At 46.9% G+C, this 62,437-nt stretch overlaps 1 protein-coding gene and 1 pseudogene across 4 annotated transcripts; one reads left to right on the top strand and one right to left on the bottom strand.

The window, feature by feature from the left end:
• Positions 1-19,207: 19,207 nt before the first annotated feature.
• Positions 19,208-19,722, bottom strand: LOC136331813 (ubiquitin-like FUBI-ribosomal protein eS30 fusion protein; annotated as a pseudogene).
• Positions 19,723-20,719: 997 nt separating this feature from the next.
• On the top strand, positions 20,720-56,276 carry ZNF274 (zinc finger protein 274). 4 transcript variants are annotated; one of them, XM_066270798.1, is made up of 9 exons: positions 20,720-20,783; positions 21,154-21,323; positions 21,465-21,541; positions 22,255-22,381; positions 23,442-23,537; positions 46,036-46,518; positions 50,888-50,988; positions 53,230-53,356; positions 54,549-56,276. In XM_066270798.1, the coding sequence occupies exons 3-9, from the start codon at positions 21,509-21,511 to the stop codon at positions 55,457-55,459; spliced, it is 1,878 nt and encodes a 625-aa protein (XP_066126895.1). In that variant the 5' UTR covers positions 20,720-20,783; positions 21,154-21,323; positions 21,465-21,508; the 3' UTR covers positions 55,460-56,276. The 4 variants fall into 4 exon arrangements, with proteins under 4 accessions (XP_066126895.1, XP_066126896.1, XP_066126897.1 ...); XM_066270799.1 differs by lacking the exon at positions 21,154-21,323 and having other exon boundaries at positions 20,720-20,779; XM_066270800.1 differs by lacking the exon at positions 23,442-23,537.
• Positions 56,277-62,437: the final 6,161 nt, after the last annotated feature.

Below are 62,437 nucleotides of genomic sequence, written 5' to 3'. Positions count from 1 at the left end.
ACTTACTGCTGTTGAGTTTACATTGTTGAAATATTATTGTAATATATTTCATTAAATATTTTAACACACCATTTGGTTCAGAATATATTTTTTTGTATTTTCCTCCTTAGAACCCTAGGTGCATCTTATGGTCAGGTACATCTTATGGAGCAAAAAATGCATTGTGTGTGTGTGTGTGTGTGTGATATTTCTGTATTTTTATATATATTTAGGTATTTATTTATAAATATATATGTTTAAAGAATAAACCAAAAACTAATAATTTATTCACAGATGGTAGAGGAACCAGAGAGAAAAAGCCAAGGATGGAAGGTGGGCTTGAGTCCACATTGTTCTATAATTTTTTTTTCTTTTTGCATTTTTCCGAAGCTGGAAACGGGGAGGCAGTCAGACAGATTCCTGCATGCACCCGACCAGAATCCACCCGGCATGCCCACCAGGGGGCGATGCTCTGCCCATCTGGGGCGTCACTGTTGAATCTAGAGCCATTTTAGTGCCTGAGGCAGAGGCCACAGAGCCATCCTCAGCGCCCAGGCCATCTTTGCTCCAATGGAGCCTTGGCTGCGGGAGGGGAAGAGAGAGACAGAGAGGAAGGAGAGGGGGAGGGGTGGAGAAGCAGATGGGCGCTTCTCCTGTGTGCCCTGGCCTGGAATCAAACCCGGGACTTCTGCACGCCAGGCTGACGCTCTAGCACTGAGCCAACCGGCCAGGGCCCACATTGTTCTATAATTTTGACTTTGGCACCATATAGTTGACTTACAGAATTAAAATGTTAAAAGACTTTATTGATGAGAATTACAGTTTGATCTTCTTATAGTAATGTTCTTCATTAAAGTTAAATTTTCGATTCTTTTGTTTTTTTACAGAGAGAATCAGAGAGAAGGATAGATATGGACAGACAGATAGGAAGGGATAGATATGAGAAGCATCAATTCTTCCTTTGCGGTACCTTAGTTGTTCATTGATTGCTTTCTCATATGTGCCTTGACTGGGGGGCTACAGCAGACTGAGTGACCCCTTGCTCAAGACAGTGACCTTGGGCTCAGGCTGGTGAGCCTTGCTCAAACCAGAGAAGCCCACACTCAAGCCGGTGACCTGGGGGTCTTGAACCTGGGTCTTTCAGGTCCCAGTCCGATGCTCCACCGCTTGGTTAGGCAAATTTTCACTGTTAAGTAAATATAGTTGGGAGGAACTTACCCAACAGCCTCCCTTATGACAGCATGTGGGGACCTGACTTAACCCATCATAGCATCTCCCTCTTCTGGCAATATTCCCCACCACCAGCACATCATGCACACGGCCATCCGGCAAGTGGTAATGACCATACAGCCCACATCCTGGGTCTGGCTCACTGGTGCAGATGTGGGTGTCTGACTTTAGTTAGGACACTCATGGCCCTCCCCCAGGATGCTGTAGTTAGGGACATGGAAACTGGCAAACAGATGCTAGGATCCATGAACGATATTGCTAGCTCTATTTGTGAGCTATTCAAAAAATATGTAGACAAAGCTTCGATGCTATAGTTTTCTGACTCCGAGTTTAAAACAACAAACGTTTGATAGCCTTACAGTTTCTGTGAGTCATGAAACCTGTCTCAGAGATTGTGAGACAGTCTCCCCTAGGTACCTCCGTGCACTCCATGTGGTCTCCGAGTAGTCATTGTCTCCGTGACAGTCTGTATTTGTGCCCTATGGTTGCTGAAACAAATTACCACAGACTTAGTGGCTAAAACCAACACAAATGTATTATTTTACAGTTCCGGAGAGTCACAAGTCTAAAATAGGCTAATGTTCTTCTTGGGGCTCTAGGAGAGGAGAATCCATTTCCCTGCCTTTTCTAGCTTCTAGGGCAGTGATGGGCAATCTTTTGAGCTTGGTGTGTCAAAATTAGCCAAAAAACAGACAATAACTCGGGTGGTATGTCACTTCGAGAAAAACCCCCATAATTTCATGGTATTTATAGTTGAAATAACAAAAATTTATAATTGTAATATATAACTATTTAATAAACCAAAAACTAATTATTTAACTTACCTGATTAGTGACTTCTTTGTTCATCTGTCAGTTGCTTTTTTTGTTGGTCTTGATATTATTTAACTTGTGTGGGGTGCCATGAACTAAGATAAGTGAGGGGGAGGGGGAATTCTTTAACTAACCTGCTTATTAGTGATTTTTTTAAAAAAATTTTTTATTTATTCATTTTAGAGAGGAGAGGGAGAGATAGAGAGAGAGAGAGAGAGGAGAAAGACAGAGAGAGAGAAGAGGGGAGGAGCTGGAAGCATCAATTCCCATATGTGCCTTGACCAGGCAAGCCCAGGGTTTCGAACCGGCGACTTCAGCATTTCCAGGTCGACGCTTTATCCACTGTGCCACCACAGATCAGGCCCTACTAGTGACTTTTTGTTGCTGAATTTCATTGGCTAAATCTTCAATTGAAGGTTGGTATGTTGTACACTTGAAGCCCAAGCAAGCACTACTAACTTCATCTGTCAATCTGGGGTTTTTTGTTGGTTTTGATATTATTTGACGCTGAGAATAAGGTCTCACAAAAGTACGTAGAGGGGAAAATTGTGAGTAAAGCCACTGCTATATTTTTCAAGGTGCTAAAAGTGTCTGGTAATCAGTTCCAGGCACTCCAAATTTCCTGTTCACAGTGGCACTCCTCTTGATTTTCCAAGCGGCACCTTTCCAGATTCTTATTTATTTATTTATTCATTTTAGGGGGGGGGAGAGAGAGAGAGAAAGAGAAAGAGAGAGAGAAAGGGGAGGAGCAGGAAGCATCAACTCCCATATGTGCCTTGACCAGGAAAGCCAGGGTTTTGAACCGGCAACCTCAGTGTTTCCAGGTTGACGCTTTATCCACTGCGCCACCACAGGTCAGGCATTCAGATTCTAAAGCTTTGACCTCAAGTCGACAAACACCTGAGCCCAGATGCTGGCTTGAAATTCTGCAAGTTGCATCTTATGTAAATTAAGATGGCTGCCGCTATTTCTAATAGTGGGAAACAGCACCCATAGCACAGGCCCTCACCTCTTCTAGCCTCCCCCTCACTTATCTCAATAATGATGGTCAATTAGAAATCCATGACATCCCAGAACTGTAGATTGGTTGATGGTTGCTGTGTTTATATGGTTGCTGGTAATGGTGATCACAGGGCCCCCAGAGATGCGTCCCTGCTAGGCCGGCTGGAAGTGAGGTCATAGATCCCCTAATGGCCTAACCGGAAGTCCCAGAACTAGATGCTCTGGGCCAGAGTTCTGTTGTTTTGGCCTACAGACCTCTGGCATAGAGTGTCTACACTACAGCAAATGTTTTATCCTTGGCTACTGCAACTGGCCGTGCAGGAGCTGAGGATGAAACGTTCTTCTTGGCATGCAGCCCCATACTTCTCTGGTGTGCGGCCACGTGTCATTAAAAATGGCTATGCATGTCAGTGCTGACACGCGTGTCATACGTTCGCCATCACTATTCTAGGAGCCACTCACTTTGCCTGGTTCATGACCGTGAATCACTCCAATCTCTGATTCCATCATCAAAACATCTTCTCTGGCCCTGGCTGGTTGGCTCAGCGGTAGAGCGTCAGCCTAGCGTGTGGAGGACTCGGGTTCGATTCCCGGCCAGGGCACACAGGAGAAGCGCCCATCTGCTTCTCCACCCCTCCGCTGCGCTTTCCTCTCTGTCTCTCTCTTCCCCTCCCGCAGCCAAGGCTCCATTGGAGCAAAGATGGCCCGGGCGCTGGGGATGGCTCTGTGGCCTCTGCCTCAGGCGCTAGAGTGGCTCTGGTCGCAACATGGCAACGCCCAGGATGGGCAGATTATCGCCCCCTGGTGGGCAGAGCATCGCCCCTGGTGGGCGTGCCGGGTGGATCCCGGTCGGGCGCATGCGGGAGTCTGTCTGACTGTCTCTCCCCGTTTCCAGCTTCAGAAAAATGAAAAAGAAAAAAAAAAAATCTTCTCTGATTCTGACTCTTTTACATTACTCTCCCACTTTTATGGACTCTTGTGATGACCTTAGACCCACCCAGATAATCCATGATACCCTCTCTATCTCAAGATCCATACCTTAATCATTTATGCAAAGTCCCTTTAGCCATGCAAGGTCAATTTTCTCAGACTCTGGGGATTGGTATGTGAATATCTTTGGGAGCCCAATACTGAGCCCACGACACAATCTGAACAGGTCCACTTTAATCTGACCTCTCCAGCATGAGAAAGAGCCAGCATACAATAAGCTGGGAAAGAGCAGTTTGGCAGAAAGAGAAGTACCTCCAAAGGATCTCAGGTGGAAAGAATATGGTACTGTCAAGAAACTGAAGATGAGAGGACTTTGGGAGGGGGTGGGTGAAAAAGGTAAAGGATTACGAAGTACAAATTGTCAGTTACAAAAACAGTCACAGGCCCCTGGCCGGTTAGCTCAGTTGGTTAAGAGCATCATCCAAAAATAACAAGGCCTGACCAGGCAGTGGTGCAGTGGATAGAGCGTCGGACTGGGATGCGGAGGATACAGGTTCAAGACTCCAAGGTCTCCAGCTTGAGAGCAGGCTCATTTGGCTTAAGCAAAAAGCTCACCAGCTTGGACCCAAGGTCGCTGGCCTGAGCAAGGAGTTACTCGGTCTGCTGAAGGCCCGCGGTCAAGGCACATATGAGAAAGCAATCAATGAACAACTAAGGTGTCACAACGAAAAACTAATGATTGATGCTTCTCATCTCTCTCCGTTCCTTCCTGTCTGTCTCTGTCTATCCCTCTCTCTGACTCTCTCTCTGTCCCTGTAAAAAGCAAAACAAACCAAACAAAAACAACAAGGTTGCTAGTCTGATCCCTGGTTAGGGTACACATGGGAAAGTACCAAAAAAAAAAAAATGCATGACTGAGTGAAACAACAAATGCTTCCCTTCTCCCTTCCTCTCTCTCCCTTCCTCTCTCTATCTTTCTAGAAATCAATAAAAATTAAGCGCTGCAGACCCTGGCCGGTTGGCTCAGCGGTAGAGCGTCGGCCTGGCGTGCCGGGGACCCGGGTCGATTCCCAGCCAGGGCACATAGGAGAAGCACCCATTTGCTTCTCCACTCCCGCCTCCTTCCTCTCTGTCTCTCTCTTCCCCTCCCGCAGCCTAGGCTCCATTGGAGCAAAGATGGCCCGGGCGCTGGGGATGGCTCCTTGGCCTCTGCCCCAGGCGCTAGAGTGGCTCTGGTCGCGGCAGAGCGACGCCCCGGAGGGGCAGAGCATCGCCCCCTGGTGGGCAGAGCGTCGCCCCTGTTGGGCGTGCCGCGTGGATCCCGGTCGGGCGCATGCGAGAGTCTGTCTGACTGTCTCTTCCCCGTTTCCAGCTTCAGGAAAAAAAAAAAAATTAAGCTCTGGGCAGATAACTCGGTTTGTTGCAGTGTCATTCTGGAATACAGAGGTTGCCGGTTCGATTCTCCAGTCAGGGCACATACAGGAGTAGCTCGATGTTCCTGTCTTTCTCTCTCCTTCTCACAAACAAACAAACAAAAACAGTCCTGGGTTGTAAAATACAACATAGGGCATATAGTCAATAATATTGTAATAGCTATGTATAACATCAAGTGGGTACTAGACATCACTTTGTAAGGTAAGGTATATAAATATCAAACACTGTCTTGTACACCTGAAACTAATATAATATTGCATGTCAACTGCAATTATTTTTATTTTTTACCAATAGGAAGGGAGAGAGATGAGAAATATCAACTGATAGTTGCGTCACTTTAGTTGTTCCTTGATTGCTTCTCATACATGCCTTGACTGGGGGATGGAGCGGGGTTCAAGCCAAGCCAGTGACCCCTTATTCAAGCCAACTACCTTAGGCTCAAGCCAGCAACCTTGGGATCATGTTGATGACCCCATATTCAAACTGGTGACCCTCTGTTCAAGCCAGTGGTTTTGCACTCAAGATGAGCCCACACTCAAGCTGGCAACCTTAAGGTTTTGAACCTGAAACCTCAGCAACCCAGGTTGATGCTCTATCCACTGCACTGGTCAGACCAACTGCAATTTTTTTTTTGTATTTTTCTGAAGCTGGAAACGGGGAGAGACAGTCAGACAGACTCCCGCATGCGCCCGACCGGGATCCACGCGGCACGCCCACCAGGGGGCGACGCTCTGCCCACCAGGGGGCGACGCTCTGCCCCTCCAGGGCATCGCCCCATCGCGACCAGAGCCACTCTAGCGCCTAGGGCAGAGACCAAGGAGCCATCCCCAGCGCCCGGGCCATCTTTGCTCCAATGGAGCCTCGGCTGCGGGAGGGGAAGAGAGAGACAGAGAGGAAGGAGAGGGGGAGGGTTGGAGAAGCAGATGGGTGCTTCTCCTGTGTGCCCTGGCCGGGAATCGAACCCAGGACTCCTGCACGCCAGGCCGACGCTCCACCACTGAGCCAACTGGCCAGGGCCTGCAATTATTTTTTAAAAAGAAGAAACTGGTGACAATGAGGTGGATGAGTGATGGGTAGGGAGAGAAGGGCAAGGCTCAGATGCACTAGGCCTTGTGGGCCTGTATGACTAGTAGCCATGACCACCATCACAGCTGCCCGGCCGTGCAGGTTTGCATTTGATTCAGACAGATGGTAATGAAACAATGGAGCCAAGAACTGGTGGATCATTACCTTTTTCCTAGCTCGCACCTGGCGAGAAATACACACAGTGGGAAAACACTTCCCTTTCCATTCAGGGCTCCCAAAGCCATCGACTCATCTGAGTATCCCTAGAATCAAAGGTTTCTACCTCACCGTAGCCTTAGTCACTTCTGTTCCCCATCTCCTTCTCTCTGCACAAACTGGCTTCTCCTTCTGCACTCCACCATCTTGGCTGCTTCTCCTATGCAATGCTAATTTGAGGAACTGAGAGAGAGAGAGAGAGCCCCTGTTTTTCCTTATTTTATAGTGCAGAAATCAAAACCTTTCAACCAATATACAAATAAGGAAGTCTCTGATACAAAGTCAATTATCTGAGGCATAAATGGGATTCTTTATAAGAGTGCGCCACCCCACATCATGCAACAGTTAAGGGCGTGGGGAAAAGCCCAGTGTTGAGAAAATTTTAGTATTAAAAGGGTGGGAAAGGCTTAGTATTAAAACTAAGCCTTAGGGTATAAGGACCCTGCCTGCTTACAGCCTGTCCCCCACACGCAATGCAAACTATAAGTGAGCAAATATATACATCTTATTTGCAAACTTATTTGACCCACAGGGCCTTAATTAGGAGTTTAGGCTTCATTCTGAGAGCAGTTACCCTGGAGAGTGACATGATCTGATTTACATCAGTAAATGCTTACTGCCTGCTGTGTGGGACAAATCTCTGGCAGAAGCTTTGGAAATATGGAAGTTGGAAGTTAATATTCTTGACTTGGAAGTCATCCACATAGCAGTAAATAGTGAAGTGAAGTGTTGAGGGATGCAAGTGACCTCAGACAATCAGTCAACAAATAATCACGGTTCTCTTATGCCAGATGCTAGGAATAAAGGAATAAACAAAGAAACATGTATGTAGCCATCAGTAAGTGGAGGTTGATATTTCATACACACACACACACACACACACACACACACACACACAGTAGTCCTGGCTAGTTGGCTCAGTGGTAGAATGTCGGCCTGGTGTGTGGAAGTTCTGAGTTCAATTTCTGGCCAGGGCACACAGGAGAAGCAATCATCTGCTTCTCCACCCCTCCCCTTCTCACTTCTCTCTCTCTCTCTCTCTTTCTCTCTCTCTCTCTCTCTTCCCGTCCCGCAGCCATGGCTTGATTGGAGCAGGTTGGCCCTGGGCACTGAGGATGGTTCCATTGTCCATACTTCAGTTGTGATACTGGTCCAAGATGGGCAGAGTATAGCCCCCTAGTGGGCTTGCTGGGTGGATCCTGGTCAGGGTGCATGTGGGAGTCTGTCTCTCTGCCTCCCTTCCTCTCATCGAATTAAAAAAAAATACTAAGAGTAATGTGAAACCATCGGCTGAGTTTCTCAGCAGGAAAATGGCATGCTCTGGTTTACATTACTAAAGGATTGCTCTGGGTGAGTGTTCAGACAGGGTGTTAACAGAATAAATGACAGGGAAAGTAGTGCAATGACTCCAAATAGGATGTGGCAACAGAAACAAAAAAGGAAATTGACTGCCATGCTCTACCTCTATGGAGCATTTCTGTGCCTTTCCCTTCCCTCTCTTCTTTTCTTTTCTTTTTCTTTTTTTTTTCTTTTTTTGTATTTTTCTGAAGCTGGAAATGGGGAGAGACAATCAGACAGACTCCCGCATGCACTCGACCAGGATCCACCCGGCACGCCCACCAGGGGCGACGCTCTGCCCACCAGGGGGCGATGCTCTGCCCCTCCGGGGCATGGCTCTGCCACCACTAGAGCCACTCTAGCGCCTGGGGCAGAGGCCAAGGAGCCATCCCCAGCGCCCGGGCCATCTTTGCTCCAATGGAGCCTTGGCTGCGGGAGGGGAAGAGAGAGATAGAGAGGAAGGAGAGGGGGAGGGGTGGAGAAGCAGATGGGCGCTTCTCCTGTGTGCCCTGGCCGGGAATCGAACCCAGGACTTCTGCACGCCAGGCCGACGCTCTACCACTGAGCCTACCGGCCAGGGCCCCTTCCCTCTCTTCTTTTCCACAAAACTCATTATCTTTATCTTTCTCTCACCTAAGCTCCAGAGACCCTACTTTTGCTTCTGTAACTTACTTCCTGAGCATATTCAGCACTGCTGGCTTACTTCTACTACCTCTGTAACTTCCTAATTAAATTTTCTTTTAAATTTGGGGGCGGGGAGGAAGAGACTGATTCCATGTTCAGTGTGTCCCTAAAATCATGGTGCACTTTTCACCGGTCACAGGAAAGCAACAAAAGACGATAGAAATGTGAAATCTGCACCAAATAAAAGGAAAACCCTCAGCCCTGGCCGTTTGGCTCAGCGGTAGAGCGTCGGCCTGGCGTGCGGGGGACCCAGGTTCGATTCCCGGCCAGGGCACACAGGAGAAGCGCCCATCTGCTTCTCCACCCCCTCCCCCTCCTTCCTCTCTGTCTCTCTCTTCCCCTCCCGCAGCCAAGGCTCCATTGGAGCAAAGATGGCCCGGGCGCTGGGGATGGCTCCTTGGCCTCTGCCCCAGGCGCTAGAGTGGCTCTGGTCGCGGCTGAGCGACCCCCCGGAGGGGCAGAGCATCGCCCCCTGGTGGGCAGAGCATCGCCCCTTGTGGGTGTGCCGGGTGGATCCCGGTCGGGCGCATGCGGGAGTCTGTCTGACTGTCTCTCCCCATTTCCAGCTTCAGAAAAGTACAAAAAAAAAAAAAAACAACCCTCCTGGTTTCTGTAGGATGAGGTGGCAGCATGTGCGCATGCATAGATGATAACATAACACTGTGTATACAGTGGAGCAGCCCATGGCCATGCCAGTCGAGATGTGGATGGTACAGAGGAAAGTTCAGTGTGTTCTGTGTCTCACTAAATTGTAATCTGTGACCAAAGTGCAACGTGAATATCGGCGCATTTATAATGAAGCGCCACCACATAGGAATTACATTACTCAGTGGGATAAGCAGTTGAAGGAAACCGGCAGTTTGGTGGAGAAACCCCATTCTGGTAAGCCATCAGTCAGTGATGAGTCTGTAGAGCAGCGGTTCTCAACCTGTGGGTCATGACCCCGGCAGGGGTCGAACGACCCCTGTGTTTTGGTCGTTCGACCTCCGCTGGGGTCGCGACCCACAGGTTGAGAACCGCTGCTGTAGAGGCTATATGGGATAGCTACCTAAAGAGCCCTAAAAAATCTGTGCGTGAGCCAACATCGTACTGTATTGAATAGGTATGGAACTGGGAGAGTCTTCCTTTTATTTGGTGCAGATTTCACATTTCTATGTCTTTTGTAGCTTTCCTGTGACCAGTCAAAAGTGCACCATGACTTTATGAACACACTGTATATTTAAGATGGACTCAAAAAAAGTTTAAAGATTTTATCAGTTTTAGAGAGGGGGGAGAGAGAGAGAGAGAAGGGGGAGGAGCATGAAGCATCAACTCCCATATGTGCCTTGACCAGGCAAGCCCAGGGTTTTGAATTGGTGACCTCAGCATTCCAGGTCGATGCCCTTATCCAGTGCGCCACCACAGGTCAGGGTCTTATGGATTTAGAGAGATAGAGGGAAAGAGAGAGGGAGAGATGCACTCCTTTGTTGTTTCACTTAGTTGTGCATTCACTGGTTGCTTCCCGTGTGTGCCCTGACCGGATATTGAGCCCGCAATTTTGACCTTTCAGGATGATGCATTAACGAACTGAGCTAACTGGCCAGGGAAGTATTCAATTTTCACAAGTTGTGGTTGTAGAATGAGCAGAGATGCCCAGGAGGCAGTTGAATATGTCAACTACTCAGAAAGGAATCTGGGTTGAAGCTCTTCAACTACAATTCATTAATATTCAGATGGCGTGTGAATCCAGCGCAATGAAACAGATCACGGTGGCAGGAGAGAGGAGGGTTCAGAACCAGATCCTAAAGAATTGGGGGGGGGGTCCAGAAGAGCACTTGGAAAAGGAGACTTCTGTTCACTGCTCAACTACTCACTGTAGGCAGACTTGAAAACAAATCCATGTACTTCAGGTTTGCTTCCTCACTTAACTTCTCCCCAAGAGTATTCTGTACATACTTAAAATTATAAGTTTTATTTCTTTTAGAACAATATGGTGTCCTAGAAATAGACTTATAAGCAATGGATGATATCCGTCCATATTTGGCCAAGGCCAGGAATGTGACGCCCACTTAAAACAGCAGGAAGAGGCCCTGACTGTTTGGATCAGTGACAGAGCATCGGCCTGGCGTATGGATGTTCCGGGTTTGATTCCCAGCCAGGGCACACAGAAGAAGCATCCATCTGCTTCTCCATCCTTCCCCCTCTCCTTTCTCTCTATCTCTCTCTTCCCATCCCACAGCCAAGGCTTCATTGGAGCAAAGTTGGCCCAGGAACTGAGGACGGCTCTATTGCCTCCACCTCAGGCACTAGAATGGCTCTTGTTGCAATTGAGTAACAACCCAGATGGGCAGAGCATCGCCCCCTGGTGGACATGGCAGGTGGATCCCGGTCGAGTTTATGCAGGAGTCTGTCTCTCTGCCTCCCTACTTCTCACTTCAGAAAAAAACAAAAACAAGAACAAAAACACAGCAGGAAGAGAACCAGGAGAGATGGTGGACTAGATGCCCTTGAGGAAATACTGATTCTGGACAGAGGCACCAAGATTAATACATTTAGGGGTAAAGTTAATTAGAACTTAATCCTTCTTCCACTATACAAAGATATCAGAGAAGTCATACTTGAGAAAGATCATGTAAGTGTAATGGGCGTAGAGAAGTCTGGACAGAGTTCAACCCTTTTAACTATGAGCAAATTCACTCAGGAGACAAACCTTACCAAGATGTTGAGTGTGGGACTGTCTTAGAGAAAGACTGCCTTTCAGTATGTTTCAGAACTCACAAAGGAGAAAAACCCTACAAACATAAAGGCACAAATTACCCCTTTCTCATTACAAGAGAACTTAACCTTAGGAGAAACTTTTATATTTGGTGTGAATTCAGGAAATTATTTTACAGGATATTCTGCTTTATATCTAAGAATCTGTAAAGGATTACCTACACATTCCCTACAATGTGAAGCATTCAGGGAATGTTCTCAAGTTTTTGTGCTTCCATAGTCAATGTCACAGGATGCACCCTGGAGAGAAACATGTGGGTGCAATCAATGTGGGAAAGGCATTAAACATAGCCCAGCACTTACAATGCTACATCAGAGAACTCATACTGGGAAAAACACTATACAGGTGGTAGGTAAGGAAGAGCCGCCAGGGGTGTTATCACTTTACTCAATAAAAGAGGACTCATACTAGAGACCACTACGAATAGGGTCAAAGTGGCAGGTTTTCAATGATGGCTTTCACCTTATTTGACACCAGTTAGCTCATATAGATTACAGAAATTCTTTGGACATATTATGGCAAAGTTGTTCATTGAAATTCCATTTTATTTGACATCAGAAATAAACCATAAAGGAGGCAGAATCCATAAGTTATTTCTGATCCACAAGCTGGTACCTGAATGTAATAAGACATTGCACATAGAGTAAAGACAGTCTCCTTAATAAATGGTGTTGGAAAATTATACAGATACATATAAAAAATTAAATTAGATTACCAACTTACACCATTCACAAAGACAAACTCAACATGGATAAGACTTAAATGTAAGTCGCAAAATCATAAAAATCTTAGAAGAAAACAGTCAGTAGACTCACAGATATCTCTAGTAGCAATATATTTACACAAGCAGTGAAATAAAAGACAAAATAAACAAATGGGATGATATTAAACCAAAAAGCTAAAAAAAAAAAAAGCTTTTGCACAGCAAAAGACACCATTAACAAAATAAAAAGACATACTTACCTAGCAGGGGAGATACTATGATCACAAAATAAAAAGATAAGCCATTGAATGACAGAATATATTTACTGATACATCTGATAAAGGATTGATAACCAAAATTTATAAATAAGTTCTAAAACTCAGCACCAGGAAGGCAAAAACCCAATTAAAAAATGGGCTAAGGACCCGATAGATGCTTCTCCAAAGAGGACAGATAGCCAAAAGGCATATAAAAAGTGCTGAATGACGCCTGACCAGGCGGTGGCACAGTGGATAGAGCGTCGGACTGGGATGCAGAGGACCCAGGTTCGAGACCCCGAGGTCGCCAGCTTGAGCGCGGGCTCATCTGGCTTGAGCAAAACCCACCAGCTTAAACCCAAGGTCACTGGCTCTAGCAAGGGGCTACTCGGTCTGCTGAAGGCCCGCAGTCCAGGTACATATGAGAGGGCAATCAATGAACCACTAAGGTGCTGCAATGTGCAATGAAAAACTAATGATTGATGCTTCTCATCTCTCTCCGTCCCTGTCTATCCCTCTCTCTGACTCACTCTGTCTCTGTAAAATAATAAATATATATAAATAAATTAAAAAGTGCCAAATGTCACTAATTATTAGATATTTGCAAATTAAAACCACAATGAGATACCACCTCACACCTACCAGAATGGCTTTCATTAACAAATCAAAAAACAACCATTGGTGAGGCTGTGGAGAAAAGGGAACCCTCTGCATTGCTGGTGGGAAAAAAAAACTTTTGGAGCCAATGTGGAAAACAGAATGGCATTTCCTCAAAAAATTAAAAATGGAACTACCTTATGAACTAGCTATCTCACAGACAGGAAGGGAGAGAGATGAGAAGTATCAATTCTTTTTTTTTTTTTTTTTTGTGTATTTTTCTGAAGTTGGAAACGGGGAGGCAGTCAGACAGGCTCCCACATGCGCCCGACTGGGATCCACCGGGCACGCCCACCAGGGGGCGATGCTCTGCCCATCTGGGGCATCGCTCTGTTGCAACCAGAGCCATTCTAGCGCCTGAGGCAGAAGCCACAGAGCCATCCTCAGCGCCTGGGCCAACTTTGCTCCAATGGAGCCTTGGCTGCGGGAAGGGAAGAGACAGAGAGGAAGGAGAGGGGGAGGGGTGGAGAAGCAGATGGGCGATTCTCCTGTGTGCGCTGGCCGGGAATCGAACCCAGGACTCCTGCACGCCAAGCCGACGCTCTACCACTGAGCCAACTGGCCAGGGCCGAGAAGCATCAATTCTTTGTTGCAGCACCTTAGTTGTTCATTAATTGCTTTCTCATATGTGCCTTGACTGGGGGCTACAGCAGAGCCAGTGACCCCAACCCCTTGCTCTACCCAGCAACCTTTGGGCTTAAGCCAGTGAACATGGGGTCATGTCTATGAGCAACCATAGGGTCATCATGTTTATGATCCCATGCTCAAGACAGCAACCTCGTGCTGAAGCTCATGAGCCTTGCTCAAACCGGATGAGCCCACACTCAAGCCGGCAACTTCAGGGTTTCGAACCTGCGTTTTCCACATCCTAGTCCAGTGCTCTATCCACTGTGCCACTGCCTGGTCAGGCAACAAAGAACATTTTTGAACCAGCAGTTTCTGGGATTATTTCTCCTTATGATGAGTTCAAATCAAACTTGACTGTTCTTATGAAGAATGGCAGTCAACTCCTTCTGTCACATTTTGAGAAAACAAGGAAAGAGCAAAGTCCAAGGACCAGGATCCCAAAGGGCCCCTTGTAAGCCTATTTGGTTTTGTATTGATCCTTGATTTGGGGTTTACAATTGACTCTCTCATCTTGGAACATGGGACGCATGCTCGTTTAGGCAAGTTTACTTGTAGTTCTTCCCAAAAAACTATTTTCTTATAGGTCCCCTGCATTTCCCAGTAAATGAATCCCAGGCATTCTTTTATGATTTTACTGTGAAACTTCAACATACCTGTTAAGATTATAGTGATTCTGTGTGTATGTGACTGTATTAATTTCTGCATCATTCTTATTCTGCCTGGTTTATTGGAATCTCATTGATTTAATTTTTTTTCCAATTGGATTTGTGTTGTTAATAAATGCACTTTTGTGTGTGTGTGTGTGTATGTGTGACAGAGACAGAGAGAAACAGAGAGAGGGACAGACAGGGATCGACAGCCAGGAAGGGAAAGAGATGAGAACCATCAATTCTTCGCTGTGGGTCCTTAGCTGTTCATTGATTGCTTTCTCATATGTGTCTTGACTGCAGGGCTATAGCAGACCGAGTGACCCCTTGCTCAAGCCAGCGACCTTGGGTTGAATCTGGTGAGCTTTGCTCAAACCAGATGATTCCGTGCTCAAGCATGTGACCTTGGGGTTTTGAACCTAGGTCCTCTGTATCCCAGTACGACGCTATATCCAATGTGCCACCACCTGGTCAGGCAATAAATGCATTTTAATATTTTCTGTTTCAATAGTTACAGCAAGCACTTACATCTGTTTTATATCTTATTTGTAGTAGTAAGAACATCCAGAAATTTTTCAATTCATTGCTGAGGGCAGACATCCTCTTTTCATTTTGGATGTGTACATCCACCAATAAATACTGAACAGAGGCAAATAAACAAAAGAGACTCAAGAACAAAGAAGAGAGTAGAATTTCATCAGAGAAGAAAATGTTGATTTCCTAAGGCTGGGAGAAAGGTTGAAATGGGTAGCATTCAGACAAGCAGTAAACATGTGGCTGACTTGTCGTCTGTCTACATCATAGTGGCTGAAGGAAAGAAACACTCCCAAACTGAGGACTGCAAGAGGGAATGATGGAGCCCAGCCCTGGGTGACATCAATGAGCAGCTTTACCAGTACCAGGAACCATCTTTTAGTTCTGTGCTGGAATGGTGTTTGTTGTTTAGATTAGCTGGATTTTCATTTACTTATAACCAAATACACACTATGGGATTCAGAGTGCAAAAGCATAAACTGGATTATCCCAAACCTGACTTACTTGTTTATTCAGTATTTGGTGGACTGCCCACATTTCTCTTTGAGACAGACCATTTTCTGGAACCTGTTTGTGGTTTGCCTCTGCTCAGAGATAAGATTCTTCACCTTCCCCCCTATGCTACATCAAGTCTGGATTATCTACTCATTGACCTTTTATTGTTGATGTTGCAGAGAACAGGCAAAGAGTAACTGTGTAGGAGTAATAAATAGACCCAAGTGCCTATTTTCTGGGAAATAGTTATGATACAAGTAAAGCCTGAATAATTAATTCTTGCTTTTTCAACCTGAAGTTCTAAAGATCTGATGAGTTCTGAGAAATGTTGAGGGACTCATGCTTTAAAGACAGAAAGATATATTTCTCATTTTTTTTCTTTTTAAAAATAACTTTTAATTAAATGTTCCTCCTTACACGGAAAAATTTGAGATGCTCTGTGCGATGAAACAAGAAGACATAATGGTGAGTGGTGATCAAATGGTAGGTTCAGGCTTTAGTCGCATGACAGGTGATTATGATTCAACTGAATGATACCAGCAAACATAGTGATTTGGTCAATATAAAGTTTTTGTCTGGTTTTTATTTTTATTTTTCAGAGACAGAGAGAGAGTCAGAGAGAGGGACAGACAGGGACAGATAGAGATGAGAAGCATCAATCATCAGTTTTTCATTGCGACACCTTAGTTGTTCATTGATTGCTTTCTCATATGTGCCTTGACCGCAGGCCTTCAGCAGACTGAGTAACCTCTTGCTCAAGCCAGCAACCTTGGGTCCAAGCTGGTGAGCTTTGCTCAAACCAGATGAACCCGCACTCAAGCTGGCGACCTCGGGTCTCGAACCTGGGTCCTCCGCATCCCAGTCCCACGCTCTATCCACTGTACTACCGCCTGGTCAGGCTCGTCTTTTATTTTGTATCAGCAAAATTTACCTGAACTGACAAGTTTATCTACACTTTATCTTTCTCTAATCTAATGTGACTCTTCATATAATTTGCTACAGAGATACTCAAGTGTTTGATGGCCAGAGGCTGCTCAGACCTGTTGAGATGTACATCTGAAAGACATATGCACCTTACTGTTTTGCTAAAAATCCAAGCACTTTTAAATTCCAAAGTACTTCTGGCTCTGAAAGTTTTTGACAAGAGATTGGAGCCCTGTATGCAAACAGGATGCATAACATTTTCAATAACTTACATGTCATAGTTAACATTTATTCAGAAATGCTACATAATCATATTATGGTAAATTAAATAGCATGCTTAATTTGTTAAACGAGAAAAAAGAACATGCAATTAATTTATTTTTGAAAAAGAAATAGGGAGTGCCTGACCTGTGGTGGCGCAGTGGATAAAGCGTTGACCTGGAACACTGAGGTCACCTGTTCAAAACACTGGGCTTGCCCGGTTAAGGCACATATATACAAGAAGCAACTATGATTGATGCTTCCTGCTTTCTCTCCACTTTCTCCCTTTCTCTCTCCCCAGATCAATAAATAAAATCTAAAAAGAAAAAGAAAAAGAAATAGGGAGAGAAGTATCAACTCATTGTTCTACTTAGTTGTGCCATTGACTGCTTCTCATATGTACCCTAACTGGGGGTCAGCAAGTGCCCTCGGGGTCGAGCCCACACTAGGTCTCATTCTGGCGACCTTGGGGTCAAGCTGACACCTTTGGGATCAGGCTGAAGATCATGAACTTAAGCGGCAACCTTGGCAATGCTGTATCCACTGTGCCATTGGCCAGGGTCTATGCAATTAATTATTAAAAGTTGTACTAAAGTAGCTTTCGTAAATCAATCTTCAAAAATATATTTATTTAAATCACCTTTTAGCCTGACAAAACGGTGCCGCAGTGTATAGAGCATCAGACTGGGATGCAGAGGACCCAGGTTCGAGACCCCGAGGTTGCCAGCTTGAGCACGAGCTCATCTGGTTTGAGCAAAGCTCTCCAGCTTGGACCCAAGGTCACTGGCTCAAGCAAGAGGTTACTCAGTCTGCTATAGCTCCATGGTCAAGGCACATATGAGAAAGCAATCAATGAACATCTAAGGTGTCGCAAGGAGAAAACTAATGATTGATGCTTCTTATTTCTCTCCGTTTCTGTCTGTCTATCCCTATCTATCCCTCTCTCTGACTCTCTGTCTGAGAAAAAAAAAATCACCTCTTAACCTAAAATCATGTGAAAGAACTTCCAAGAGGGTTAGCTTCCTTAAGATGTTAAAGGCACCTGATCTGTGGTGGCATAGTATATACGTGTCAACCTGGAATGCTGAGCTCACTGGTTTGAAACCCTGGGTTTGCCTGTCAAAGCACATATGCTCCTCCCCCCTTTTCTCTCTCTGTCTCTAAAAATGAATAAATAAAATCTAAAAAAATAATTACTTAATAGATGTTAAAGGCCTTCATCCAATTTGATAGTGAACCATTAGCAGCATCCCCAGACATATCCAAAATAGGAACAACATGACTAATTAACATGGCTCTGCCCCAATGATGTATAACATCAGTTATTTTAAGTCAAAATATGAAAAGTGAAAAAGCCAAAATATTTATGAAATGGGGATGGTGTTTTATCTGTAATAGCTAAAAAAATCCAATGAAATGATGTTAGGTTAAAAGACATCTGCATGATCTGAGAAAATACTGATAAGCAAAAACCGACAGATGTACTGGCTAACTGCAATAAATAAGATGAACAATGCACAGCCTACAAGTGGACAATAGCCACAGCAGCCATAAAACATAATAAATCCTGAGGCCCTGGTTGGGTAGGTGAGTTGGTTAGAGCCTCATCCCAATATGCCAAGTTTGTGGGTTCAATCCTTGGTCAGGGCACATGCAAGAGTCAACCAACGAATCAAATATAGATGGAACAACAAATCGATGTTTCTCTCTCTCTCTCTCTTTCTAAAATCAATAATCAATAAAAAACAAATTTAAAAAATAAGTCCTGAAACATAGTTAACAGGCAAGTGTACAAATGACCCAAAGGGAGGTTTAGGGCTGCTGAGACATGTGAGGAAACCCCATGTTAGAGGAGATTACACCAGGTCCTCAGCCTGAGGAGCACAGGAGAGCTTAAAACACCAAGGAGGAGAGAGGACATAGAGCCTTAACCCTGCAACCTGAAGAAGATTGGAAAACACCAGATACTGTAGTCTGAAGAAGGCAAGAGAATACTTCATCCTGGGCTCTCAAAGAAGGTGATGAAGCCCTGGGCCCAAGAAAGAGCACCTATTATACCTGGACAGTGACTTGTCCAATTTCCTAGACATGGGCGCCTCAGCTGACAGAAGATAATGGGCAAAGGACCCTGCCCATCCCACTCCTTCTCTCTGACAAATTCTTTGTTAACCAACCTTTAGGCAAGTTCTTCTGAGCCCTTTCCCCGACAAGGCTCATCTGTGTATTTCCAGTTTTAGCAAGAATAATGCTAAGTCAGTTTATCAAGAAATTCCCTTCCCTTACCTGACCCTTGGTGGCACAGTCAACTAACTATGCAGAGGTCCACAAACTCTGGCTCAGCTTGAGAACCCCACTTCCTCAAAGCACATATGAGAAGCAATCAATAAACACCTAGTGAAGCAACTACGAGTTGATGCTTCTCATCTCTCTCCCTCTCTAAAAAAATAAAAATAAAATTGCCAACCAAACTCCTCATTTCCAGGATTTCTCCCAGATTATATCCAGTCACCCTGGCCTCCAGCCAGAATCCCATCGACCTCCTAAAAACCTTGATGTCTCCTCTTTGTAACTTTCTATCCACCAGCCAGCAACCCCAACCCCACCCCAATCCAACTTGCTCCTTGTTTTTTTTTGTTTGTTTGTTTTTTGGGGGGCTAAGTGGCTTTATTAGAGAAAGCCAGGATTACAAAGGACTTAAGAGTTGGCATTGGGTCCCTTCTTCTTGCCAAAGGTGGGCGCAACATTGACAAAACGCCGGTTGTACTGCATCCGCCGCTTGGCCCGACCAGTCTTCTTCTTTTTCTCCTGTTTGGTCACCTTGGGGGGTCTACCCTCTTACTTTCCCAGCACGGGCCAAGGAGCCATGGACTTTACCTCCAAGCATGCTACCAGCTACTTCCAGAGTGGTCAGAGCCTCCACTCCACATTGGCAAAAGATAGCTTCATCCTCTAGTAGCGTTCCTGCCAGGAGGACGACTTAATCTTCTGGAGTGATGCCCTCCAGTGAGGCTACATGAGCCTTGATTTGCGCGACAGTCTCCTGGCCGATGACCTGAAGGGTGTGTAGCTCCTAGGCGCGGACAAAAAGCTGCATGTCGGCGACTGATCTGCACCTCTGCCTTTACCGCGAAGATGGAGTCGGAAAAGAGCCAACTCGCTCCTTGTTGATAAACCCCCAGTTTTGGTTGCATTCAGAATTAAGCCCAGGTTCCACAACGAAGTCTCTTTTTCCAAACTGTTACCATCTTTTATTGAATAAAATCTATTTTCATCGCTTTCACTTTCTGTCTACTGATGATTTCTCTTGGGCAACCTCCACCCCGCCCGGGTGCCTAGGTCACAATTAGTTTATAGGTCACCCTGCCCTTCTCCCCATAACTTGACTACATATTTAGCCCTTTTCTCTCTTTCTTCTCTGGGCTTGAAGGACATGCTTTCGAAAATGCCCCCCACACCCATTCTCTCGCAGGACCGTGGGCTGGTGTTAGTCACGCCTCCACCAACCCTTCCTGTCCTTCCAGTCCCACCCCTTTTGCTTCTATTCGATGAAAAGCCCCATTTACTACCGCCCTCCCAAAGGTTACGTCGTCCGGCAACACTCTCATCCAGGAACATGGGGGGATGTCCCTTCGCGCACCCATACCTGCTGCCCACACCACCCCCAATTCTAGAAACTTGGAGGACACGAGCTCCGCCTCCTAGAGATGGACCATCCTGTTCTAGCCCCTCCCTCACCCACCACATCCACAGTAGGCCTTAGCCACGATCCCTAACGCTTCCAGCCCGCTCTTCCTCCTACCGTAAGAATGTAATAATCATTCCCGCCCCCGTCCCCTTCTCCACCCAATCAAGCCTTAACCCACTCAGGACTTCCGGCACACCCTTCCCTCCCCCTCCCCCCAGTTTCCTCCAACGTCCGGCTTGCCCACCCATGGACGCCCTTCTGGCTGGGCACCAGCGTCACCGCTCACGCCAGAACTGAGACTTTGTGACCCGGCGTGTGCCACGCAGGGCCTCTCCTTGCCCAGCGGACCCGCTGGGAAAAATGGGTGTGGACCTTTCTGCGCGCGGGCTTCGCCGGCCGCCGGGAGCTATCCGGACAAGATGGCCCCCGCCTGGAAACGGCACGACGCGGCGCGCTGCGGGGGTGTCTGGGAGTTGTAGTCCGCGCTAGCTCGCTGACGCGCGTCGCCGGCGGAGAGACGAGCGCCATTGTGTGCCGAGCGCCGGTGAGTACGGCGGAAAACCTTCTCCCGTCGTGGGTTGTGCAGTGTCAGTTGGGGCGCTGTGATCGGTGACTGAGGGGAGCCCTAGAAAGAAGACCACTCCCTGCAGGCGTGGGCGGACTGAGGACTGGAGGCTACTCCTCCTTAATGAGGAACGTTGCAAGGGAGCTTCTGTCCCTTGGGGGAGATAGGCCTAAAGGTGTCTGTTAATAGGGAGAGACGACCCCATTAGGGCGTTTAGAGGTGTAGGGGGAGGTTTGGACTAGTCTTTTACCGTCGATGGGACCGTTTCCTGGCAGGTGACGGGGGTCTCCTGGTGTCGCCCTCACGCCCCTCCCAACTCCCAAATCCCATCCTCTTTTTTGTATGTGTTACAGGGACAGAGACAGAGAGAGGGACAAATAGAATTGGGAGAGAGATGAGAAGCATCCGTTCTTCATTGGCACCTTAGTTGTTCATTGATTGCTTTCTCATATATGCCTTGACCGTGGGGCTACAGCAGAGCGAGTGACCCCTTGCTCAAGCCAGTGACCTTGGGTCCAAGCTGGTGAGTTTTTTACTCAAACCAGATGAGCCTGCATTCAAGCAGGCAACCTCAGGGTCTTGAACCTGGGTCTTCTGCGTCCCAGTCTGATGCTCTATCCACTGTGCAACACTACCTGATCAGGTCCAAATTCCATCCTCTCAGGATTCAGCCTGTTCCTACAAGGCAGACAGAAGAGGAAGGAAGGTATGGCCGCCTGGCTTCCATTGGCGCGGTGCCTTGTGAGTATCTAGAGGCTTCTTGGCGGAGTTTTAGTGTACCCCTGGGTCGTGGGTGGCCAGAAGGTGGCCTGAAGGATATGCTCTCAGGTCCTAGAGCCTGGGGTTGATGGAGAGGGACTGGGCATGAGAAGCCTGCAGGGTGGAGGAGCCTCGGGTTGCTTTGTTTCCCAAGCAAGTGCTTACTGCCTAAGTCATTACATGGGATTCTAATTTATTTTTCCCAAAACCGGGGGGGAGTTGGGGTCAAATTCATATTGAGATTGCCAAGCTATTCTGGCACGAAAACTAGACACGACATGAACTCTCACTAAGGAGAAAAGGTAGGTTCTTGGCATGGGAAGGAAGTAGAAGCATCTTGGGCTGTGGGTAGGGGCTGAATTGAAGGCGTGGGTATGATGATTCAGCTCTGGAATTCCCTGGGATGGGACAGACACACTGACATCAATTGTGGAATCCCCAGGTTCATAAGAAATGGGTAGGTTTTCAGAAAAATGAAGAACCATCTTCAGCCTGATGTGTTGTCCTCTTCCTTGCTGTGACCTGAATAGGGTCGAGTTTGGGTTCAGTTCCAGACAAAAAGCAGGAACACATGATGAGACCCCCTGGAATACTGAGGTCACCTTGTAGACTGTGCCTTCATGTTCTCAGTTACCCTCGTCCTGTCAGTGTGAGAAATGACAGGCCCTGGCTGAACAGAAACCTGTGGATTTTAGGAATCAGTGACTTACGAAGATGTGACCCTGGGGTTTGCCCCAGAAGAGTGGAGACTGCTGGACCATGACCAGAAGTGCCTGTACAGAGAAGTGATGCTGGAGAACTACAGAAACCTGGTCTCAGTGGGTAAGGCTGGCCTCCATGTCAATAAAGATGTGCACTTTGCTGCACAAATGAGGTGCTACTGAAGTGTGTGTCTGCCTGGGCTCAGGCTTCGGGGGCCAGAGGGCAAGGGTCAAGGACCTGGAGCTTGAGGGAGAGGGCCTTACTTTGTACTCATGGGAAACGGCATCTTTACATTTGACTTCTCAAGTGTCATCTAGTCTACTCCTCAGAGGCCTTGAATGCCAGGGAGATGATCACAAGAATTTCAGAGAACAGCCTTACCAGGCAGTGGCGCACTAGATAGAGCGTTGGACTGGGATGCAGAGGACCCAAGTTCGAGACCCCAAGGTTGCCAGCTTGAGCACGGGCTCATCTGGGTTGAGCAAAGCTCACCAGCTTGGACTGAAGGTCACTGGCTTGAGCAGGGGGTTACTCAGTCTGCCGTAGCCCCCCAGTCAAGGCACATATGAGAAAGCAATCAATGAACAACTAAGGTGTCGCAATGAAAAATTAATAATTAATGATTAATGTTTCTCATCTCTCTCTGTTCCTGTCTGTCTGTCCCTATCTATCCCTCTCTCTGTCTCTGTAAAAAAATAAATAAATAAGAATTTCAGAGAACATAGTGTCAGTGTCCAATAAGCTCGAGAATATCCTCTCGGAGAGACCCTGATCCTTCCCATCTCCCTGTAGTTAGGGTCCACTTTTATTCTTAGATTAGTAACTGTATCATTGTGGAAGCAGGCATCACATCCCTATTAAAAGCAGAAAGAAAGAAGGGGTCAGGGCAGCTCAGGCTAGTGCTCTTTTTACAGCCGTCACATTTAGCAAAAACAACCCCCAAACAAACCCTGTGGACTCCGCTGACAGACTTCCCTTTGTGTCTTGCTGGCCAGAACTGGTTTTTGCTGCCACCTGGCCTAGTAAGGAAGCCCAGGAAAGCAAGCAGCTGACAAAGACAATGAATGGGTTATCATTAGTACCCTAGGCCAGAAGTCATGATCCTCTAGGGGCACAGCAGAAATTACCTTTTCTTCTGAACACAGACCCCCCCAAGCCCTGTCTGTTTTCCCTTGGGCAGAACATCACCTTTCCAAGCCAGATGTGGTATCTCAGTTAGAGGAGGAGGAAGAGCTCTGGTCGGTGGACAAAGGAGTTCCTCAAGACACCTTTCCAGGTGAGAACCAGGTCCATGGGAGTCCTGGTCGGGAATGGGCTGACTGACTGGTCAGGGACCAATGTTATAAAAAAAAAAGTGGACAGAGGAAACCCCAGGTAGCGTGCTGTGATGAGAGGCTGTAGACATGCTGGATCCTGCTTCGCCTTTTCCTCTGGCCTCAGAGGTGTTCTGCTTGCTTGAATGTGAACCTGTTCCTGGTGGTAGGTAGGCAGTAGGGGTTTCCTCACTCTGCTCCATTCATTGTCAACTGCTTTCCCCTCATGTATTCACCACTATCTGGGGTGTATTTCTGGTCAGATTTCTTTTTTTGTAAATGTTTACATACATGTATACAAATACACTGTTCCTGATTTAATAGTTCAAATTAATGATTTTTCCACTTTCCACCTTATGGTTGTGAGAAAGCAGTATCCATACAATCATTCTGTTTTTCACTATCAGTACTTTATTCAACAGAATTCATGAGATGTTCAACACTGAAACAAGTAGGCTCTGTGTTAGATGATTATGCCCAGCTGTAGGCTAACATACGTATTCTAAGTATGTTTAAGGTAGGTGGGGTTAACTGCACCTTCAACCTAGGATAGTTTTAATTTACAATAGGTTTATCAGAATGTAATCACATCATAAATCAAGGAACATTTGTATGTGTTTATGTTTTGGGGGTGTCCTTAACATAGATGAGTCTGCTTCATTCATTTTTAACAGATGCAGTGTAGTCCATGTTTTTTCTTTTTATGAACATTCAGGTTGCAGAAATATTTCCTTGTGTACCTTTGTTTTATACATTCAAGGTGCTTTCTCTTGTAGGTAGGATTTCTAGACATGAAACTTCAGAATCAACCAAAGATGTAAGCTATTCTGATAGCAGGCCCTGGCCAGTTGGCTCAGTAGTAGAGCATCAGCCTGGCGTGTGGAAGTCCCAGGTATAATTCCTGGTCAGGGCACACAGGAGAAGTGCCCATCTGCTTCTCCACCTTTCTCCCTCTACTTTCTCTCTGTCTCTCTCTTCCCTCCCTCAGCCAAGGCTCCATTGGAGCAAAGTTGGTCTGGGTGCTGAGGATGGCTCCATGGCCTCCACCACAGGCACTAGAATGGCTCCGGTTGCAGTGGAGCAGCACCCCAGATGGGCAAAGCATGCCCCCTGGTGGACATGCCCGGTGGATCCTGATGGGGCGCATGCAGGAGTTTGTCCCCCGCTTCTCACTACAGAAAAATACCCCAAAAAAATTCTGATAGCAATGAATTGCTGTATAAAATCATTTAAAAGGCCCTGGCCGGTTGGCTCAGTGGTAGAGCGTTGGCCTGGTGTGCAGGAGTCCCAGGTTCGATTCCCAGCCAGGGCACACAGGAGAAGCGCCCATCTGCTTCTCCACCCCTCCCCCTCTCCTTCCTCTCTGTCTCTCTCTTCCCCTCCCGCAGCCGAGGCTCCATTGGAGCAAAGATGGCCCGGGCGCTGGGGATGGCTCTGGGGATGGCTCTGTGGCCTCTGCCTCAGGCGCTAGAATGGCTCTGGATGCAACAGAGCGACATCCCAGAGGGGCAGAACATCGCCCCCTGGTGGGCATGCCGGGTGGATCCCGGTCGGTGCATGCGGGAGTCTGTCTGACTGCCTCCCCGTTTCCAGCTTCGGAAAAATGAAAAAAAAAAAAATCATTTAAAATACATGTACTTGCTCAAGTGCATGAGAGCTCCTTTTACCTTTCATTGGCAGTGCTTTGTAGTTGGTATTTTTAAGGTTTATAGATCTGATGTGAGAAAATAATTTGTTCGGTTTAGTTCACCTTTCCCTTGGGATATGACACATATTTTTATAAGTCCATAACAAACCATTTGTAGTTTTACTTCTGTGAGTTCAGATACTTTCCTCAGTACTCCTCCCTTTTTTTGGTGGATCTCTTGATGTTACGAATGTTAACATTGCAAATATATCAAACCAACACTTATCTTCTACCTTTACTTAGTTTCCATAAAGAAGATTCATGACCTGACTAGGCGGTGGCACAGTAGATACAGAGTCAACCTGGAGTGCTGAGGACCCAGGTTGGAAACCCCATGGTTGCTGGCTTGAAGCCCAAGGTTGCTGGCTTGAGCAAGGAGTCACTGGTTCAGCTTTAGCCCCCCTGGTCAAGGCACATATAAGAAAGCAATCAATGAACAATTAAAGTGCTGTAACTATGAGTTGATGCTTCTCATCTCTCTCCCTTACTGTTTCACTAAAAAGTTTTATGATTTCAGGTATTTATTTTTATTCCTATTCTGAGTGTCATATTCTCCATAGGCAGATTGTACAAATACATCTTTTTATCCTAGCATTTTTGGGTTTTGTTTAGCTGTTTTATTTATGTGGCATTTCTTTAGTGTCCATTTTCTGAGTAGGTTCTTCCGCTTACTGGAAACATCATTTTTATCGTGGACCAAATTCCCAGTCATTGAGTGTAGGCCTTCTTGACATCTTCTGCTCCCTTGATCTCTGTGTCTGAGTAAACAGTTGTAGTGTTATAAGTACTTATTGTCACTTTAACACAATTGGATAAATGGTGGTTTCTCTCATTATTATAAATCGATTTTCTTAGCTGTTCTCAAACACCTAATTTGCCAAATGAACTCTCATCATCAGCTTGGTAGGGGTCATTGAGAAAATCATGTTAGAAAATGAAATATGTTTGATTGGATTGAGCAACCACTTGGTGCATATTTGGTGTGTCTATTTGAGTTTTGACCAAGGGTCCGAAGAGGAGTCTGGCCTCACTCTTCTGTCAGGCCTTGCAAATACTGCTGGGCTATCAATGTTGTGGTGGATATTACTGCTCAGATTAATCCTCTCCTGCAGTCTTGTGTAGTTGTAAAATGAACTTTGTCATACTGCTAAATTATCTTCATTCATTTTTGCAGTACAACGTCATTTTATCAGCAAGTATGAAGTGGGAGACGATCATATGAATCTTTTTTTTTTTTTACTCTTTGGGCAATCATGTAACTACATTATTCACAACTGGTACCTCTCAAAACACTGAAATTGAGAATGTGAAGAGTGATTGGTCTGGGTTTAGATGAGTTTGATTGTACTTTGACTCAAAGCTTTTTTTTTTCTGGATAAATAATCTGGCACTTTTTTAAAAAAGATTTTTATCGATTTTTTTTTTTTTAACAGACAGAGTCAGAGAGAGGGATAGATAGGGACAGACAGACAGGAACAGAGAGAGATGAGAAGCATCAATCATCAGTTTTTCGTTGCAACATCTTAGTAGTTCATTGATTGCTTTCTCATATGTACCTTGACCGCAGGCCTTCAGCAGACCGAATGACCCCTTGCTCGAGCCAGCGACCTCAGGTCCAAGCTGGTGAGCTTTGCTCAAACCAGATGAGCCTGCACTCAAGCTGGCGACTTCGGGGTCTCAAACCTGGGTCCTCTGCATCCCAGTTCGACACTCTATGCACCACCACCTTGTCAGGCTCGATTTTGTTTTTTTTTTAAAGAGAAGTAGGAAGGACTAGCAAGCATCAACTTGTAGTAGTTGCTTTTTTTTAAGCTAGTAAAAGGGAGGCAGAGACAGACATGAGAGATGAGAAGCATCAACTCCTAGTTGTGTTACTTTAGTTTTTCATTGATTGCTTCACATGTCCTTTGACCAAGGGTCTCTAGCTGAGCCAGTGACCCTTTGCTCAAGCCAATGACGTTGGGCCTCAAGCCGGCAACCTTGAGTTTTTGAACCTGGGACCTCAGTGTCTTAGGTGGATGGACACTATCCCATGCGTGGCCAACAGGTTTTGCCCCCGGGTCAGATTAGAAAGAAAACTTTTTTCACTGGCCAGATGAAATACTAAAATTAAAAAATGTTAAATACAAAAATGATTCATTTAAGTAAATAATTTTATTATGTAATTTGTTTATTAATAAATAAATGAATGAAAAAAACTTTAATATACAGTATTATTTTAATAAAAATATATTTTAATATAAATATTATTACATACTGTATAAATATCCAAAGTGTATTGCAATCAATAGAAACAATATTTAATTGATAGAATGAGCTTGAAGGGGTTATATCACAAATAAAACAATTATTTCATTTTACAAACAGCCTGGACACGTTTTCAGTTATCAACTGCAGCTATTGTCTATGCTACAATGCCACTTGATTCAGCACGCTTGACCACAAAAATAACAAATTGTTTGACCTTGGGTTCGCACTGGCAAACTCCACCTAAAAGAATGTGGGTTTCACATCGCCGCTAAACATCAAACAGTTCATATCGAGTACAGACGAGTACCAAAGTTGTAAATCTTTTTTTTACAAAGACAGAGAGACAGAGGGATAGGGATAGACAGACAGGAACGGAGAAATGAGAAGCATCAATCATTAGTTTTTCATTGCGCATTGCGACACCTTAGTTGTTCATTGATTGCTTTCTCATATGGGTCTTGACCATGGCCCTTCAGCAGACCGAATAATCCCTTGCTCAAGCCAAGGACCTTGGGTCCAAGCTGGTGAGCTTTTGATCAAACCAGATGAGCCCACGCTCAAGCTGGTGACCTCGGGGTCTCGAACCTGGGTCCTTGGCATCCCAGTTCGACGCTCTATCCACTGCGTCACCGCCTGGTCAGGCTTAAATCTTTATAATGGAATTTTTTAAAAAAATAAAGAAGTGTCATGAATTCATTTAACCAATTATTGTTAAGTTAACCCCAGATTAGTCACATGCGGAATTTTTTTCCCCATATCGCTATCTTAAATATCTCAATTTCCAATAATTAAAGACGCTTTCGTTTCTGAGTAGCTGAGATTTTAAAGTAGTGGAGAATATTAAAAATTTAATCGCGGGTCACATAAACTCATTACACAGGCCAGATGCGGCCTTCGGGTTGTATGTTGGCCATGGCTGCTTGATCCACTGTGCCACCACTTGTCAGGTGGTACTTTCTAATAAATGAACATCAGTAGCCACAGTTACCCCTCCCTAACCTCTGAAGGTGGTCATAGGGATTTTCTCCTTTGAACAGTTAAGACAGTGATATAATCATAGAAGTACCCTTGTTATAATGGGCTGATGGCATTCATTTTTTAGAACTTTTACATCAATATTCAAAAATTAAGTTGGGGAGGTGCATGGTTTATATCTTTTGTGTTTGTGCTGGCTTACTAATGGATGCTCTCCTTTCCGTATGTTCTTTGTGCTTTAATACAGGAGATGCTGAACTGCCTGCTTCTGGCAGCATTCAGCTGTGAAATCTGCCTAGCCCCTTTCTTTGGTGATGACCCATTTGACATAATGTAGGCACTGGAATCCGACTCTCGGCGCCTTTTTTCTGGACAGTGTGTTTCAGAATTGATGGCTCAGCATTAGTTCTTTGTTTCCTTTTGTTTTCCATATCCAAAGTCATTCCTTTCATTCCCTACAGTGAATACTTCCATTGAAACTATTAGCACACGTCACAAACTAGACCTCACCTGGAAGGTCCCCAGCCACACAAGCACTGTATATGTGCCCACCATGATTTCTGTTTTCCTGATTGTTCCCTTGATCCAGCCTCCTATAGTTCTGTCCATCTTTGTGTCTCTGGCTGTGTCAGGGGTGTGTCTCATCTTCCATGAAGCTTAAGTCCTATGTCCTGAGAGGCCAAACCTTCCAGCCATACACTTCTGCCTGATTTAGTAGTTTCCTGTAACTTCCTGCCATGTGAGGCTTTAGGCACTTGTGGTTCTGCATGTTTCTGATGACAGGAGATTCAGGAGGGGTGCCCCAGAGCAGAGGCCATGTGCAAGGAGGCTTCTCAGGACACAGTCTTCTGCGTGGGCCTGAGGTCACAGATGCCTGACTTCGTCTCTGCTCTGTCAGGGTCCCCACTATTTCACAAATAACCTGTGAAAGCCCTCCCATGTCCTGTGCAGCACATTAAACACTTTGGACGTAAACCAAAGATCTAGCATAACCTCCTGCTATTATAGTCTTTGTAGTCTAGTAGTTTACAGCCTTCTACAAGTTACAAAGATGTAACTGTGTAAACAGATAAGTAGCGGTCAATATTTGAGGAAAAGAATGGTCTAAAGCTGGAGCAGTGGGAAATTAGAGTAGCTGGTTGGGAGACATAGAGGTTTTGTTTTTCTTATGTTGAACTAATTTTTTTTTTTTTTAAACAGAGACAGAGTCAGAGAGAGGGATAGACAGGGACAGACAGGAACAGAGAGATGAGAAGCATCAATCATTAGTTTTTCTTTGTGCGTTGCAACACTTTAATTGTTCATTGATTGCTTTCTCATACGTGCCTTGACCGCAGGCCTTCAGCAGACTGAGTAACCCCTTGCTTAAGCCAGCGACCTTGGGCTCAAGCTGGTGAGCTTTTGCTCAAACCAGATGAGCCTGTGCTCAAGCTGGCAACCTCGGGGTCTCGAACCTGGGTCTTTTGCATCCCAGTCCGATGCTCTATCCATTGAGCCACCACCCGGTCAGGCTGAACTAATATTTTTAACAAAAGAGTTACATGATTAGTACAAATAACTCCCTAATAACTTTCACCCAGATCCAATAGTTTGGAACTGTCCCATGAAGTGGCCCATTCTATGAATGAAAGGGAACTTAGAAGTTTGTAAGCCAGTTGAATGCACCTGTCTGAACCTCAGGAATGAGGCCTGGGCAGTGGATAAAATTATACAATTATTAATATAATTATACAATAGTAGGTGTTTGGAATGGTATACTTTACTGTTGGAGGGTTCAATCATCTTTTGCCCAACACTGGTATTGTTATGCCTATTAATTTGGAAAACTGGGAATGAATGGAAAGCTGGGCCTTTCTTTTCTTTTTTTTAAATTTCTTTTTTTAATTGATTTTTAGTGAGAGGAAGGGAAAGACAGACAGAGACAGGAACATCAATCTGTTCTTATATGTGCCCTGACCAGGGATTGAACCAGCAACTTCTGTGCTTCGGGACGATGCTCTTAACCAGCTGAGCTATCCAGCCAGCGCAAGCTGGGCCTTTCTGATGCAGCTACGTTTGCATGCCTCATTGGCTCCCTGTGGTAGCAAAAGTGGCAGCATGGCATTGGTTGAAGTAGAAGGAAATGGTAAACAAGACAGATGGCATTCATCTTCAAATAGGTAGTGATTTGGAAAAGACGTTGTGAAGATAAGGAATGTGGAGAAAATATGGCACTCAAATCTTCAGCCATCACATGGTGTTTTTTCATGGAAGTATTGCCATATGTGTGATTCTAATAGAACACTTGACACCTAATCTACTATAGATTTAATCATTAGGGAAGCAATGGAATGGAGACATTATTTTGAAGGTTATGATTATAGGAAAGCCTGCAGGACATTTAACTTGTCAATAAATTAAGCAGGAGATGAACACCTACAAATATGGATGCGGTAGCTCTCAAAGTAGTATTAACATTAGTAGAAAAAAGTAGGAGATTGTTTTGTTGGGAGGAAGAGAAGGAAATCTAGATTTCATCTTTTGTGTAGCCTGCGGGGACTGACATTGGAATAAAGCAAATGTGGGGAATAAGAAATCAGTTGCTGGCCTGACCTGTGGTGGCGCAGTGGGATAAAGCGTCGACCTGGAACACTGAGGTTGCTGGTATGAAACCTTGGGCTTGCCTAGTCAAGGCACATATGGGAGTTGATGCTTCCTGCTCCTCCCCCTTCTCTCTCTTTCTCTGTCTCTATCTCTCTCCCCCCTCTCTCTAAAAATCAATAAATAAAATATTTAAAAAAAAAAGAAATCAGTTGTTTTATGCAAGGGCTAGTACACTCAAGAACAAGACTGAATGAATGTATTTAGTGTCAAATCTTGTTTTCCACCTAGTCTTAGCCTACTTTAACAAAGACGGGGCTCACGTGGAGACTAACATGCAGAGACTGAATGGAGGAAGTCATTTTCATGAGGGTTTTTTTTTGTTTGTTTTTTGTATTTTTCTGAAGCTGGAAACAGGGAGAAACAGTCAGACAGACTCCCGCATGCGCCTGACCGGGATCCACCCGGCACGCCCACCAGGGGGCGATGCTCTGCCCCTCCGGGGCATCGCTCTGTTGTGACCAGAGCCACTCCAGCGCCTGGGGCAGGGGCCAAGAAGCCATCCCCAGTGCTCGGGCCATCTTTGCTCCAATAGAGCCTCGGCTGCGGGAGGGGAAGAGAGAGACAGAGAGGAAGGAGAGGGGGAGGGGTGGAGAAGCAGATGGGCGCTTCTCCTGTGTGCCCTGGCCGGGAATCGAACCCGGGACTTCTGCACGCCAGGCCAACGCTCTACTACTGAGCCAACCAGCCAGGGCCCATTTTCATGAGTTTTATTTGTTTTTTTAATTTAAGATTGGTTTATAGACTTGTTTTCTTAGGTGCCTCCAAATTTTATCTTTTTATTTATTGATTTTAGGGGTGGGAGGAGAGAGAAACAGGAACATTGCTCTGTTTCTGTATGTGCCCTGACTGGGGGTCAAACTGGCAACTGGAGCACTTCGGCATGGTTCTCTAACCAACTGAACTAACCGGCCAGGGCATAAGTTTTTCAACATGAGAACTCAAAGAGGGACAAAATTCCAGGAATATGATCATAGTAGGAAATGTTTCTGGTCTGATTCAGTCAGTTTTGAGAGAATTCATACTGGAGAAAAAAAATCTAGTCTTACAGAAACGTTCTTATACCAAAAAATTACACCTGAGTATTCTGAAATGGTGGAAATGAGATTTTTGTGGAGAAAGTTTCAGGCATAGCTCTTACTCAACATCATAAGTCATACTGGAGAGCGCTGGAGAACAGAATCAATGTTAGGAAGGTTTTAAGAGTCACGGATCCCACTGGCAACCTCTTCAGTAGGAGTCCTCATTGTGATCAGCATCAGAGGACTCATATGAGAGCAGACCTACAATGTAATCTGTGCAGGCAAACCATAGCCTTAGCTCTTACCTTACCTGACAAGCAAATAAAAAAACTTGACACTGGAGAGAACCAACTGAACTGAATAATAATGAAACATTTTACTCTTTTTGCACCATGTAAGTCATACAGAGGCAATTACATAACACTGATGATAAAAATATACAAATAAAACAGGTCCTGTCTTTTCCAGTTTGTTCTGTTCTCTGACCTGAATATCTAGAACAAGTATTAAATAATATATTATGAGTGAGAATAGGCATCCATATTCCAGTTTCTAATGTATGTCCCCAGTTGCTAAGACAGTCACAGAATCTAGCTCAGGAAATGGTATTATTGAGTGAATAAATGCTTGTTGAAGAGGCAACAGGACATTCATTTTCAAAGAGAGAACACTTTGAAGACAAGGCCAGAGGTCTGAGATGGAATAGATGGTGTTATGAAGAACTCCGAGAGACTCACAGCCTTGGAGACTGAGGCAAGGAGTCCAGGATCATGAGCAACTATCAAACATGTTAGCAGGAACCCAGCCTAGCAGAGTGTGGTCACACACCTAATGTGCCATCTTTACTTCAGAACACTTTTTTATGTCCTCTGTCTCCTTCCACCTATTTGTTCTATAAGACTCATGTACTCTTTCCACATTCTTCTATCTGGGGAGCACCCTCCTGGATGTCCAGATGTATTACCCAGGGTAATTTCAGTGCCATCTTTAATTTTTTCCTTGGTCACCTGCAGCTAGTGGCTACTGTGTTGGACAGTGCTGCTCTAGAGGTGGAAAGGTGACATTAATTGAGCAGATGCTTTGAGATGACAGTTAGTGCTATGAGGAGAAGTGAAACAATGGTGTATGTCAGGGGTGGTGGGAAGGTGTGGGTGGTTTAGAACTGGGCAGGAAGACATCTCTGAGGAGGTGACATTTGAGCGGAAAGTTGGATGGGGGAAGATGTTAGAAAAGAGTACCAGGCAGGCAGGTGGCAAGTATGGAGACCTCTGGATGAAATGCACTTGGGCACATCTGAAAGGAAGATGGCTGTGGGAAGTGCCCTTTGGTGTAAAGGGCATGAAAAGAACAGGGTTTGAATCCCAGCTGCTGTGTTCTCACTTGGGACCTTGGGTAGGGTTCCTAGTCTCTACCAACATGGATCTTCTTTGTGTAAAAGTTGGACACTGGTTTACTGGGACAGTATTGGTATAAAGTACAGGCCTTCCTGAAAATGGTAGTTACTGTTGCTAATTTGAAGACCTTGACCGATGTAAAGGTGATCGGCGAAAACCTTCAGCAGAGCCTTCTCTGGACCTGCCTTGAAGGTTTCCGGTTCACAAGATCCCGCTGACAGCCTTAGCAGTCCAGTGGGGCTGGGGCTGTGTGTGTCTGTGTGTCAGAGATGGAGAGGGACAGACAGACAGGAAGGGGGAGAGATGAGAAGCATCAATTCTTCGTTGTGGCTCCTTAGTTGTTCATTGATTGCTTTCTCATATGTGCCTTGACTGGGAGGCAATAGCAGAGCGAGGACCCCTTGCTTTAGCCAGTGAACATGGAGTTATGTCTATGATCCCACACTCGAACCAGTGACCCCACACTCAAGCTGGTTGAGCCTGCGCTCAAGCTGGTGACCTTGGGGTTTCAAACTTGAGTTCTCTATGTCCCAGTCCAGTGCTCTATCCACTGTGCCACTGCCTGCTCAGGCTGCAGTGGGGTTGTTAAATGGTCATTGTAATTAGGTAACTACTATTCTTATGAACTAGTAGCAGCATTATACCTGGTTAGTCAACAGCGTTCACTAGGAAATTTCACTGTGAGGGAGATAGCTTACCTTGGAAAGGGAGCAGAGGAAAGAGAGAAGGAACATGACAAGAAAACGGCAGTTCCGTCCTCCTTTACTACATGCTGGACCTGACCGTGGGTACTTAATAACCTAAGGCAGGGGTCCCCAAACTTTTTACACAGGGGGCCAGTTCACTGTCCCTCAGACCATTGGAAGGCCGGACTATAAAAAAAACTATGCACACAGCACATATCTTATTTTAAAGTAAAAAAAACAAAACAGGAACAAATACAATATTTAAAATAAAGAACAAGTAAATTTAAATCAACAAACTGACCAGTATTTCAATAGGAACTATGGACCTGCTTTTGGCTAATGAGATGGTCAATGTGCACCTCTCACTGACCACCAGCCATTTATTCTGGAAGTGCGGTGAGGGCCACAGTTTGGGAACCCCTGACCTAAGGTAAGGAAACCTTGCCCAAAGACTTGAATTTGAACAACCCAGTAGGGAAATAGGGAATTTCAGGTGAATGGATTACATTGCTCAAATGACCCCGGAGTCATTCAGCTGGTTGGTTGAAAGCCAGTATTGCTACTGCACAGATGGTTCAACCAATGATTTTATGACTTACGCTGCAAAAGCAAAGATCTTTCAGTAGAAACCTTACTCTGAATATTGAGCTTTTCCTGGACTAGTGTTTGGTGGAATAATATGTCTCGCAGTTCTGGGCAGTGGCCAGGCCTCGTAAATAACCAACACTATGCTGTACCATGTTGCCAGAGTTGTTATTATTTTTTAAAAGACTTTATTTATTCATTTGAGAGAGAGAAGAGGGAGAGGAGCAGGAAGCATCAACTCCTATATGTGCCTTGACCAGGTAAGCCCAGGATTCCGAACTGGTGACCTCAGCGTTTCAGGCCAATCTTTTTATCCACTGTGCCACCACAGGTCAGGCGCCAGAGTTATTTTTTTGATACCTTTTTCTGTGTTCTCCCATCCACCGAGCCTACAGAATGTCCATTTGTGTCTCCTATTCCTGGTAAGACTTAGAAGACAGATACTCTTGAGATGAAACTCAAGATAACTGCCCATCTATGGACTAATGCTGTGTTCTGAGTGTGTTTAAGGTAGGCTGGGCTCAGCTATGAGATTCAGTGGGTTAGGTGTATTAAATGAATTTTCAACTTATGATGGGTTAATAAGATTTTAAGGTGAAGAGCATCTTGGAGCTGCAGCTGTTGAGGATGATTTTGTGCAGCCCCAAGCCGGTGGCTGGGTCGGTCAGTCAAGGTTTGTCCCAGTGCAGTGAGAACCCATTTCCATCCCCCCTGCCAGCTGTTCAACTTAAGAGCTTCAGTTTTTCTGGTAAGGGTTACCTTAAATAGTGATTTTTCAGCGTTTTGTTTTTACAAAAAAAACCTTTATTTTTAGTGAGAGGGAGAGAAACATCAATTTGTTGCTCTACCTAATCCATGCATTCAGTGACCGACTCCTGCATGTGCCCAGAGCCAGATGAAACCTGGAACCGTGGCACATCGGGACGGTGCTCCAGACGAACTACCCGGCCAGAACTGATTTTCAATGTTTTTATCTCATGGCGCACATGAACTGATTAATGACTAAGTTCTGCGGCACACCAAAATAGTATTTTGTGCCAATTTTTTTTTTCTTTCATATTAGTGAGAAGGAGGGGAGGCAGAGAGACAGACTCCCACATGTGCACCGACCGGGATCTACTCGGCAAGCCCACTACCAGGCAATGCTTTGCCCATCTGGGGCCGTTGCTCTGTTGCAACAGAAGCCATCCTCAGTGTCCGAGGCCAACTCGCTTGAGCCAATTGAGCCATGGCTGCCGCAGAGGAAGCGAGAGAGAGAGAGAGAACAGGGAAGGGTGGAGAAGAAGATAGTTTCGTGTGCCCTGACTGGAAGGGAATCAAGCACGGGACCTCTGCACGCCGGGCCAATGCTCTACCACTGAGCCAACCAACCAGGGCCATTTTTGCCAATCTTGAACAAAAGAAATTAGGTATAATTTTGATTCATTCATACCAGACAGTTACTGCTTTATTGGCTATTGTTACGTTTTTATTTCACAAGAGAGGTCACTCACTGCCCCTAAAGAGTCAGGTACTACATATTTTTAAAACTGGTTGAAAATCGCTGCCTAGAGGGCTTGGAATGCTCCAAGGGATGAGAGACTTAGTCTTAGAAGACTAAGGTGCCTAGAATGATACCCACCAGCTTCCAGGCTTGTGGCCCATCTGATTTCCTGCATGGCACTCAGCAAATGCTTTATGATAACTACCAAACCTGTGTTAGCCTTTAGGGCTGCTACAGCCCGGACAATTGGGTTGCAGATCCGCTGAGCTCTCAGCACCATAAGGATAGGCAGCGTTCCTGGCACCCAAACCTGTAAAGGTTCTACAGATAAAACAGTTAACATTTTTTTTGTGTGTGTGACAGAGACAGTGAGTCACAGAGAGGGACATATTGGGACAGACAGACAGAAAGGGAGAGAGATGAGAAGCATCAGTTCTTCGTTGTGGCACCTTAGTTCATTGATTGCTTTCTCATATGTTCCTTGACCAAGGGTGGAGTGGAGGCTACAGCAGAGGAAGTGACCCCTTGCTTAAGTCATTGAACTTTGGGCTCAAGCCCGTGACCATGGAGTCATGTCTATGATCCCACACTCAAGTCAGCGACCCTGCTCTCAATTCAGCCTGTGACCTCGGGGTTTTGAATCTAGGTCCTCCATGTCCCAGTCCAATGCTCTGTCCAGTGCGCCACCATCTGGTCAGGCTAGAGTTAACATTTTTGAGCGACTGTTCAGTGCAAGATTTTCAGGAAGCACCCTGAAAATCTTGGGGTGTCCCCAAGGATACGAAGATACTAAATTCATAACCAAGCGCTTGGTGACCAGCTAGATTGAAGTGTGTCTACTTGATATGCCAAGGTCATTGGTCAAGGCACATTGTAGGTGTTGGCCAGAGGGTGCATGAATAGGTAGAGCAACAGGTTGATGTTTGTCTTTCTAGAATGAAAATAAATTCATTACCAACATTAAAGTAGAAATGAGTAAAACTGGGATGTGGTAGTGGGTAGAGGTAGAATAAAAGGAACCAAGCAGTTATTTTAAGGGAGAAGATACTAAATAAAAATACCTTCAGCCTGACCAGGCCATTGCACAGTGGATAGAGCATCAGACTGGGAGGCAGAGGACCCAGGTTCGAAAACCTGAGGTTGCCGGCTTGAGCGCGGGCTCATCTAGTTTGAACAAGGCTCACCAGCTCGAGCACACGGTTGCTGGCTTGAGCAAGAGGTCACTCGCTTTCCTGTAGCCCCCTGGTCAAGGCACATATGAGAAAGCAATCAGTGAGCAACTAAGGTGCCACAACGAATAATTGATCCTTATTTCTCTTCATTCCTATCTGTCCCTCTGTCTCTGTCACACACAAAAAGAAAAATACCTCCGAATAACGAAGGAGTGGAGTACAAAACTAACATTTTTAGAAATTAGAAAGCAGTGAAGTAATACAGAGAATGAAGGTTGTTTTTAAGGGTCTTGCATGATTACTGTTCAAAATGTTGCCTGTTGTCTAGTGTGGAGCTGTTCGAGAGCCACCCGGGATACCACACAGGGCCGTTAGTCGGGCACTGTCCCTGGCTTCCTGAGTTACATTCAGAGGAAAATTTCAAGCCTTAGGAACTTCAATTTAAAGAAACATAAATGAACCCTACTTTGAAATCCAGAATTTGAATGGGGGCAGGATGAAAAGAACAGGAAGGAAATTAAACACTAAACATAACGATGGATATTTATAAATAAGTTAGGGATGGGAAGCCCCCAAAGGAAACTAATTCAGAAGCTCATGTTTGGATAAGAGGTTGGAAACGGCAGGTCAAACATCTGTCATGCTTACCGAGGGGGAAGAAAGTCGCCTAAAACATAGGACGGGCCCTGACCGGTTAGCTCAGTGGCAGAGCGTCGGCCTGGCGTGCAGGAGTCCCGGGTTCAATTCCCGGCGAGGGCACACAGGAAAAGCGCCCATCTCCTTCTCCACCCCTACCCCTCTCCTTCTTTTCTCTCTCTCTCTTCCCCTCCCGCAGCCAAGGCTCCATTGGAGTAAAGTTTGCTCAGGTGCTGAGGATGACTCTGTGGCCTCTGCCTTAGGTGCTAGAATGGCTCTGATTGTGGCAGAGCGACGCCCCAGATGGGCAGAACATCGCCCCCTGGTGGGTATGCCGGGTGGATCCGGGTCAGGTGCATGCGGGAGTCTGTCTGACTGCCTCCCCGTTTCCAACTTCAGAAAAGTACCCCCCCAAAAAAACAAACAAACATGGGGCCCTGGCCGGTTGGCTCAGCGGTAGAGCATCGGCCTGGCATGCGGGGGACCCGGGTTCGATTCCCGGCCAGGGCACATAGGAGAGGCGCCCATTTGCTTCTCCACCCCCCCCCTTCCTCTCTGTCTCTCTCTTCCCCTCCCGCAGCCAAGGCTCCATTGGAGCAGGGATGGCCCAGGCACTGGGGATGGCTCCTTGGCCTCTGCCCCGGGCGCTAGAGTGGCTCTGGTCGCGGCGGAGCGACGCCCCAGATGGGCAGAACATCGCCCCCTGGTGGGCGTGCTGGGTGGATCCCGGTTGGGCGCATGCGGGAGTCTGTCTGTCTCCCCATTTCCAGCTTCAGGAAAAAAAAGGAAGGAAAAAAAAAAAAAAAAACATGGGACAGGCTAGCTCAGCAATAGAGCATCGGCCCAGCATGTAAAAGGCCCGTGTTCAATTCCTGGCCAGGGTGCACAAGAGAAAGCCCATCTGCTTCCCCACCCATCCCCCTCTTTATTTCTATCCCTCCGTTTCCCTCCCGCAGCCAAGGTTCCATTGGAGCAAAATTGGCCCAGGCGCTAAGGACAGCTCCATGGCCTCCGCCTCAGGCGCTAAATAGAGCTCAGTTGTTGAGCAACAGCCCAAGATAGGGCATTCCCCTCTGGTGAGCATGTCAGGTGGATCCCCGTCCAGCGCACGAGGGAGTCTGTATGTCAGCCTCCCCCCTTCTCACTTCAGAGAAATACAAAAATAAGAAAAACCATGGATCAGGACTGACTGTGACCCGCAAAGGCCCAGAGTTGCGGATATAACTCCGGACCTGTTGTGCAATTCGGGCCTCCCAGCGCCGCCCTGCGGCGGCCCCACCCCACTCGGGGCAGGTCCCGGCCCCTGCCGCTCACGCTCACTTCCGGGACAGCGCGCCGGCGACGTACAGCTCTTGCCAGTTCTGTGCGAAAGTGACGCCGCGACCCTGGACGAGCCAGGTTTGAAGGACGTGGGGAGGTGGGAGGGAAACCAGGAAGCACTACGGGAAGCGGGGGGTGCCGAAATGAGTTAGGAATGCCGTGCGCGTTGGCGTGGCGAAGGTGACAGCGTTCTCCTTACGCCGGGGCCCAGTAGGACGGACTTGCAGGGCTGGGAAGTGTGCGCGGAAGTTCTGCCAGCGCCGTCACAGGGTCGGGGGAGGGGACAGGCGCGAAACGCCCAGCAACACACCGAGCCAGACCATAGGGGCGTGGCCCAAGCCGTACCCATATTGACTTGTCGGTGCCGGAAGTGGGCACCGCGGAGCCTCCTGGGAGTTGTAGTTCGCCGTGGCGGAGCTCAGCACACGTTTCTGGGCCAAGAGGAAGTTGTGGATCTGCAATTTTTCCGTGTTAGAGAGAGGCACTGAAGGTGCAGGCAGCGCCCACTTTTTTGGGGGGAGGGGAACAGTGGTGGAGCCCAAAGCGCTCTGGGTTTGTTTTTATTTCTTAGTTGATTTTAGAGAAACTTTTTTTTTTTGTATTCACCTTGTGTGTGCTCTGACTGGGAATGGAACACAAAACTTTGGAGGTTTTTTTTTTTTTTAATTTTAATTTTATTTTATTTATTCATTTTTAGAGAGGAGAGAGACAGAGATAGAGAAGGGGGGAGGAGCTGGAAGCATCAACTCCCATATGTGCCTTGACCAGGCAGGCCCAGGGTTTCGAACCGGCGACCTCAGCATTTCCAGGTCGATGCTTTATCCACTGCGCCACCACAGGTCAACTTTGGAGGTTTTTTATTGTTTGTTTGGGTTTTTTGGTTTGTTTTTAAAGAGAAAGAGAGAGAGATAGATTGATAGGGACAGACAGGAATGGAGAGAGATGAGAAGCATCAATCATCAGTTTTTTGTTGTGACACCTTAGTTGTTCGTTGATTGCTTTCTCGTATGTGCCTTGACTGCGAGCCTTCAGCAGACCGAGTAACCCCTTGATCGGGCCAGCGACTTTGGGCTCAAGCTGATAAGCTTTGCTCAAACCAGATAAGCCCGTGCTCAAGCTGGTGACCTCGGAGTCTCGAACCTGGATCCTCCGCATCCCGGTTCGACACTCTATCCACTGCGCCATCGCCTGGTCAGGCTGTTTGTTTTTTTGAGAGAGAAATGAGAAGCGTCAACTCTACTTGTGTCCCTTTTTTTTCTAACTTTTTTTACAGAGTCAGAGAGAGGGACAGACAGGAACAGAGAGATGAGAAGCATCAATCATCAGTTTTTCGTTGCGACACCTTAGTTATTCATTGATTGCTTTCTCATATGTGCCTTGACCGTGGGGCTACAGCAGACCGAGTAACCCCTTGCTCTAACCAGCGACCTTGGGTCCAAGCTGGTGAGCTTTGCTCAAATCAGATGAGCCCGCACTCAAGCTGGTGACCTCGGGGTCTCAAATCTGGGTCCTCGGTATCCCAGTCCGATGCTCTATCAGGCTGCTTGTGTCCCTTTGTTTTTTTAATTGCTTTAATTCAGCTGTTCTCAACCTGTGGGTCGCGACCCCAAGCCATCGGAAAATACATAATGCATATCAGGTATTTACATTCCGAATCATAACTGTAGCAAAATTACAGTTATGAAGTAGCCACCAAAATTATTTTTTGGTTTGGGGTCACCACAACATGAGGAACTGTATTGTGGGGTCACGGCATTAGAAAGGTTGAGAACCACTGCTTTAATTGCTTCTCGTACTTGCCAGTGACTCCTTCCTCAAGCTAGTAACCTTTGGTTTCAGGCCATCGACCTTTGGGCTCAAATTAGCGATCTTGGAATCATGTTTGGTACATCCTGAACTGAGCTACCTGGCCAGGGAGTTCCCCTGGTTATGCATGTTGGTGTCTGAGTGCCTTTTGATCATTATCTGCCAAAGCTGGGCAGTCAGTTTACCTCAACTGCTGCTGTCCCTCCCTAGTGATTTTCTGTCCTGCCGTTTTACTTCGGGGGGAGCTTTCCTGTGTTGTAATAATGCATCCCTTGTGTTTGGTAGAGGCCGTAAGGCAGGCAGGAAGGGGTATGCTTTTCCTCAAAAAGTGGGAAGGTTCTGATTGGAGTTATGGGATTCAGGAATCAAAAAAAAATTGATGGTGTCATTAACCAAATGGGCTTATTGCAACAGGTCCAAGTTCTATTGTCATATATAGTCTAGCATTTGTCTCTGAATATTCGTTCTCCCGTCTTCATCTCCAGCTAGCTCCTTGGCCATGAGTAAATTAACCTATATTTAATAGGAGGGCATTCTTTGCTAAGCTTTAAGTCAGTGCTGTTAAGTTCCTTTCCAAGTAAAGTTGTGCTAGCCACTTACACTTAACGGCAAGGGTTATAGTGCACATTTGCTCATATAAACCGTTTCTGTCTTTATTTTTACTTATTTTATTTGAGGGGGGGGGGGACAGACAGAAAGGAGGGGAGAGATGAGAAGCATCAATTCTTTCTTGGGGCTCCTTTGTTCTTTGATTGCTTCCTCATATGTGCCTTGACCCAGGGGTGGTAGTGGTGGGGCTACAGCAGAGTGAGTGACCCCTTGCTCATGCCAGCCACCATGGGGTCATGCCTATAATCCCTCGCTCAAGCCAGTGATCCCGCACTCAAGCTGGCGACCTCAGGTTTTCTTTTGTTGTGTGTGTGTGTGTATGTTTCTGAAGTGAGAAGCAGGGAGGCAGAAAGACAGACTTTTGCATGCACCTGATGGTGATCCACCATTTCTGTCTTTATAAAACATAAATTAATTACAAGTAAATCATAACCTGTGTTTATTTACAGTTTAAACTGTGTTCCCAGACACAGTTCCATCGTGGGTGGATGGGGGCTGTTTTCCCATACCAACAAATAATTTTCAGATACCAGCAGGGTTTCAACTCAATTTTGATACTTTACCGAGAAATGGAATCAGACTCCACAGTTTAAGGTTTGAATCACAAGTCTGCAGCCCCCTTTCACCAAACCCAAAGACACACACACACACACACACACACACACACTTTCTCTTTCTCTCACTCACACACTCACATCAGATACAAGTTGCAAGCCTAGGAACTCTGTGCTTCTGACCAACTGGCACCGGATTGGAGGTTCCAACCACACCTTCCAATTCAGAATGCCAACCAAGTCCAAGTTATTACCTATAGATCAGAGGTTCTCAGAACCCCCTGTTGGAGTTTAATTGATGAGAAACTTGTTATTAAGTTACCAGTTGTTTTTTTTCCTTAAGTGAGAAGCTGGGAGGCAGAGAGACAGACTCCCGTATGCCCCCCAACAAGGATTCACCTGGCATCCCCCCTGTGGGATGATGCTCTGCCCATCTGGGGCCACTGCTCCGTTGCTCAGCAACCGAGCTATTTTAGTACCTGAGACAAGGCCATGGAGCCATCCTCAGTGCCTGGGGCCAACTTGCTCAAACTGAGCCTTGGCTATGGTAGAAGAAGAGAGATATATAGAGAGAGAGAGGGAGGGGGAAGGGTGGAGAAGCAGATGGTCACTTCTCCTGTGTGCCCTGCTGGAAATCGAACCCCGGACATCCACACACCTGGCTGATGCTCTATCACTGAGCCAACCGGCCTGGGGCAAGTTACTAGTTTTTTTAAGAGTGTATAACTCAGAAACAGATGAAAAAGGTGCACGGGGCTAGGTGTGGGGCAGGGGCGCAGAGCTTCCATATGCTGGTCACCACTCTCCCAAAGCTCTGAACCCCATCCTTTTGATGTTTTGTGGAGGCTACACCATAGAGACAAATCACTGGCCATTGTTAATTAATTTGATCTCCAGGTCCTCTCCCCTCCTGGATTGAAAGTTCCAACTTCTAATTACATGGTTGGTTGTGTCTCCTTGGCATCCAGCTCCTACCCCCACATGCTTCACCCAAGTCATGTCATTAACAGAACAAGACACCCAGAGCTATGAGCCAGGAACTGTCGATGAAGACCAAATATGTATGAAAAATCTATTTGATGACCAAATACGTACTTCTTATAAATCTGTTTTATGGGTGTTTTTTTTTTGCATTTTTCTGAAGCTGGAAACAGGGAGAGACAGTCAGACAGACTCCCGCATGTGCCTGACCGGGATCCACCCAGCACGCCCACCTTGGGGCGACGCTCTGCCCACCAGGGGACTATGCTCTGCCCATCCTGGGCGTCGCCATGGTGCGAACAGAGCCACTCTAGCGTCTGAGGCAGAGGCCACAGAGCCATCCCCAGCGCCTGGGCCATCTTTGCTCCAATGGAACCTTGGCTGCGGGAGGGGAAGAAAGAGACAGAGAGAAAGGTGCGGCGGAGGGGTGGAGAAGCAAATGGGCGCTTCTCCTGTGTGCCCTGGCTGGGAATCGAACCTGGGTCCTCCGCACGCTAGGCCAACGCTCTACCACTGAGCCAACCGGCCAGGGCTTTTCTATGTATATTTTTAAGTCTTCTAGTCATGCCCTGCCCAGGTAGCTCAGTTAGTTAGAGCATTGTCTTGATAACACCAAGGTTATGGGTTTGATCCCCAGTCAGACCACATACAAGAATCAACCACTGAATGCATAAATAAGTGGAACAACAAATCGATGTTTCTCTCTTCCTTTCTCTCTAAAAATAATTGTCTTTAAAAGTCTTAGGCCCTGGCCGGTTGTCTCAGTGGTAGAGCATCAACCTGGCGTACAGGAGTCCCGGGTTCGATTCCCGGCCAGGGCACACAGGAGAGGCACCCATCTGCTTCTTCACCCCTCCCCCTCTCCTTCCTCTCTATCTCTCTCTTCCCCTCCTGCAGCCAAGGCTCCATTGGAGCAAAGTTGGCCCGGGTGCTGAGGATGGCTCTATGGCCTCTGCCTCAGGCGCTAGAATGGCTCTGGTTGCAACAGAGCAGTGCCCCAGATGGGCAGAGCATCACCCCCTGGTGGGCATGCTGGGTGGATCCCGGTCGGGCACATGTGGGAGTCTGTCTGACTGCCTCCCCGTTTCCAACTTCAGAAAAATACAAAAATAAAAATAAAATAAATTAAAAAAGTCTTTAAGTCATTTGGAATTAGCATTTCTGCCTGACAGGTGGTGGTTCAGTAGATAGAGCATAGACCGGGAATGTTAAAGTCCCTGATTCGAACCCCTGAGGTCGCCAGTTTGAGCATGGGATCATCAACATAATCCCAGGGTTGTTGGCTTGAGCAAGGGGCCCTGGCTTGGCTCGAGCCATCCCAGTCTAGGCATGTATAAGAAGCAATCAATGAACAATTAAAGTGAAGCAACTACAAGTTGATGCTTCTCATCTCTCTCTTCCTGTCTGTTTCTCTCTCTCTCAAAAAGAAAAAAGGAGTGAGGGAGGGAGGGAAAGGAAAGAAGAGAGAGAGAGAGAAAGGAGAAAGAATGAGAGAAAGAAAAGAAAGAAAGAAATAAGAAAAAGAGAAAGAGGGAAAGAAAGAAAAAGGATGGAAGGAGAGGAGAAGAGGAAAGATAAAAGAAAAGAAAGGAGGAAAATGGCATTTCTTGGAGCTACAGAGAGCTTCCTTATATCCTGGTTTTGTGTATCTGCCTTAGCATTTCAGAGCCCCGGAAGTTCTATTCACCGAGTGCTTTTGTAGACTCTATGCCAGGGCCCAGACCCCCTGCCTTTGCCAAACAGTCTCATTCTTGACCCCCATTGAGGCAGGATTAGGTTCTGTTCCCCTAATGGACCATCCAAGGTCTCTTTTCAACCTTTATTGTCTTTTACTCATTTTTTTTCCTTGCTGTATTGAGATAATTTACATGCCATAATGTTCACCCTTTGAAAATGTGCCTTTATACTATATTCATAAAGTTGTGCAAACATCACTACAATCTAATTTCAGAATGTTTGCATCACCCCCCAAAAGGAACCTCATATCTGTTAGTCATTACCCCCAAAAAACCTACAAGTGCTCCATCTTGAAAACCACTAAACTACTTTCTATCTGTCTATATTTGCCTATTTCTGATATTTCAAATAAATGGAATGATACAACATATGGCATTTTGTGTCTTTCACAAAGCATGGTATTGTCAAGGTTCATCTAGGCTATGGCATGTGTCAATACTTCATTACTTTTTGTTGTCAATTCCTATTCTGTTTTTTATGTGTAGACCTCCATTTTATTTATCCATTCATTATTTGATAGACATTTGAGTTGTTTTTCCTTTTGGGCTATTATAAATAATGATCCTGTGAACAATTCTTGTACATAGTTTTGGTGTTGACACATATTTTCAATTCTCTTGGGTATATTCCTGGGCACAGAACTCTTGGGTCATAATACAACCCTCTGTTTTAACCTTTTGAGGAGCTGCCGTTCTGTATTCCTACCAACAGTGTGTGGCGCTTCCAACTTTTCTGTGTCATCACCAACAGTTGATACTGTCCTTCTTTGATAATAACCTTCCTAGTTCACATTTCTCACCTACTATTATGTGAGAGGTAGTATTTCAGATGGTTTTTGTTTTGCATTTCCCTGTTGGCTAATGATGTTGAGCATCCACTCATGTGCTTTTTGGTCATCTGTCTTGCTCTGCTTTTGATTTCCAGCGTGTTCTAAGGCTCAGCTGGACCCTCAGTTGGATTCTCCTTCTGCCTGGGAGCCCCTCATGAAGATCGAGGTGGTGGAAGTCCTCACACTGAACCAGGAGGCAGCCCGTTCCCGGAACGCCCAGATCCGGGCCCTCTATGCTGAAGATGAGAGTCTGAACCCAGAGGTCCTTGGGGAGTCCCCTCCGCCACTGGGCAGTTATCCCACTGACCCTGAGGCCGCACACCAGAGGTTCCGGGGATTCCGCTTTGAGGAGGCCATGGGGCCCCGAGAGGCTCTGCACCGGCTCCGCGAGCTCTGCCACCAGTGGCTGCGGCCTGAAGCTCGCTCCAAGGAGCAGATCCTGGAGGCACTGGTGCTGGAGCAGTTCCTGGGTGCTCTTCCTGGGAAGCTCCAAGTATGGGTGGAGTCACAGCACCCAGAGGACTGCCAGGAGGCGGTGGCCCTGGTGGAAGATATGACAGGGATATCTGAGGAGGAAGGTGAGTGCAGTGAGGGGGTGGGGAGGTGGACACTGTTGGGGGGGCATCTTGGAAGATGGGGTAGGGGTTGTGCCTTCCGCATCTACGCTCAGGTGTCTGCATTCCCCACATGTTCCTGAATTGGATCTTTTTTATTATTATTATTTGTGTGTATGTGTGTGTGACAGAGACAGAGAGTGACAGAGAGTGGAACAGATAGGGACAGACAGACAGGAAGGGAGAGAGATGAGAAGCATCAATTCTTTGTTGCGGCTCCTTAGTTCATTGATTGCTTTTTCATATGTGCCTTGACTGTGGGGATACAGCAGACTGAGTGACCCCTTGCTCAAGCCAGCAACCTTGGGCTCAAGCTGGTGAACCTTGCTCAAACCAGATGAGCCCGCACTCAAGCCAGTGACCTCGGAGTTTCAAACCTGGGTCCTCCACATTCCAGTCCGAAGCTCTATCCACTGCGCCACTGCCTGGTGAGGCCTGAATTGGATTTTAAGATGCTTCCTTGCTGGCATACCTGCCTCTAGATCAAGGGCTTTGAGAATGGCCTTCTCTCTGGACCCATCTGTGGAAATGGAAGGTGTCAGTCCCCAACTCACAGCTACCAAAGCCCTTGGGTGGGGCCTTGCATTGCATTGTACAAGGAGCCCTCCATTTATAGGCTTCTGATGGGCGTTCACAGATAAAGTGCTTTGCTGTCATCCCTTTGGAATCCCCTGCCCCATGAACCAACAGAAACCCTGACTACAGTCACACAGGCATATTCTTGGAGTGCTTTCTAATGTTACCCACTCAGTGGGGGCTGTGGATAAAGTTGTGACCAAGACATTCAGGTCTTGTGGCTCAACAAGCCTTCAGTTTAGCAGGAAAGACGGAAATTTGACAAATTAATGGGTGTGAGACAGGTGGGGTGAGAGGAACTCAAGTAGGGCCCATGGAAACCAAGTTGCTCTAGTTGACACCTAGTTAGAGCAGAAAGGTAGCAGAAAGGATGTGGTAGGCAGGAGAGCGTCCACTGTGCAGGTCCAAGATCGAGCAGCCACAGTGTATTCCAGAATCAGAGAGGTTAGGTAGGTCTGTCCCAGGAGTTTGCACAGAGCAGGCCGGCAGGGCCCTTGGGAAGTGTTACTCTATTCTACCACAGCAGGATCTGAGGGAACGTACAAGATTCCCTGAGATACAGTGTGCTGTAGCCGGTGGGCTGAGGACAGTGGCAAGATTAGAATCAGAGGGATCACCCACTAAAAAGAGTGGTCGTGGTTCTGGCTGGGGGAGAACACAGGGTTGGGCTGCATTTGGGAGTCAACTCCATGAGACTTGGTTTCTGTTGGACCAAGGTCTGTGGAGCTCAGACCCTTTTTTTTTTTTTTTTGGTATTTTGGTATTTTTCCCAAGTGAGAAACGGGGAGGCAGACAGACTCCACATGTGTCCAACTGAGATCTACCCGGCATGCCCACCAGGGGGCAATGCTCTGCCCATCTGGGGTGTTGCTCCATTACAACCAGAGCCATTCTAGTGCCTGAGACAAAGGCCCTGGAGCTGTCCTCAGCACCTGGGCCAACTTTGCTCCAATGAAGCCTTGGCTGCAGGAGGGGAAGAGAGAGATAGAGAGGAAGGAGAGGGGAAGGATGGAGAAGCAAATGGGCGCTTCTCCTGTGTGCTCTGACCAGGAATCAAACCCAGAACTTCCACACGCCGGGCCAATGCTCTACCACTGAGACAACCAGCCAGCGCTCAGATCCATTTTTGCTCACCTCCACACTCCATGAAGCATCTGGTGGGTCCCGGGAAGACATTTCTTGAGCAAATGAATGTCTGACTGATTGACATTTGTGATGGGAGTTGGGGAAATCCTAGGGTGGAGGGTGGTATTCAGAGGCCAAGGCTTCTTGGAGAAGCCAGTGTGAAGGGAATGGAACAAGCAGAAGTATCAGGTATCTGCTTCTCAGCACTGAGTCTGGGCTGTCCACATCTTCACCCGTTGAACCTGTGAGTATGTTACCTCACTTAGCCAAAGTACCTTTACAGATGTGCTTAAATTAAGAATCTTGAATTTGGGGCTTGTCCGAACTACCTGGGTAAACATTACAAGGGTTCTTATGAGCCACAGGCCGGCACAAGGGTCAGAGACAGAGGAACTTGGATGACAGGAACATGGGTGATACAGGAAAGCCACTAGGAGCTATAAGGTTTTTAGGCAGCCTCTAGGAACAGGGAAAGACTAGGGACAGATTCTCACCTAGAGCCTCCAGAAGGAATAGAGTCTTGCCAACACCTTCCTTCCAGCCCATGAAGCTTGTGTCAGACTTTTGATCTCCGTCATTGTAAAATTGCAGATTTGTACTTTTTTTTAGCCAATAAGACAGACAGACAGGAAGGGGTTGTAATGAGAAGCATCAACTCTTAGTTGTGACACTTTAATCATTCATTGATTGCTTCTCATACGTACCTTGACTGGGGAGAGGGCTCCAGCTGAGCCAGTGACCCCTGCTCAAGCCAGCGAACTTGGGCTTCAAGCCAGTGACGTTTGGGCTCAAGCCAGTGAGAATGGTGTAATGTCCATAATCCCATATTCAAGCTGGATGAGCCCATGCTCAAGCCGGCAACCTTGGGGTTTTAAACCTGGGTCCTCAGTGTCCAAGGTCAATGTTCTATTCTGTGCGCCACCGCCTGGTTAGGCAGATTTGTGTTATATTGAGTCACTGTTGTACCAGTTTGTCACAGCAGTTATGGAGAAATAGCCCATTCATAAGATGAAAGTCAGTGAGTCCATCTTGTGTGCCTTGAAAGTAAGTGAATTCTGTTATCACAGAGGACAACAGGAAAAGGGCTTCCAGAGAACCCAGAGAATCCTGTGTATGGAAAAGTCCCAGGGTGTGCTAGCTTCAGGCATGGCTGGAACCAAGGGCTCGAACAGTGTTCTCAGGACTCGTCCTCTCTCATTTTTGTTTATTTATTTTTATTTTTTGTTATTATGTGAGAGATGGGGAAGCAGAGACAGACTCCCACATATGCCCCATCCAGATCTACATGGCAAGCCCACTAGGGGGCGATGCTCCATTGCTCACAACCAAGCCATTTTAGCACCTGGGGCAGAGGCCATGGAGCCATCTTCAGCACCCAGGGCCAACTCACTCAAATTGCTTGAGCCATGCCTGCAGGAGGGGAAAAGAGAGAGAGAAAAAGAGGGAAAAGGGTGGAGAAGCAGATGGATGCTTCTCCTGTGTGCCCTGGCCAGGAATCAAACCCAGGACTTCCACACGCCGGGCCCACGCTCTACCACTGAGCCAACCGGCCAGGGCTTCATCCTCTTTCTATATTCTGCTGCTGCTGGCCTCTGTTGGCTTCATTCATAGGCAGTCTCTCTCTGTTTGGGACCTCCTCGCATGGAATTTCTTGTAAACATTCCCCAAAAAGCCTCTTTGGCTCTGACTGGCTCTGTGTTCATTCCTGATCCAGTCATTGTGGCCAGGGGGAAATGAGGCCCTACTGAACCAGCCTCAGTCATATCATGTGTGGTCCTTGATAGTGAGAGTAGAGTAATCTTTGTGGAAGCTCATGGACCATCTGTGGACATGGAAGGAAAGTTAGGGTTGAGAGGGGCCATGAGGCCAAGCAGGGCTATTTCCTAAGGTAGCGGAGACTTGGTAAAATTGATATTAAGGATGGGTGCGTTGGCCTGACCAGGCAGTGGCGCAGTGGATGGAGCATCAGACTGGGATGCAGAGGACCCAGGTTCGAAACCCCAAGGTCACTGTCTTGAGCGCAGGTTCATCTGGTTTGAGCCCAAGGTCGCTGGTTTGAGCAAGGGGATACTTACTCTGCTGTAACCCCCCTGCCCCTGGTCAAGGCACATATGAGAAAGCATTCAATGAATGACTAAGGTGCTGCAACGAAGAATTGATGCTTCTCATCTCTCTCCCTTCCTGTCTGTCCTTATCTGTCCCTCTCTCTGTCTCTGTCACACACAGACACACACAAAATAGGTACATTGGTTGACCTGGAATACTGAGGTTACCGGTTTGAAACCCTGCGCTTGCCTGGTCAGGGCACATATGGGAGTTGATGCTTTCTGCTCCTCCCCTCTTCTCTCTCTCTACTCTCTAAAATGAATAAATTAAAAAAAAAATCTTTAAGAAGATAGATGCATTTGGAGAGTGGAAGACCAGAGGAAGTCCCATCTTCCATATGGTGACAGGAGGAAGTGGAGGACTCACAGGCCAGAAATAGGGGTTTTGCCTCTGAGATGAAGATGTAAGGCCAGCAGTGGAAGCGAGTGGAGACACAAGGAGGAGGCCCCGTAGGTCCCAGAGAGGTGGGGGCTGTCCTTGTGCTGATGACCCCTGGCTGACCCTTTGTGCTGATATCTCCTCCCAGCATTGCCTGCCATGGACCCCACCTGCTCTCTGGACACCACAGCTCAGCAACAGGAAAAGGAGGCGGATGAGACCGTCTGTCCAGTGAAGGCACTGCCTGAGGTGAGTGCAGAGTGTCAGCCCTTCTGTGAGTCCTGTGAGGTGGGCCCACCCCAAGGCCTCTAGGGCCCAGGCCTTTTGGACTTCTCTGAGTGTGAATGACAGGAGAGCCTCTGTCCTTCAAAATGAATACTTGGGTAGTTATGACTAAAAGAGTCTTAAGATTTACTGCAGTATAGCCCAGAGCTAACCTGGCCTGGTAGCTCAGTTGGTGGAAGCATCGTGTCCCGATGTACCTGAGTTGCGGGTTCAGTCTTCGGTTTAGGGCACATGCAGGAATCAACCAGTAAAGTGCTTGGATGAGTGGAACAGCAGGTTAATGTTTCTCTACCGCCCCTCACCCTCTCTCACTCTTTCTCTCAGTCTCTCCAAAATAAATGAGTGAAAATAAAATATAAATAAATTATTTTTAAAAAACCCAGAGCTGGGCCCTGGCCGGTTGGCTCAGCGGTAGAGCGTCGGCCTAGCATGCGGAGGACCCGGGTTCGATTCCCGGCCAGGGCACACAGGAGAAGTGCCCATTTGCTTCTCCACCCCTCTGCCGCGCCTTCCTTTCTGTCTCTCTCTTCCCCTCCCGCAGCCGAGGCTCCATTGGAGCAAAGATGGCCCGGGCGCTGGGGATGGCTCCTTGGCCTCTGCCCCAGGCGCTAGACTGGCTCTGGTCGCAACATGGCGACGCCCATTGCCCCCTGGTGGGCAGAGCATCGTGCCGGGTGGATCCCGGTCGGGCGCATGCGGGAGTCTGTCTGACTGTCTCTCCCTGTTTCCAGCTTCAGAAAAATGCAAAAAGAAAAAAAACCCAGAGCTGGGGTATGGTTTCAACACAACTATAGAGACTCACAGCGTGTGACCAAGCCACCATGGATATGTGGTCAGGGCTGTTTCTGCTGGAAGGGGCTAAACACGGATCTAGCACAGGCGTGAGTTTGCTGGCTGTTCTGTAGCGAGTGGTCTGGGGTGGGCGTCAGGCAAGACCATATTCAGGCTCCCAGGTGATGGGGGGACTCTTCTCCAGCCCATCTTGTGGTTCTGCCCCTTCTGGGCAGAATGCCTCCCAGATGCAGGGAGAAGGCACTGGGGTGGCCTCTTCCTCCTGGAGTCCTCATCAGCTTCTCAGAAATGACTGATCACAGCTGCCTGTAGAACGGTCACCCCCAGTAGCTTCTCTCCCACCACATGGTGGGGGGTGCCCAGGATAGCAACTCCTCTGGGACGGGGTTGTGGGGAATAGTGAGCTGGACACAGCTGTGGGTCTGCGGAAGGCAATTTGCTTGTGGCACTTGAGTCTCTGTGAAGTAGAAACTCGGCCTCCAGTCTCCAACTCTGTTTTGGTGAGAAAGGCATATTGGAACTCTTTTCCAGTCAGTGTTTCCAGAAAAATCCCCCAAAGCAAAGGCATCCCTGCCCTGCACAGGAAACCCTGTCAGAACGTCCTAGCCAGCCAGCCTTCTGTCTCCCCTTTCCTTTTCTTTTTTTACATTTTTTTGAAGTGAGATGCTGGGAGGCAGAGAGTCAGGTTCCCCCACACGCCGACCTGGATCTACCCAGAATGCCCACCAGGGGCGATGCTCTGCCCATCTGGGCCATTGCTCCATTGTGGCCAGAGCCATTCTACCACCTGAGGTGAAGGCCACAGAGCCATCCTCAGTGCCTGGGCCAACTTTGCTCCCATGGAGCCTTGGCTGCAGGAGGGGAAGAGAGAGATAGAGGGAAAGGAGAGGGAGATGGGCCGAGAAGCAGATGGGCACTTCTGTGTGCCCTGGCCGGGAATTGAACCTGGGACCTCCACACACTGGGCTGACACTCTACCGCTGAGCCAGTGGCCAGGGCCTCTTTTTTTTTTTTTTTTTTTGAGACAGAGAGTCAGAGAGAGGGATAGGCAGGGACAGACAGACAGGAACGGAGAGATGAGAAGCATCAATCATTAGTTTTTCATTGCACATTGCGACACCTTAGTTGTTAATTGATTGCTTTCTCATATGTGCCTTGACCGCGGGCCTTCAGCAGACCGAGTAACTCCTTGCTCGAGCCAGCGACCTTGGGTCCAAGCTGGTGAGCTTTGCTCAAACCAGATGAGCCCGTGCTCAAGCTGGCGACCTCGGGGTCTCGAACCTGGGTCCTCGGCATCCCAGTCCGATGCTCTATCCACTGCGCCACTGCCTGGTCAGGCCCAGGGCCTCTTCTGTTCCTTTGATAACCCCCTGACCCACCTGCTGAGTGGATGCACAATGTTTGACGTTGCAGGAACCAGTGACTTTCCTGGATGTGGCTGTGGACTTCAGCCGGGAAGAGTGGGGGCTGCTGGACCCAACACAGAGGACTGAGTACCATGATGTGATGCTGGAGACCTTCAGACATCTGGTCTCTGTGGGTAAGGCCTTGCCCATGCCGGGTACTCCACCCTTCCAGGACAGGCATGCCTTAGGGTCCCCGAGATGGGGCTTGTGCCTTCTCAGGGTCCAGCTCAAGGAATGGCCGTGCCCTCAAGAGTTTATTATACCATCTAGGGCCTTTAACTGGCGCTGCAGACCTGAAGGGGCAGCGTTATGTGGACAGAGGCAGCCTCAGGTTCACTGAAGGACTGATCTGTCCACCCTGTGAGTGTATGAAGGCAGCACAGGACCTTGGGGAACAAGATAAACACTCCAGCCCTTGGCTCAACTTTTGATCTCCAAGCTCCATTGTTCCACCCTTTACTGCAGTGGTAGTCAACATGGTCCCTACCGCCCAACCAAAGTATAAATAAAATGATTGATTTAAGTATAGTAAGATGTTTTATAATTATTTATTCTGCCAAACAGTGAAAATATGACATAAAGTACTTGGTAAGTAATTTTTTTTTTTTTTTGTATTTTTGTATTTTTCTGAAGCTGGAAATGGGGAGAAACAGTCAGACAGACTCCCGCATGCGCCCAACCGGGATCCACCCAGCATGCCCACCAGGGTGCGACGCTCTGCCCACCAGGGGGCGATGCTCTGCCCCTCCAGGGCGGTCGCTCTGTTGTGACCAGAGCCACTCCAGCGCCTGGGGCAGAGGCCAAGGAGCCATCCCCAGCGCCCGGGCCATCTTTGCTCCAATGGAGCCTCGCTGCAGGAGGGAAAGAGAGAGACAGAGAGGAAGGAGAAGGGGAGGGGTGGAGAAGCAGATGGGCGCTTCTCCTGTGTGCCCTGGCTGGGAATCGATCCCGGGACTTCTGCACGCCAGGCTGACGCTCTACCACTGAGCCAACTGGCCAGGGCCAGTAATTATTATTATATGCTTTAACTTGCTGTAACTCTGCTTTATAAATTTTATAAAGTAAAGTTACTTCCCTACTTTATAAATCACCATTACTGTGGAACTGGTAGGTGGTTAGAAAATTTTACTACTAACAGAGATACAAAAGTGGGCGGTGGGTATAAAAAGGTTGACTACACCTGCTTTACTGCTTGACTCGGTCTTTCCCACCAGGTGGCAAGACTGTATTGGGAACAGTTTCTGAATGCTTAATTAATCATAGTCATCCTCGCAGCCCACTTCAGCCTTTCTTTCTGTGGAATCCACACCTTTTGATTTCTTTCAGGGTGGGAGACTCCACTGGAAAGCAAACAGTTAATCCCAAAGTCTGCTATTCCTGAGACAGAACCAGCCCGGGACCTGAAAGTGGACAAAGTTTCCAAGGCCGAGACCTGGTCCTCTACCTCAGGAGAGGCCGTGCAGGGTGGGTCCTCTGAGGTTCGGGACAGAGCACTGAAACCTGTGAGGCTGACCCAGAAAAAATCCCTCTCTCAGAAGCAGCCGAAATCCCAGGCAAGCACGAGTCCTGACACAAAACATGTTTCACTCCAGAAAACTCTACCTAGGAAACGGTTGCGCAAGCATGGCTCACGGGTTAAAAAGGTGACACACACTTCACATGTAAAAGTTCGTCAGAAGAGCCACAAAGGAGACAAAGCTAGGGAAAGTAGTGGTTGTGGGCTCCTTGGCCGAAGCACCCCACTGGTTACATTTACAAGAATTCACAAGGGGAGCCAAGCTTGCCGATGTAGCGCCTGTGGTAAAACATTCCGGAACCCGAGATACTTCTCTGTGCATAAAAAAATACACACAGGAGAGAAGCCCTATGTGTGTCAGGACTGTGGGAAAGCCTTCATTCAGAGCTCCTCCCTCACACAGCATCAGAGAATTCATACCGGAGAGAGGCCCTTTCAGTGTCGCGAGTGTGGGAGGACTTTCAATGACCGCTCCGCCATCGCCCAGCACCTGAGGACTCACACTGGAGCCAAGCCCTACCAGTGCCAGATCTGCAGAAAAGCCTTCCGCCAGAGCTCCCATCTCATCAGGCATCAGAGGACCCACACTGGGGAGCGCCCCTACAGGTGTAACAAATGTGGAAAGGCCTTCACTCAGAGCTCGCACCTCATAGGGCATCTGAAGACACATGGTGGAGTGCAATGCAAGAAGCACCTGCCTCACCGTGCCCAAGCCTGTTGAAGAGAGACCGCCTTTTTCAACTCAGCATGCATCGGAACATGAACGGGTATGGTTGGGATTCAGAACTGATGTGAAAAGTAATTGAGTGATGATGGTCTCAAGACCAAAGGATAACCAGGGAGGCCATCCTGCCCATGCAAAGGAACTGGTGGGCCATCACTGCTAATGAATATAACGGGAAAACATTTAATTTTTTACTCAGTTGATTCGCAGTAACAATTTGGCCATTAGAAGTGTTACTAGTGGAGCCCTGGCCTGTTCGCTCAGTTGGTGAGAGCATTGTCCCAAAACAACAAGGTTGTGGGTTTCCATCCCTGGTCAGGGCACAAATCGGAAACAACCAATGAATGCAGAGCTAAGTAGAACAACCAATGAATGCAGAGCTAAGTGAAACAACTAATGAATGCAGAGCCAAGTGGACAACCAATGAATGCTTCCCCCCCTCCCCTTATCTCTTTCTTCCTTTGTCTAAATCAATCAATTTTTTAAAAAGTGAACCTGACCTGTGGTGGCATAGTCGATAAAGCGTTGACCTGGAGTACTGAGGTGGCCAGTTCAAAATCCCAGGCTTGCCTGGTCAAGGCATGTATGGGAGTTGATGCTTCCTGCTTCTCCCCCATTCTCTCTCTTTCTCTCTCTCTCCTGTCTCTAAAAATTAATTAATTTAAAAAATAAGATATTTTTTTTTAAAAATTGTATTCATGAAACCTGAGAAGTGCTTATATGAAAGTGTGTATACTGATATATTTGTGGTAAAGTACTTACGTGGATGAACAAGGACTAAGATGGATAAATAAAACTATATATTTTTGTGGTAGACTCTGTGTTTTCCTATTTAAATAACTATTTTTCATTACCTGTTTGATAAATGAGCAATGTTCAAATAAAAAGATGGAAGCTGTCAAACCAATTCTAGCAGATTCTGTGGAAGGCCACAGTCCCTCTAGCTCGAGATGCCAAGTGAATCAGGATGCGTATGTCATTCTGTTCCTGATGGCATCCAGATATAGTTAGATGCAAGGAGTGGGAACCCTGAGAGCAACCCGTGGAGGCCTCGAGGGCTGGAAACGCTGGGCAAGCGTGGGAGCCTCCTGGAGATGTTCGTTTCCTTCACATTTCAACTTTTCCTTAGGGATTCCGTCGAGGGAGGGGTGATCCAATTTCCATCACCAGTTTAAGCAACTAGCAGAACTACATACGGCATGTGTATTTGATGCCAATGTTTCACACGAGGTGACATTAAAATTGTCCAGGTCAAAAAAAAAAAATTGTCCAGGTCACACAGTCCGTAGCCCATTTCATTCCTTGCCCCATGACTTGACCTGTGTCCTATTAAGTTCTACATAACAGTTCTTTCTTTTTTTAAAAAAAAATTTTCTGAAGTGAGAAGCGGGGAGGCAGAGACAGAATTCTGCATGTGCAGGACCGGGATCCACCTGGCATGCCCATATGGGCCGTTGCTTCGTTGAAACTGGAGCCATTCTAGCGCCTGAGATGGAGGCCATGGAGCCATCCTCAGTACCAGTCCAACTTTGCTCCAGTGGAGCCTTGGCTGCGGGAGGGGAAGAGAGAGAAAGAAAGGAGAGGGGGAAGAGGGGAGAAGCAGATGGGCATCTCTCCTGTGTGCCGTAGCTGGGAATCGAACCCAGGACTTCCACATGCCGGGCTGATGCTCTACTGCTGAGCCAGCGAGCCAGGGTTCTACATAACATTTCAAAACATTTTCTAAACCTTTGGGTCAGAGGTACTTACATTCAGCAGATACTGGTTGGGTGCTTCCCTGCGTGCCCTCTTCATGCACCGGGTTCATAGCTGTTCCACACATAATCACTTCCGCAACCTGATAATGGCACTTTTGGCTCCTTTGAGCAACAAGAACATTCAGGGTCGAAGAACTTTACCCGGGTGCCTCTGCCCTCCCCCTGCATGAGATGGAGACCTTGCCTAGAGAGAAGGAGCAGTTCATGGAGAACATCAGTCGCTCCTCCAAGTCCCAATGATGCAGAGATGTCCATTTTCTCAGGGAGGGGCCCCACCATGGTGCCCAGCACCTGCTGGTGAAGTTCACAGCCACATCCTCACATGAGAAGATCACTGTATCTTGAAATGTCACACAGGTCTGTTGTGAGTAGAGGGTCACTGTAGGTAAGCTGACTCCTTTCCCATCTGTGATAGTTTCAAATGTGAGCACAGATTCTTTGCCATTCCTCCCTAGAAACCGATCCGACTTGTTTCGATCAGTAGCCCCAGCAGAATTCCATGAGATGAAATTCTGGTTGGCTGGGTGACCAAGGACAGTAGATAGACAATCTAGATTATTGTCCCTGAGGCGTGGAGGTCACGGGAACAATCCCCAGTCGGGGCACATAAGAGAAGCAACTAATGAATTGCAGAACTAAGTGGAATGATTTGAAGCTTATCTCTCTCCCTTCCTCTTAATCTCCCCCTCCCCCATCTCTCAGATCAATGGGAAAAAGAGTTTAAGTGATGTGTCCCATCTTTTTTGTTGGAACATGCTCTCACTCTGGGATGGCTCCCCTGACCATCTTGCTTGGGCCCTAATTCCTCAGCTTGACTTTGCCCTTCACAGCTCTCATCGCCCTGAGATTACCAGTGTCCCAAAGGAGTTCTAGTCCCTGTAGTCCTGGCTGAAACACGAGCCCCACGCAGGCAGGGACTTGACTTGGCTGTTCATTACTCTCCCCTTAAGTGCTTGCTGCACATATCAATTAAATTGACCTCCCAGCCACAAATATCTCACCTCCAATGACAACCATCACCAAGCCCTGGAATTCTAAGATATCCCCACTTCTTAGGGTCAATGAAAAAGATCATCCCCTTGGTTTAACTTGAGAATCACCAAAGAAACACTGAACCTGGGAAGTTTCAGTGGGATGGGGTTCCATAAGCTGGGAAAGTGTCCCAGAACCCTCAAATGGACAATGTGCCCTGACCCTCTAGTTGAGGGCTCCCCAAAGACCCCCAAAGATCAGCCAAAGGGCCGCCTGCTTCAGCTTAGAATACCATGCCCCCTAGTCCAGTCAGTAACCCCTAGATAATATTTTTGTTCTTGTTTGTTTATTTATTTATTTATTTATGTGACAGCGACAGATAGGGACAGGGAGGGAGAGAGATGAGAAGCATCAGTTCTTCTTTGCGGCTCATTAGTTGTTCATTGATTGCTTTCTTGTATGTGCCTTGACCGGGGGGCTACAGAAGACCAGGTGACCCTCTGCTCAAGCCAGCAACCTTGGACTCAAGCTGGTGAGCCTTGCTCAAACCAGGTGAGCCCGCAATCAGGCCGGTGACCTCGGGGTTTTGAACCTGGTTCCTCCACGTCCCAGTTCCACGCTCCATTCACTACACCACTGCCTGGTCAGGCAACCCCTAGATAATCTTGACACCCACATCCTCCACACCCAGAGAGATGCCCTACACTCAACCTGAGATCTCCCCTGGCCAGAGACATAGCCTTCCCAGCCTTGGAGCTCTGGAAACCACATCTTCCTCCTTTCAGACACCTCTTAACTCTTCAAGGATGGGGACACTGGGAGATGTCTCACTGTACCAAGCCAGGCACCCCAGGCCCTGGCCTTTGGCTACCACTGCCTCACAGATTCTGAGATTCCCTCCTAAGGGGAGTGTCCACTGCCCCTTCCTCATCACTGAGCTTGCTCCTCTGTCTTCACGTGCTGCTTTTTGGCTCAGAAAATGGTGACCAATCCCACCAGTCTCAACCCTTAGACAAGCTCTACATTTCATTCACTCCCTCCTTGCATTCAGATTCTTTCCCTTTCAGCAGAAAATGCCTCTGCTTGATTCTTTTTCCTCCCCATTGCTCACACAAATATATCAATTCGAATCTAATTCAGCCTTTTTTTTTTTAAGTGAGGGACAGAGAGAGACAGAAACTGACAGGAAGAGAGAGATGAAAAGCATCAACTCTTAATGGCAGCTCTTTATTTGTTCATTGATTGCTTTTTCATATGTGCCTTGACTGGGGGCTACAGACAAGCCAGTGACCCCTTGCTCAAGCCAGTGACCATGGGGTCATTCATGTCTATGATCTCATGCTCAAGCCAGCAACCTTGGGGTTTCGAACCTGGGACCTCAATGTCCCATATCAACGCTCTATCCATTGTGCTACCATCTAGTCAGGCTAATTAAGCCTCTTGATCTAACGACCAGTTTATAAGAAAAACAAGGGAAAAAGAAATGGCACCATAGGGATACCATCACCAAAATCCAGGATGTGGTAAGTCCTATGGGAAAAATTTACTTGGTTTCAACAAATACAAAGAAAAAAGCATGTATGTGAAAAAAGTCCGTAAATTAGAAGTCTTAAGTACACATTAACCAAATGCAAGGTATGAACCTTGCTCAAATCCTAATTTGAAAAGCAAAATGTAAAAAATTTGACACAATTGAAGGTAATATAAACACTGCATATTTGCTATTAAGAAATTAATGCTACTGTTTCTAGGTGTTTATGATTTTGTAGTTATTTAAAAACTCATTTTCACCAGACCTAATGCTCTATCCACTGCACCCCCCACAGGCCAGACTATGTATTTATTTTTAAACAGCTTTACTGAAACAGAATTCATAATTAATTCACCCATTTAAACTGTAAAATTCAATGGTTTTTAGTATTTTCAGAATTTTACAACTATCATAATTTCAGAACATTTTCATCACCTCAGAAAAGAAAATATGCACTTAGCAGTCACATTTCCCCTCCAATTCTCCAAGCCCTGGCCCTGGCCAGTTGGCTCAGTGGTAGAGTGTCAGCCTGGCTTGCGGAAGTCCTGGGTTCGATTTCCGGCCAGGGCACACAGGAGAAGCGTCCATCTGCTTCTCCACCCCTCCCCCTCTCCTTCCTCTCTGTCTCTCTCTTCCCCTTCCGCAGCGAGGCTCCATTGGAGCAAAGTTGGCCCGGGCGCTGGGGATGGCTCCTTGGCCTCTGCCCCAGGCGCTAGAGTGGCTCTGGTCAGGGCAGAGCGATGCCCCAGAGGGGCAGAGCATCGCCCCCTGGTGGGCAGAGCGTCGCCCCCTGGTGGGCGTGCCGGGTGGATCCCGGTCGGGCACATGCGGGAGTCTGTCTGACCGTCTCTTCTGGTTTCTAGCTTCAGAAAAATAAAAAACAACAACAACAAAAAAAAAAAAATTCTCCAAGCCCTGTGAATTAATATTGTAATAACTATTTATGGTCTTGGGTGGGTACTAGATTTATCAGTGATCACTCCATAATTTACATAAATATCTGATCACTGGAATGTACACCTGAAACTAATATTGTTGGTCCACTGTTATTGGAAAATAAAAAATTATTGAAAGAGAAATCCAACCCTGGCTGGGTAGCTTGCTTGGTGATACACAGAGATTACTGGGTTAGATCCCCAGTCAGGGAAGGTACAGAAACAGACAGGTATTTATGTCTCTTTCTCTCTCTCTCTCTTCCTTTCTCTAAAATCAATAAGTTAAAAAATATTTTTTAAAAAAGTAATCTCCCCCCAAAAAAGTAATCCAGTGGTGGCTAGGGATAAGATTAAGTTTAAACAGCAGAATGCTGACACTAAATGAAGCTGAGTAATGCATAGGGTTTCATCACACTATTCTCTCATATATTTGAAATTTTGTTTAATAAAAACAAACAAGGTCATTTATTATAACATAAGGAAAGGTCCCAAGGTGAGCAGAGATGATATTAGTTGATTCAGTTCATTAGCTGATTCAATGGTCGTTGAGTCAAAGAGGATCCCATTACATACTGTGCTTCTTCCCATGTTTCTGCCCTGCCATTCTCAGCACACTGACCTTGCCACTTGAGCTGTATTCCTCATGGTGCTGGGAGGGTGGTTCTCTTCTACACAATACATACCGATGACACTCTCACAGGGAATAAAAGAAGGAACACACTAGTACCTTACATCCATTTTTGAGAGGGAGGAAAACTTTCTCAGAAACCCCCAGCACACTTATTATTTCTCCTTGGCCAGAATGCCCTTTCCTAATTCAAACAAGCAGCATCAGGCAATAGACCACCAAGCCTCCCCCTTTGTAAGTTAGATTCCAGACTGTCTGAAAAAAGAGAAATTGCAGGGTCACGTTGGCAAGTAACAAAGTACCCAAGTAAGAAAGTGATAGCACAGTTGAGAGAGCGTCCATCTGGAACACTGAGGACCGATATTGGAAATCCCAAGGTCACTGGCACCAGGGCAGAGTCATCTGGCTAGAGCGCAGGCTCACCAGCTTGAGCATGGGGCGCCAGGTTGAGCGTGGGCTCATACACATGACCCCATGGTCGCTGGCTTGGGCAAGGGGTCACTGCCTCAGTGGAGCGCTGCAGTCAATGCACATATGAGAAAGCAAGCAATAAACAACTAAGGTGCTGCAACTAAGAGTTGATGCTTCTTCACCTCTCTCCCCTTCCTGTCTGTCTGTCCCTGTCTCATTTGCTAAAAAAATAAAAATAAAAAAAAAGAAGAGAAAGGTAATGGCTTTTGGGCAAAGTACCCAACAATCTCAGTCCCAGGAGCACCCAGGACACAAGAGCACAATCTAGGAGCTCATGATTACGGACTGATGTCTCAGAATAGCGGGAGTGGTTCCCAAAACAGCGGCCTGCCAGGGAAGGTTTCCTCCTTGTAGAGCCAGGGTAGGTGGCGGGTCTGATTCTGCAACCTACATGCAATACAATCACAATAGACACACGAGGGCCATACCTCTCTGACCCACAATCATCTCTGGCGCAAAAGGCCCAGAGCCGTCAAAGACTTGGTCACGAACCGCCAGATTCCCTAGTTTTCGCCTCAGTCCTACTTAGCAAAAAAAAAAAAGGACAAGATAATATCGTTCCCGGAGCAATCACATAGGATAGACCCGCTTTCTAGTCAGCTCGCACATCCAACTTGCACCCTGGACAAAATGCAACCAGGGCAAAAAGAAAAAGAAAAATGCGACAAGAGCGACGCTGTC

The sequence above is a fragment of the Saccopteryx bilineata genome, chromosome 3 (genome assembly GCF_036850765.1).
Source record: "Saccopteryx bilineata isolate mSacBil1 chromosome 3, mSacBil1_pri_phased_curated, whole genome shotgun sequence".
NCBI classification, from domain to species: domain Eukaryota; kingdom Metazoa; phylum Chordata; class Mammalia; order Chiroptera; family Emballonuridae; genus Saccopteryx; species Saccopteryx bilineata.
This window is presented reverse-complemented; position numbering and strand designations above follow the sequence as displayed.

Coding starts and splice junctions, on each gene's coding strand:
- ZNF274 (XM_066270799.1), top strand. CDS start 21,509: ATGGCCGCCTGGCTTCCATTGGCGCGGTGCCTT. Junction 50,989..53,229: donor CAGTGAAGGCACTGCCTGAG/GTGAGTGCAGAG, acceptor TTGACGTTGCAG/GAACCAGTGACTTTCCTGGA. Junction 53,357..54,548: donor CAGACATCTGGTCTCTGTGG/GTAAGGCCTTGC, acceptor GATTTCTTTCAG/GGTGGGAGACTCCACTGGAA.